General features: G+C 37.7%; 1 protein-coding gene across 1 annotated transcript; it reads right to left on the bottom strand.

Moving 5' to 3' along the window:
- Positions 1-11,532: 11,532 nt before the first annotated feature.
- Positions 11,533-60,251, bottom strand: LOC131073378 (ricin B-like lectin R40G3). Its single transcript, XM_058009800.2, has 4 exons — positions 59,233-60,251; positions 58,368-58,490; positions 12,097-12,325; positions 11,533-12,005 (listed from the first exon to the last, which is right to left on the bottom strand). Coding segments are annotated over exons 1-4 (900 nt in total). The 5' UTR covers positions 59,779-60,251; the 3' UTR covers positions 11,533-12,003.
- Positions 60,252-72,089: the final 11,838 nt, after the last annotated feature.

Genomic DNA, 72,089 nt, shown 5'->3' with positions numbered 1-72,089 from the left:
TAATCCCTCTTCCCCATTTCATTTCCCTTCTCTAGGCACCTAGGTTAGGGAGTGTGTAAGACCTAGGGAAGACCAACCCAATGGGAGATCACTCACTCTATCCAAGAGGTTGGAAGGAGTGAGAGAGGCCTTCTTAGGCTAAGAATGGAAGCTTAGTGAGCTAATCACCCACTCTCCACTTTTGGAGATTTTTGGAAAAATTTGAAAAGAAAAAAACCAGTTTTAGAAAATTTAGAGGAATTTTGGTGGCCAAGGATTGCAGAAAGTTGTGTGGATTGGGCAGCTCATCTCCAACTAAGTTTAGCATACCTATTGGCAGAATAAGGTTGGTTGTTATCTCCTCTTGTTCATGTTGTTTATCTTAGTTATGTTGTTTTGTTGAAGGAAAGAAATGCTTGTAAAGAAAGTGTGTATGTATAATGTTGTTGAAGAAAATAATGTGTAGTTCTTTCCTATGTTTCTTTTTCTGTTTTGTGTTCTTGCTTTGGGAGTGTCCAAGATCTTCTACTCTTGGGAGAGTAGGATGATCTTGGGGTGGAAGAAGCATGACAGCCTTGGGTGAGAGGCTCTCCTTAAGGAGAGTGATCTCAAGGGTGTCCTTTGTGACCCTTGCTGCATAGCCTTGTGTATGCATTTGGGGGTCATAAGGGGAGAGAAATGGCTTTGAGCCTTTGGGGGGCATAAGGTGTGTGAGATGAATTCTGTTGGGTATTTTGTGTTGCCATGAGGTGGCTTGTGTTATATTTTTGGCTGCAGTCTCCCCAACGGTACTTGGTCCACTTCCACCCATAGATTGATCTCCACAAATGTGGTGATAGTGTAGCTTGGGATGGGAAAGTGTATGTGTTGTGTGTTTGCCCTATTGCTATGTTGTATTGCTTGGTTTTAACCCGTCTAGGTCTTGATTCTCCTAGCTCGGGGGTGGCTTCTGGTAAGCCTAGGCTGGGAGGTGAGCATCCCATGGTCACAGTCCTAAAACTTTACTTGCAGGTGGCTTGGGGAAAAAGACTAGGAGTTGCAGATTTTGTGTTGCAGACTTCTATTTCAGATTTCTGATTTTTATTTAAATGCAGAAAAGAAGAAAGAAATGTAACCTTATGATTTGTAGCAAAAAGAAAAAAAAAGAAGAGAAAGTGCATATGTAAATATAGGGCTTAAAATGATTCTGTTTCTGTTTAAATAAATGTAATTATTATTTTCTGTGTAAAGATTAGAAAAAAAAAAGGGACTGTTAGATTATCTACCCATTTTCTATTTGGGCTATTGTAACTATCATTCTGGAAAAACAATGTAAATGTAATTCTTTTTATTATATTTTTATGTCTATTGTGTTTGTTGTAGTCTACATTTAAATCTGGTTTGTAACATGTTATTTACTGCAATATTAAAGAAAAGAAAACAGAAAAAAAAGATGCATTAGGATTTCTTATTCACTATTTACTAGTTTATTTACTACAAATGTTAAAGAAAGAAAAAGAAGAAATGCAGTAGGGTTATTATTTACTTGTTTAGCTTTATATTCTGTTATTTTATGTCTATTAGAAAGAAAGGAGAACCAGTATTGCTTTATTGCTGTAGAAAGTTTAAATAAAAGAAAGAAATAAATAGACCTATTCTAAATGCTGTTAGAAGACTAAAAACGGAATGTAGATGGTTAAAAACCTCAGATCAATATAAGGGTTTTTAACCCTATTACTTCAACATTTAGTCATATATATCTCTATATGTATATAGGTATATATATTGAAAATATATACCTATATAGATATAAAATATATACATATATAAGCTCCCTGTATGTGCATACCCCTGTAACAACAAAATAAAGGATGCATTTTGAACTTGTGCATCTCTGTTTCAAACATATAAAAGAATTGCAGAATAAGCTTCGTATATATATATATCTGCATCTGAAACACATACCCTGTAGATGTCTGTAGAACAAAACCAACAAAGACATTTATGTTATGATCTGATCATAACAATGGATATATGTGTATATAAACATATATATATAAATATATATATATATATATACATATATATTCGATATATTCAAAAAAAATCACATCTTATAACATTTTTACCAAAACCACGAAATATAATAAAATGTGTTTTTAAAAAAAAAATGAGGAAATGGAGTCACGCGGGTCGCTGTGTGTAACACAGTGGACGGCCACGGCCGAGCCACTGTGCTACACACAGTGGGCGGTGCCGAAGGGCACCGCACTGTGTGTAACACAGTGGGCGGTCGCGTCCGCCACTGTGTGTATACACAGTGGGCGGCGGCTATGCCGTCTGCCACTGTGTGTACACACAGTGGGCGGCGCGGCCGCCACTGTGTGTATACACAGCGGCGCCCGGGAAAACCCTTCCTCCACCGCCTTCTTCCCACATGGAACCCTCCGCCTCCGTACCTGCGATCTCTCTCTCCCTCAAACAAAATAAGCAATAAAATATAGGGGTTTAATAAACCCTAACCCATTTCGGGTTAGGGTATAAAAGGGTAAAAATAAAATAAGACAAGTGTTATATATAAAAATGCAACCCTAACCCAATTTCGGGTTAGGGTTAGCATTATAAGAATTATATATATATATATATATATATATATATATATATATATATATATATATATATATATATATATATATATATATATATATATATATAAATGAATATATTTATATATATATATATAAGAGATTTAGATTGGTGTATTATAATTTGATTTTTAATTTCACAATGAGGGTTAGTATATAAGAATTTATACTGTGATTTTATATATATATATATATATATATATATATATATATATATATATATATATATATATATATATATATATAAGGAATTTTAAATTGGGATTTTTTTAAAGTTAGATTTTAGTATATAATTTGGGGTTAAGTTTATAATTGAAATATTATGGAAATTTAAACCCTGATTTTAATAATTGAATTATTATGGGATTTTAGACTTTTAATTTTAATATATATAAATATGGGGTTAATTTAATAATTGAACAATTATAAGTTCCCATTCCGTAGAAATTTAAATTTCAATTGATTCAAGGGGGTTAATAATATAGGACTATTATAGTTGGATAAACTATACGTTTAATCCAGCAATATATTTAATTAATCAATGGACTTACCCCCCCCATGTAATTGGACGATAGGAAAATTTGAAAGAAGGAATTTGTAAATTTAGGAACCTTTAGCCCTTGAGATCGATTTTTGGTCGGATTGAAAATTAATTGACAAAATCAAGGGGTTTAGGGAAAATCAGAATTGGCCTTAGCTCATTGTCGGTTTTAGTGGGCAAATGACATTGTAGTAATTCGAAACCCTCATCGGGTGGATGTGTATAATAAATTTTATAAAAGTATCAAATAATCATTAGCAATATCATTATATGACCTGGAATGATTTAATACGTCAAGATAGCCAATTTTCCCTTGATTTAATTAGCGGCAATTTGTCTTAGGTAATTGAGCTAGCTAACTAATCAGAATGCAAATTAATCTCCACCAATCAAGTCACTCGCTCGAGTTGGTTATTTAACTTAACCGTAGTAAGTAAGTTTATTTACTTCCTAGATAAGACAAAACTTTAAATGCAGTTGTTATGTAATAGGATTTTTAGCGAGTTCATGACGTCAAAAAAAATTCGTTGTTCCGTTTTTGTGCCCTAAAGTTTTGGGCACGACAGATAAGTATGAATCAAAGGGGGAGAATGAAATACCCTAACCCTTTGTCATTGTGTCAAAGGGGGAGAAATCTATCGGTGCCGAAGTCTTGCAGTGAGTTGACATCAATGCCAAAGGGGGAGATTGTTGGCATTAGGTTGTCATTGATGTCAACTAGTTTGGCATGGTCACCGGTGAGTAAGTAGTAGTGACCGGTATGGGTGAAGTAAGACATATAATGATGTAAACCAATATGTTTGTAAGCAAACAAAAAGGTAGGTTACCGGTACACATGAAATGCATCATCTACCGGTAAAACAGGACCACCGACAAGGCAACACAAGCAAGCAAAAGAAGAACTAAATGTTGTGAACCGGTATATGCAGAGTAGTTTAATGATGTCGATAAATGGACTTAGTAGTTGGACCAGCATATTTGATGGAAGGCCAAGTTGATCCACCAATAGAGAAGAGGTCACCAGGTATGGAGGACCACCTGTGAAGTTAGGTTATACCGGTAAGGTGAGTTGAACCGGTAGTCAATCTTGGTCAGTGAAGGATGTCAAACCGACATAGCAAACCAAGCATAGGTGGATGTTGACAAGGATGACAGGTGGAAACCAGGTGGCGATCACGAAGAGGTCGGTGAAGTATTCATCAATGTAATAGTCAACAAGCAATTCGACTTTAATGAAGAACCCACAAAGCATGGGAGGATGGCAAAATGTTGCGGCTCGAGGAAGACAAGGTGGCAAGATGATTGAACTGACCCTGCAAGAAGATCTAATCTTTGTACCCGCTTTCCAAAGGAAACAGTCGAGCCATTAATGGCGTTTGACAGAGAAACGAAGAAAAGCATGTCACAAACATCCTAAAATAGAAAACGCACATCGAAAAGAAAGGAGATGGCAGTGTTGTTTGGTGTGATGCAGATCACCATTCTAGAAAAGCAGTTCGGATCAAATCTAATACGGATTGAGTTGGTGAAGGTTACACCTAACACGACACCGTTTGAATGCTTCTTTGGTGGGAACCATAAAAGATAAATATGTCAACTTGAGATTGAAATGTTTAGATGCTAGATGCGAGGTGTGAGAGAGAAGTGAGCCTAAGCAAGAAGAAAGACTATCTGCCTTAGAGTAATTTCTCAGAGAGTTACAGTGTGTGTTAGCAGGCTGAACCAGTGAGAGGGTCTAACCAGTAGAGACAAAGTAACTAGCAAATTGTTGCAGTTCTAACAGTCAAGCGAACCAGTAAGGAGTGATTGGTTAGGAAGGCATCCAAGAGTGACACTGTGAAGTGTGAGGCTGAGAGAGAGAGAGAGAGAAGAGAGGTTGGGAGTAACCGATGAGTGATCAGAGAGAGTAATCTGATAACCGGCAATATGAGAACCAGTGAAGAAGAGGAGGTTATTAACCGATAGAAATCAATTGATCAGGTGTTGCAGAACTCATTTGCAACTAGATGCTATCACTGTATTAAAATTGTATTTTATCACATTACACTAAGTTGGTGCTTAGTGCAGGGGTTGGCGCTCCTTGGGTTGGTGCCCTAAATCAGTAGGGATTGGTGCTCCTTGGGTTGGTGCCCTAAATCATTGTAATTTGTTATTTCATTGTGAGGTTTGATTGGAGCAGTAGACTCCAGCAGCATTTATCGCCAAGGTTTTCCCATATTGGGTTTTCCTCGTACATTTAGTGTTGTGGGTTATGCATTTGTGTGTTTGGCTCTTTTGATATCCACTCTTATCTTGCCGGTTTGATTGTTTAGTGTTTAGGTTGTTAACCAGTACTCAAGGATTGGTTTATAAGGAAAAGACTCAGTGGTACATTGTGTTCAACAATATGCTATTGTGAGGCAAGGAGAATCAACTATATATGCAGTGAAGTAAACCTTGATCTAGCATCATATACATGCAAGTAAAATAACTCTATCATAGCACATAAATATGTAGACATTATTAAGTCAACCCAAGATAGGGTTTTGAAACACATTTATTATACAAATCATACACCTAATTAGGAGAGGGACCAAAGACATCAAGAAACAAGGCATCGTAGATACACATTCATACTAATCAAACCATTAGAGATATCATCATGAATATGATTTGGTGGAGATGAGGTTATCATGATAGATTGCATACAAAGGAGTATCATCATGAATTAAATTTTGTGCATCCATCATGAATGAAGATAAAGGACAAAAATGATGCCTTACAAATTATTTTAAGGTATATCTAATATACACAATGCAACAAATTTTGACCCTAAATTAATATTGATTTGAGATTAGTAAATATAAAAGAAAGGTTTAGAAAGTGTCAATTCTTAATCAATTTTGAGATGTTAATATGGTTTATTTGACTATATGCAACAATTGAATATAGAAGTTTATAATATAATATCCTAGCTAAAGAATTTCATTGACCTGATTTTGTTGCATGTTTGTTTATAGATGCAACCATGCATGGTTATGTACTAGTGTGCAATGATCCTTTCTATTGTGATATGATCCTCTCATTTGTTGTTGTAAACTACCCAATGCATGCTAGTGAAGTCATTTTCTTTAAGGACCCAATGGTGGTAAAAATCACCTTGAGGGGTCTATTATAAGAGGGTTGAAGTCTGAAGTTATTTCACTTGGAGCTAGACCCCTTCAATCACTTTCAAAAGATTAGAAGATGTGATATAAATGTAGTGTATTCATTTAGTATCTAGATCAAGGTTAGTGCACTGTCATGTGCTTCAATACTCCTGATTCGATATTTACTTTTGATAATTACCATATGTGTAGGATACGAATTATCTTTAAATATGACATTCTAGGTGCTAAGTTCATATATCTTAGCAAGCAAGTTAGCACAAAACAATCCAAATAGCCACAAGGGTTATCTCGAGATGGCTAAAAAGCATGTTTGAATTTGAAGGATGTGAAAACAAACACAATTCACTCTAGGGGGAAGAATTGCACTTGCGATCCATTGTAAGATGAGAAAATAAGTATGATTTAGAATAGGTCCAACTCATTAGAGCTAGAAAGTTGATGTTGAATAGATTTTCTAAATGTTCTATGTATGAAAATAAATTCAATAAGCAATAAAATTGTATATCATAGAATAATATATTGGAGGGTATAAATCAAAGAATCTGAAAACTAAATTTAATAGTAATAATCAATTATAGTATGCCACAATAAATATAAATCTATAGTTGGGATCCTTTTTATAAATCCCTAGGATCCTTCATTGTACATTGTAGTTGAAGTAGTTGTTTTTATGTTTCCCCAATAGTTAGTCAACGGTCTAGAGATCAGAGGTAGGGATGAATTAAAACTGTGTAAAAATAGTGTCCCTTAACTTTTCATTTAAACCTTTGCCAACATGGAGATAAAGCTCAATTCACTTGCACCAAGATAGTGCCCTCCAAACATGACATTCAACTATAAATTTGTGCCACAAAAAAATTATTTTTTATCGACACATCTAAAATGTTAATTGTTTCTTCTAAATCCAACTTGACATGTAAGAAAAATAAAGCTACATAATGCCTCTATTTATCAAGAACGCTAGATAACTTGTTGAAACTTCTGTGCATTTGCAGCACTAATAGTAGAAACCTTTATATTTAAACTTGAGATCCACCGTCTTGTATTGATTGATCCATAAATAAGGTATGCTAATTATCCATGTTAATTCTCTTTGAATTAAGAAGAGATTGGGGAAGACAATTTTCTCTAGCTACCTATCCTTTAATGTTTCAAATAACTTCAATCAACACCTTATCACCAACAATCATCCTCACCCTCTTTATGAACATATCTCTGCTCATTCTTCCTACCTTCTACCCAGTGTATAGATGTTCTAATAATTTAGTTTTTCAATAGTAAATCCATAAATGGCATGTGACTCGAGCTATTGATGATTAAAGAGCAAATAAATAAATTGACAAGGATTATGAAGGACAAAAATATGAACAATCAAAGACACCAAAATTTATAGTGGTTCACCATAAAAGACTACATCCACTTCAAAGCAAGGGAGAACATTATATTATATCTTTGTTTCATTATACATACAACAACACTATTTATTCTAGCAACTAATTACTATATTATTATAATATGCAATCATAATTATATGTCTTCATAGAATGTGAAAGGACAGCAACTAAAGGAAGACCAACTGACAGTCTATTGGGCTTCATCTACCAACAATCTCCCACTTGAAATCAAACCAAAATTACAACGAGGCTGCTTAGAGATGCTCCCCTACCTCAAGCCTAATGTCACATCTTAACCTCGAGAAGCTTTGCAAGACTTAAGCTTCTCCAAATTTTGTTCAAGAACACTTTGAATAAATCTTTTCCAAGCTATATCATGTTGAACAAAACCTAGCAGCTGAACATCATGAAGATCATCTTGTTCTTATGTATAGCACAGTCCTATGTACAGTATTTGATCCTTAATTGCTCCAAATGCTTTCTCCCTCACAAGTCCAGCCTTGCCTAACTTAACTGATATCAATTCCTGAAACCTCGAAAATATTGGTCCACATGTTGCAGTTACAATCAACTCCAATTCCACTCCACCAACCCATTTCACTATTGGCAAGCCCCGGTACATCAACAAATGCCTCATCATCCAAACCCCAATAATGGATGACAAGAATTGCTCCTTTAATCTATGATTTTGTTCCCAACTCCTTGCCAATTTTCACATTGTTCATCCCAATATCCTCTTTCACCTCAATCTTGCTCATACTAGGGAGGGTGGCCTAAATGATGTGGGCATCGATGCTTCTCCCACCAGTTAATATATGTATAGGTCATGGAAATTCATTGAGAAATATATAAATCACCAGAATTTACAGTCGTTGCCTTCAAAGGCCTCTGAATACCATCAATAATATTACCCAAAATTCCAAGTCCAAGCTTTACCAATAGCAGCTTGTGTGTCCACAAGACGTTGTCATTGACCATTAAACCAAACAGTCTCTTCATAAACTTGTGAAGTGGTCATCCGGCTTTAATTCTCCCTCCATCTTGACTCTCTTCACTTCTCCAAGCTCCGGAACTGGCTTTGGCTCTTTAATTTCCATGGCCATGGCGAACACCTCAGAAGCAGGTGGGATCTCCGTTCGGGTGAAATTTTGGTTTCGAAAAACACCTCTCATTTTGTTCATTTTTTCTCTAAATGTTTCTCTATTAGATCTTCTAGAACCCGCAATACTTCCCTTCCACCACATGGGAATTCATTCTCCTTCAAATCAATCTGCAGATCACTTTTAGATTTTCCCTCATTTTCCAATACATTTATTGGCGAATCTACACCTCCTCCAACCTTGGCAACCACAACACTATCAGATGCCAACATGTGAAGGTATTCCTTACTAAAGGCTTCCAAGAATCACTCACCCAATGATTTGATACTAATTGTTGATAATTAAAGAGTAAATAAATAAATTGACAAATGCTTATGAAAGTCAAAAACACAAACAATCAGAAACGCCAAAATTCATAGTGGTTTATTACAAAAGACTACATCCACTTTAAGGAAGGGAAGAACGTTATATTATATCTATGTTTTGTTATACACACAACAACAATTTTATTCTCTCAGCTAAAAGCTATGTTATTACAATATGTCCAATGTCTTCGTAGAATGTAAAAGGGCAGCAGTTGAAGGAAGACCAATGGGCAGTCTATTGGGCTTCAACTACCAACACGAACTAGGCATCCAGGCAAACTCTCTTCTAGGCACACTCGTTTTCTTTGTTGGCGTTTGTGCAAGGTTCCATCTCAGAATCAAAAAATGCAATAAGTACTTGAGCATAGTACAAATCACTCATATTTTTGCAAATATAAAAAGTTTTGTATAAAACAAGTTGCCTTTAAAGTTGAATGTTGGAGATAATAAAGAAATCGATTGTGCATTTTATGGGTGGTGTAGACATTTATGCAAGCTCACTTCACAAACTCTAAAATAAACAAACTATTTGAGATGATCAATAGAACTGCAACTAAAAATATGCAATCAATCTCTTTCCACGAAATTGTATGTTATACACTCCTTTGCTTCACTTTTTCCATTGTTCTTCCATGTTTGTTTCTTTGTTGTGGGAACATTATATTTAATTAGATTCCCAACACACTTTTTATGATGTGCAATAGAAGTTAATTCTTCACTAAATAATTCAGTTGCCAACTTTTCCTCATCAACTTCAAAAGCTTTTCATGCCCGCTTGAGCTCCTCATTCATTGTAAGCAGCCCCATACAAACTAAGGCAACTACAACTTTACAACAATGGAGGCAAACGACAGCTACAACTTTACGACAACGGAAAAAATGACTATTGGCTAATTTATCGGTGTGTGATACTATTCCAATGTACCCCACCTATAAAAGCCTATCAGATAATAAACTAATTAATCTATCAAATATTTAACTCTTGAATTCAATAATTAATTTATCAGTATAAGTCAATTAAATTTAAAACTTAGATGAGGCTTATCAAATATTTAACTCTTGAATTCAATAATTAATTTATCATTGTAAGTCAATTAAATTTAAAACTAAGATGAGGCATAAAAGCCTCACAACATCCTATCAATTCAATGCCCTACAATTTGACTAGTACTGGACCTTCATCTTTATTGAGGTTCTTCTCATGACACAAATTTATTGATTTTCCTTTTATGTAATTGCATTACATGAGATCACTTTCACATCCTTCGACATATCACTTCTGACCTAACTTTAATTATTCTTTGTCTCACCAATGTAATTAGTGTCATGGTCACCCCACTTATTATGGTAAACTCTACCTTGGAAGCTTTTATTTTTACAATCTTTTGCCTTCTAGTGTTTGATTTTTGTCATTGATTAACCTTGGATATGTAAATTACTAAAAAACATTATTCTACTCAACATTTGAATGTAGCGTACTTGGCATGAAAATGCCTTTCACTATACAAGAAAGATTCGAACGAATAGCTGGTTAGATGCATATGACATGAATCGAAGTACACGTGATTACAACATGACAAGAAGGTTGTTGTACCTAATGGCATCCAATATTTGGTCTTAAATCAATCTCTAATTTTAATATATCAAGGTTGATAATGTAAATAAGAAATGTATGTAGTAGTAAAACATTTGAAATCAATTTGCCTTAAAAGTTTCTAGGAACAAGTGAGTCAGTGAAAGCTTACCTAGGTGAGCAAACATAAATAGGTAGTCATGTTCTTCAAGTTAAATTTGTAAACGATGCAAACCACAAAAGTCATAATCCAATGGTAGAAACAAACTATATTAACAATCCCAGACCAAATTAATTTTCTACTATGAAAACAAAGCATCAATGAAAAGTAACAAATTAAATTTCGAAATATTGTTAGCTGTAATAGTACTTTTTGTAATCTTATACATAAAGGCTGATCATATGCTCCTACAGATGTGTGATCCCCCATTAAAAATTTAATTGAGAACATGTTCATGTGAAAAATGGCAATTAATTTTGTATCAAGAAAAGCCATTAATATATTATTTTATAATAAATTACAGGAAACCAAAAATACAATTGTTCACCCACCTTGGATCTATCCACAAATGTTGCAAGATCATTCTTTTATGTTACCATGTTTCAAACCTTTCAATAAAGTCTATCAACCCTCCAAATATCAGTGAAAATATTAAAAAATACTTAGGTAGAGATGATACATAAAGGTTGTTTTGTTTTATAATAGGAAACCAAAAATATAATTGTTCACCCACCTTGGATCTATCCACAAATATTGCAAGATCATTCTTTTATGTTACCATGTTTGAATCCTTTCAATAAAGTCTATCAACCCTAAAAATATCAGTGAAAATATTAAAAAACTACTTAAGTAGAGATGATACATAAAGGTTGTTTTGTTTCAAACATAGATGAGATTTCCTATTCTTAAAGCCACTTTTCAGCCTCACATAACTTCTTAAGGAAGGAATGCTTACAAAAAAGAGATACACTATAGTAGAATTTTCAATTATCAGTTATATCACAATAGTCATCTTGTATGTTGCCATAATCTGCTATAATCCATTATCTAATGAGTTTATTTAAAGCAACAAAATAAAGAGTCAATTACAAAAAAGAAAAGAAATTAGTCCAGAACTAACACCAATAGTTGGCATAAACTGCTACATACAGTAACATAAAACCTATACACTCCCTGAGGAATGACTAAATCGAATCCAACTTCTCAATGCATTTGTTAAATAGAAGAAGATGTGACACTGGCATTCAGAAGATCACTTGAAGTGATGTGTAAAATGATCCTGCAAAGCAACAAATGGCATCTAGATTAGTTCACCCAAAAATGATGACAATATAGTAGGCAACTGTATATCTTACTGTTTGAAGACTTACAGTAGGGGACTATCTTCCAGAGCTGATTCTCCCCCTTCTTCCACTCCCAAAGAACTAAAGGGTTGCCATCTTTGATGCCTCCTGATTTCTTATCCCCATGAAAAGCATCCACATTTAAACGAATATTGTTAACTTGTCTCAATGTTCTGTATCCTTGGCCCATATCCTCACTCATGGTCCATAGAATAGACTCATCGAAGGTGTCTGGTCGATATTCTGTCAAAAGAACCTGGCAGCGTTCATCTAAATAATTACTTGACATAATATTTCCCTGTACCAAAAATTAATATCTTTGTTCTTCTAGTATTAAATTTAAAATTCTTCCATTCATTATTCTGGACTGGAATTGCAATGGTAAAGATTCACTTCCAACAATGTCAATATCAAAATCCTAGGGAAAACCTGCAATAAGTGCTTGATAACAAATGCATTATTTATTAATGCACATGCATGTTATGCTCTTTAGAGTATAGAAGGGCTGCTAATACACATCTGTACAGTTTTATGTCTATCAAAACTATAATATGCCATCTAAAACCACCTCTTTATAATTGAAGAAACTCTTGCTCCTCTATTAAAAATCAGAGCATTAATTCATATAATGAGAAAATTCAAATTGATTGTTCAGTTACTGTATATATATTCTTTTAGAAATTTTGGAGCAAGTGCGGGAAATAAATCATTTCCAAATCCTTATTGTAACAATCTGTGTGCAATCCCATTGGAAAGTCCCATACACCTCCTGCTCCAGTCACTCAATCTGCTATCGGCTTCAGTTCAGCTTCAGCCAAAATCATGTGGTGGCTGTTCAACATTTGGCTTCTCTGCCTTGTCATTCCATTGTTTCCTCTACACACATAGATGGGTTCTGTATGGAGGAATCCCCCTCCCCACTCTTCTTGTTCTAAGGGCTTGGATGACAATATTTCATGGACTGTTATATAAAGGCAGAAGAAAGGTCTTCCTAAATCTATCTCAGAATCTCATACTAGAATTATATGCCATTTGTAGGTTATCATTAGGGGTGCAAAGAATGGTGTCACAATGTGCAACAGATGGAATCTACTGCCTATACTTTGGAGTTGCCAAGTATATATGTCTAGAGAGATGGTAGTGATTGATCATACACGACTTCATATGTCGTGTCATGCCCTATCCTAAACCCTAGGGCAACCTTCATAATTCCTGGTCGCAGCATTCAAAAAACCCCAGCCAAACACTAGTTGTCCCTTAGTGTAGGCAAATAAATGTATGGGCCAACCCTAGGGAGGAGAAATCAGAATGTGGACCGACTCAGAAAAGAAATAAAGAATGAATATATAAAATGAGCATCTGCAGGGTTAAGGCTGTCTAGAATTTAAGAAGGTTAAATATTAATCAAATTGAAAGGGCCAACTAAGATATGAACAACGAATTAATTAATATTAAGATAAAAGCAATTGAATAAGACCAACCCAGATGCTCACCGACCCCATACTCAAAGACATATATATATGACCAATGCATAGGACAATTCCTAAACCTGCACCAGTATACAGCAATCCATGGATTAAGGCATTGATTATTATAAATGATTAGCAGAATAAGGCAGCAATCTGTTTGTGAATAAGAAAGAACTCCTTAAGGTAGCAAATGATTGATATCTCCGCACAATGAACAGAAACCAATCCTTAGATGTCATGCCCCCCTCAATCTAACATTGAATAAACAATAAAATGAAATTGTCTTACAAGTTGTAAGACTTCGCAATTATAAGAATTGAACAATCCACACCAGCCATGAAGAATGAAAGATGTTATAATGAATTGTTTACACTTTCCATTGTCCGCAATTTCACACTTGTTGACCAGCGAATTGCTAAATATAAGGAATATCATTAAAAGGTGGTTCAGTTACCTTAAGGGATATTGTTAAGGAAGGATTCATTAAGACCAAACAATGCAATTAAAAACCAGTAGTTAAATATGTGAATTAAAAACTAGTAGTTAAATATGTGAAAGGTAGCGACTAAAGAAGGAAAAGATGCCTCTTGCAAACAGTGAAAAAGTTGGAAAGGTCATGACTGCCCAACATCAATCGAAGGATATAAAGGACCATTCCTGCATTCCAGAACAAGGCATCGAAGGAATCAGATTTGGCATTCTATAAGATATTGAAAATACATACCAGTTCGATTCAATACTATAGTTTGATATGACATTTCTGTATATGACATAGTAAATACTGTATACATGTGTATATATCTCTGCATACTATCAACTAACCATACATTGCTGTTTATGACTGCTTATATAGCATAGTAAATATTATTTGTATCTGCTCACTACTGATTAATGATTTGCTGTTACTTATGTCTGATTATCATATGTAAAACACATGCAAAATACTGGAATTCTTTACATGTTCTGAATGATTATTAAAGTCAGCCATAGTAGAGGAAATGAGGGATTACAAGCGGGGTACAGCGATGGGGTACTCTTCTAGGTACGCCACCTCATGGTGGTGACCAAATGGTTCATGAGGGCAAGGGGGTACAAAGGGTAGTGCCTTTGGGCTCAGAAGAGATGGGCTTGCGGGGCACCCTGTTGTGTCTATCATGGTAAATTAACACACCAAGAAGTCCAATCATAGGAAGTGGGAAATGGATGGAAAGACGAGAGGGAACAGTTGTGTGACACCTCGTATGGATGCCATAGACCACATGAGGCTAAGAGGGATGGTATATCCGCTCTTGGGCCCAGGGTAGAGGACCCAGGACACCCTATCAAAGTCACCTTATCCTAGCTCTCCTATGGTTGAGCTTCCCCAAACATACTTAAGATATCTTATGATTAAATTGATATTTCTGATATATGCTTAATGTTTCTTAATTAAGAACTGTTTTATGAATTATTGTTGTAAATGGTTCCTAACCTGTTTTGCAGGTTTTCAATCAGGTGAAAGATATTTCTAACCCTGCTCTTGCTCATTAGGAATTGTGTTTTAGGGCAAAATTAGGGTATTCACAAAAAGAGGACATTACATTAGATCAGCAATTACTAGGAGAAATAGTAGAATGACAACGATTCCCCTTTTAAGGAGGAGCATTGACTAATATTTAGGGAGACAACATCATAACAATTGATGACTAATAATTAAAGGCACTTAAAGCAGTGATTAGTTCAAATTGTGAAGGGACGTTATTGAGAAAGGGTGTGACCCTCCTGTTGGTATAGCAACCACCAAGAGTTGTCTCTCTTCAAGAAACACGAGGATATAAAGGTAAGTGATCATCATAGAAGTACAAAAAACAAGATGGATCAGCACTTCAATAGAATCTGCAAACTCAATATATATCAGTGATCAGCAATATATATATATATATAGTAGTATGATATTTTGGTACGAAGAATAGTGCATTACACAATAGATTGGTTAATTTGTTAAATATCTTCATTTGATAAATAGAAAAATTCCAATTGCCTTTAATAAATGCATAATTAGTAATATATTAAGCATGCGTAACGACGATAAGATTTATTCAAGACCTACCACCATTAAACCATCCCATTATGGAGGGGAGATAGGATACATACAAGGAAGGCAAGCAGCATAAAGTCCATTCAAGTAGTGGTGACTCGAGAGGCACTGGCAGGTTCAGTTACAAGTGTCATTTTGTGCTTATGGGTTTGATGGACGGGTGTGCCTTGTATGATACCCCAGAGTACTTCAAGATGCGGGTAGGTTATTGGGGAAGACCTTAAGAAAATCCTAATCATATATTATATTTATTTTTTGATTGGTAAACGGCATAGCCAAGATATTTATATTGATAATTTGTCCATATACATAATAATGATTCTAGGTCCATCATTGCTCAAGAAAAAACAGAGCAGATTCATTTTTAGAAAGCAATTCTTCCTCTAAATAAATCTAAGAAACGAAAGAGTGTTTAGAGATACTTAAAAGGAGGCATCTGAAAGCATCTAAAGTCTACAGATTAAGGCCTATATTCTTTAAGCACCCTAATTCTTTTACATATTAGCCTAAATTCTTCAAAACAAAACAAAAACATTTCCAAAAAACAATTCATATCTGTATCAATCATTCATCCAGCCCTAGGCTGGAGCAACGACTCGAGCATTTCCACTTCCTCGCAGGTGACCCCTTCTTCTACCCGGCGCTCCCCTCCTCCCACGGCCATGGTCGCGTTGCTACGCACCCCGTTCGTTCATGGGTGGAAGAAAACCATTCAATATTGCAAAGTCCACTAACTCATCCTATCATTGTTCTCTGGGTCATCCTCCAAGAGCCACCATTTGAGAAATCTGATTGCAATTGCAGCGAATGCCCTGTGCTGCGTAAGAGCAGGCCCTTTAAGATCCAGGAGAAACAGATAGTAATTGATTACTTCCCCAAGGACAGAAAAGACAGTCATGTCTCCTGGACGAGGGATTCCAGAATCAAGTAGAGCACGATTCAGAACTGTTTGCAAGCCCCCTAAAACATCTTCATCAAACAATTCCCTTGTAATTGAAAGGACCTTCGCTTTATCAACCTGGTTATCAAGGAGGGATGTCATGAACCTTGAGGAAATATGAGTGTTGTCCCTTGAATATTCCTTCCCAGACAGGTGACCACTTCCCAGGATTAGCTTTACCGCCAAAATTATTGTCGGTTCTGGAATCCGAAGCAACCTTTTGAGTCTTAGGTCTGAAATGTCTCTGAAAGAGACTAGACGAGTTGTAGCAGTGAGGCAAATTGGGGTATCCGCCCCAAAACAGGAAATTGGCCACGGAAAAGCCCTCAAGATGAAACCGTATGTCTCTTCTTCCGCCATCATTTGAAAGAGGACCAAGGGTTGCTTAAGCTGAAAGGAAAACTCGAGGTCGAGAAGGCAAGAAGGGTGGAATGAATGACAACTAGGAAGCTGAAGCATGGAAATAATAACTGTCCTACATTCTCACACCTTTCAATAAGTCTTAAATGCAAAGAGCCTCAAGATGAGGAGCCCAATAGGGAGGTGGCAGGGGTACCTTCTTCCAGGCATTCAGAATTAAATCTCTGCCTTTGAGATAATGTAACCAAGATAACTCACGCACTCATCTTTATTTAGACGGCGTCCTCCTTGCTTTAAGACAGAGGTGGCGGATTTGAGTGACATCATAAATCTTTCCTTTATGCACGTGTTTTCGCTCATTAATTGAAATTTGACATCAGACACCGGCTATTTAGAGGTCATCTTTTAAGAGAAAAACATTTTATAGAGTCCTTTCCAGGTAGGACATGACTTGGCAAAGGAGCCAATAACTGCCAAATCAGTTGTTGCCATTCAAATATAAATTTGGTGGGAGTAATTTGATTCAAAAAGGGTAGCCGTTAGAAGAGGCAACAAGTACTACTACCGCCTGAATCCTGCTCGCCATTCAAAATTGCATTCCCATTGCCCAAGGATGAGTTTGAATCATCTATACAACCCGTAAGCGATTAATTAGTGTACTCATCCGCTCACCAACTAAGATTGATTCCTTCAACTGCTGTTTTGGAAAGGACGTCTGCTTTTGCATTTGCTTCCCTATAGACATGCTTACAGAGGAAATTATCAAACATGGACAAAGCCTCCAGTATCTTGTCCAGCAGTGCTTTTAGCCTCCAATTTGGAGAGTTCCTTGTTTTAATAGCATTGATTGTGATAGTTGAATCCCCCTCAACAACTAAATTCTTAATCGTTCGTCTGGAGCACTCTTTTAGCCCTAGCAATAAGGCCTTAAACTCTGCCATATTATTGGTATCCAGAGATGTAGGCATAGCCAACTTTCCTTTGACGATTCCTCTATGATCCCTCACCACACATCCTAAACCGGAAGCTCCTGGATTTCCTTTTGAGGCCCCGTCAAAGTTCAATTTTAACCAGCCAACTTTAGGAGGGGTCCAAACTGCACTACTTCTGTCAGTACTCTTCTTCCCAACATAAGGAGGAATCTTTATACCATTCCATTTAAACATGGTTTTGTCATCCAAATCCGTGAAGTCTTTATTCAAATTTGATGATAGGGCAAGTCTGCTGTTTATATTCTCCACAATTGAGGCTTCCAAAAAGGACAAAACTGACTCTAGCCTTCTAGGTTTATTATCAAATAGTCTTCTGTTGCGCTCTTTCAAGATTTCCCAAACAAGACATGAGGGAGAGATTTCCCAAAGCATGCTCAAGGTGCCAGGCCAGCTTTGGAATACTGAAACTATGTCATTTAGAAGGGTCGTAATTGAAGCAGTCACCAATGAGGAGGGACCTCAAGGAGATCAGTCCAAACCGGTCAGCAAGAGTAAACACAACAGAAACACACAGATATGACGAAGGCAATGCAGAACAGATAGTTTTTATTGCATGAAAGTTAATTACATCCAATCGGTAACAACTGGGTTACAACATACCGGCACACAGGCCTAGTAGAATAGATCACACCGGAACCTTAAATCGAAAGATCTATCTTCTAGACACAATCTATCTATCTGATACTTCTTGATTCTCTGATCGATTGCCTTCTAAAGCATGATTACAAATATATATATATATATCGATCCAAAGGATCCAATCGGCCCAAAAGGGATCAAAACCCGAAGAACAAGACCTAACGTGCAAAATGAACAAGGTCAGCCTCCGCCAAGAGATTCCTCCGGAAAATCCAAAGGATGAAACGTAGAAGGTCAGCCACACGCCAAGAAACATTGAGATCAACGTCCAAGGCTCCACAAGCTTCGGAATAGGTTCTGGTAGATCACTAGAATAGGTCTCAGGCAACCGGTAACAAAGGAACAACCAGTAACAAGAAACTATCATGAAAACCGGTAGTGATATCTTGTCGGAAAGTGATCCAAAAGAGATGCGGCTTGAAAGCAAGAAAGATGATCAAGTCTTCAAGTAGAATCCAACTCCACAGGATCTGGTGAGCCAAAACTGGGACACACAGAAAGAAAAATTGAAACTGCAAACAGAAAACAAAACAGGAAGGAAAATGTTTTTGGTTAATGCAAGATTGTTGTGAACCGGGGATGCTCCTGCATCAGTAATCCACCCTAATTTGGCACATAGCCATCTCCAGCACTTTGCTGAGAAAGGGCAGTTGAGAAGTAAGTGATCTACTGTTTCTTCTTGGGCTTTGCAAAGAATGCACCTAGATGGGCATGAGCTAAGTATAGTTATGTTTAGGATATTATATTAAGTATAGTTATGTTTAGAATTCTTTCAATAACATTGTGGAATTACATATATTTGCTCATCTATTATGATATTGATTAAAATTATCTTTGAAACAATGATAAAATATATGTTTATTTATCTATTGAAAACTAACCTGGTTGCAGGCTCTAAATCAAGGGCATTAATCTAGGCCTCATTTGAAGAATTATAGGGCAAATTAAGTCCTAATAGGGGACATCCTAAGTCACCAGGTTCGGCCGAATTTCATCCTTGAAGTTCGAAATTCGCCGAACTTCAAAATAAAATAAAAATTCGTTGAAATTTGCCGAACTTTTTTAAAAAAAAAATTTTTTTTTTTTTTTTTTAATAGATTTTTGGCCTTCTTCTGTTAATATTTTTTAAACACATCTTCTTTTCTTTGATTAAAACCCATTAACCCGTTCTTTCTTCAGGATATTTATGTCTATTAGAACCCTCAATTAGGATGAGAAAAAAATGCTGAAGATGATAATTGATTACCCAATCAGTGAGGTATTCCAGTATTTGGTGATTCTGTTATTCTCATAAGATGAGATAAAGATGTTACTTCCAATAAACCTTATTAGCAATTCATATGGAACCATCCCTCATATGAAAGATTGGTTGTTTTATAGAATATATCTGGCATATTTATACATATGGCGAACTTAATTCGAATTTTATACATTTCGAATTTTTCCCTCATCGAACTTCATTCGAATTTCAAAGTTGTCGAACTTCGAATTCGAATTCAAACCTGGTGACTTAGGGGACATCACATGGTGTCATCTAGGTTGTTGTGTGATAAGTGGTATTATATCACTATTATGCCAATAGTAACCATTTGGTCCAATGATGTTGATTGGAAACAAAGTACACTAAATAGGTTTCTGAGTAATTATTAATGATTTCAATTTGGCCATGTGTTTGTGCATGAGCTAATCTTAAGTTGGATGTCGTAGAATTGCAAAGGTTCTCTCCAAAAATGACTAGTGAAAATTGGATCATGATCACTAACGATAAGCAAGTAACGATAAGCAAGTATGCCATGGAGGCAAAAGATGTGGCTGATGAAGGTGTGGGCAATGGTGGAGACCAGAAAGTAATGGGCTAGGGCAGAAAAATAGGCATATTTAGGGAGGCAATCTACCACCACAAGAACGATTGTTATTCCTACACACATTGGAAGTCCTTCAATGAAGTTCATGGAGATGTCAATCCATTATAGTGGAGTCTCATATGTTTTTGAGGAATCCAAAGTGACTAGCAAAGGGTGTGGCATGGAACTCTAGGAAAAAAATTTTGGTATCACAAATACGATTCATCACAAATAATTGGGCTTCGAAGAGAGGTGATTAGACACTTGTTGGATGAGCCATTGAATGTGACTATCTTGCTAACGCTTGATGGATATCATTTAGCCAGGTAGGTGACGGTAATGATAAAGCTCTCAAAGCAAGTTGGTCTTCAAAATGGTGTGATAACACATCTACCACAACATTATCCTAGTATTGTTTGTAGGTAATCTCATAGTCATAGCCCAACAACTTGGTGACCCACTTTGTTACTCGGGAGAAGAGAGTTGCTATTCCAAAAAAAAAACTTAAGCCTATAATGGTGAATTTTAATGCAAAAGTGTCAATTGACAAGGAACATCATTTGTTGACTATGTGACAAATATAAGAATATGATAGGAAATATGTTGCAAATACATGAGAATAATATGCCATTTTGTGGGGAAAAACTTCTAATCCACTTCCAACATAAGACCTCCAATAGTCTTCAATAAGAAACAATACTCATTATGATAACAATACCCAACCACTAGCTCCTAGATATACCTAATCTTGCCTTGTCTACCACCCAGGATGACTTAAATACTTACCATAATCCCTAGGAAGACGTAGCTATAACATAAATTATTTAAGAGTAAGGTAACCACAAGCCAACTAGTAATAACCCCATATGTACCATACAATTAGGGGCATGGCATTTGCCTCCTCTTTCAAAAGTATAAGTTGTTGGTTCAAGTCAGGTGCGAGTACGAGAACTAGAACCCGATATAATGGCACAACAAAAAATTCCTTGCATACTAGTATGGGAATTTGTGTGTTTGATCAAAATTATAAATTATAAATTTATAAGAGCAGTAATACACATAATTACCAATAAATAGAATATTTAAATACTTCATATTCATAATTTGCAAAATGAATATACTCAAGTCTCAAAATGTCATTGCCCAAAAACAAAATCTGATTGCCTGTTTGTGTGTGTGTGTGTGTGTGTTCGAAGTTATAAATTATAAATTTATAAGAGCAGTAATACACATAATTGCCAATAAATAGAATATTTAAATACCTCATATTCCTAATTTGCAAAAATGAATATACTCAAGTCTCAAAATGTCATTGCACAATAACAAAATCTGATTGCCTGTTCTTATTACGATGTTCATTTTCCAAATGGGAATTACTGTTGTAGGTGGTGTGTGCATGGTATTACTAGCAATACATTTTTATTTTTTTTAATTGATAAATTACCCCTTTTAGCCACAAGGGAGACATAACTTTAGCTTATGTACCACAATTGAAATGTATGTATTCCATAAATTTATCCAGGACTTTTGCTTGGCCTCAGACACTGATGTATGTCATACCCTGTATTGTTGCTTGCATGCCATATATGTTACTCAATATCATACATTAACATGCCTTTCGAGAGTTCAAACCTGGGTTTTTAATGAAACCCCTTTCATTTTATGGCCTGACATTAGAACAAGGTTCGACTAGTACTTTAGTATTTTTGCCAAACTTCAAATTTTATAAGAGATATGAATCAATTGAATTGAATCTACAACTAAAAAGTCAACACTAGACTGTGCCATCAATCCTCATTCACATTAATTAAATTATGTTTTCTAAATTGCATGCTTTGGACACCATGATGGATTTAGTGCATATTTAAGTGGCAATGCAATAGCCATGGCCTGGATTCACCCAATTATGCCCAAGGTACTACCTAAGTGCCCAGGTTTGTTGTGGGTCCTTCACAAAAGGACCCAAAGTGAACCCAATCGCCCAGGTTGTACCTTAGTCATACCTGGGGCGATTCCTGAACCATACCCAACCAAAACTATATCAGTTCACGAATCCAAGATTTACCAACAGTACATGTGTTGATGTGTGTTTTATGACACTTCGAACGCAAAATAAAGTATTGAATACTCTATCCTCTCTTAGACAAAATCCTCTCAAATGCTAAACTGTGTGATCAAATGGAATGACTCCAAGGTTCCAAATGTCAGGTCTTGAGGCGCTCTTGGATAGACTCAATGTGTATGATGTGATATTGTTGAAATCACAAGGGGTACTTATGTTGAACCTGAATGTTTGAATGCTGCTGGAACATAGAATTTTACTTGACTTTAAGACAGAAGGCAAAAGAGATAGGGTTTAGGGGGTCCAATCTAATTCCTAGAATGTAAGAGACTGTGATTCATGAATGATTTAGTGAAATTTAACCATGCTTTGTTTCGCCATGCAAGAAACAACTAAGCAAATCTAGTGCGATCTTCTAAGGAGAGCAAAATGATGTTCAAATTATACCAACGGCATAGACACCATCAATGTGACACATATCAATGAGTGAGTAGCAATCGAAGTGTTGGTGTACGTTTTATCATATACCGAACATTAGAATAAAGTACCCAAAGATAATTTATCCTCTCTTGAACAAAATCACCGTGTATGCTAAGATTGCTAGAAGATCATATGGTGATTCCAAGGCTTCTTTTGTCAGGTCTTGACGTGTGGATAAGCTCAATGGGCGTTGTGATATGTTGGTAATACACAAAGGGACTTACGCTTGAATTGTTCAATTCACAATGAAGGTTTAGACAATGAAGCTCTATCATTTGGGACTTGGATCATGGAAAAAAACTGAAAAGGAGACAAGGGTTTAGAAATTCTAATCTATTCCTAGGAATTCAAGAGACAGTATTGACTAGGTGATCTCAATAACCACACTTTGCTTCGCCTCACTTCGGACAACTACACAAAGCAGATGCAATCTTCAAGGGATGTGCTTATGATCGGAAGTTAAGCATACACAAAGGAAAGCTCAAACTAACTTTACACAATGAACAAAAATCATCTGTCCATCAAAAGTATGAGCGAGAGATACACCATAAATCAATACTTAACCAATCTTGCATTCATCTAACATACATGAAATAAATTCTAATCTATTGTGTTGAAGAAATTGAAAACCTTGCCAATCATTCAGATAAAAGAGACTACAAGGCCTTAAGAGAAAGCACACAAGTAATGTATTATCCAAAAATGACCTTCTCGCAACAATGTATCAAAAACCTCACACTCTCCAAATGAGAGGAGGCAACCTTATATAGGCACACAGAAAGTTTGAATGGCCGAGATCGAACAATGATCAAGGGCTCAGATTGAAAGATCAAAACCCTAATTAGGGTTTGTTACAACAAACTACCCCTCGACCAATGAGAAAATTACATTTGGGAACACTTGCCCTTCTTGCTAAATATGAACCAACAATGAAAATAGAAGGTTGTTGCATTGTTAAGTGTGCCCTCTAGAAGCTTTTGTGGATAAGTTAGGTTCATTGAACTTGGACATGTTGACTTGGAACAATCTGATTGGTTGGAAGATGACGAGGCACCACCTCAACGTGTTGGATGTCTTCCTGAATTCTCCAATTTGTGTGAAGAAACTGTCTAAGTATGGAAATTTGTTTCTTCTTGTCATCATCCGATTCTAATTGGAAGCTTGTCTTTGTCTCTTCAAGAAATGAAATCCTTCAAGAAGTTGTCCTGATTGCTTCCATAGGTCTAGGATTGTAGATAAAATTCCCCAAGAAGTCTGAAATTCTTTTCATCAAGTCCGAGGACTTTTCTTTCTTGATGCCTTGAGATTCTTTCAAGTGCCTTGAATTTGGAGAAGAATTCCTTTGTGAAGTATTTCTCATACTTAGCCAAATTTTGGCCATCTTTATGCTCAGACAAACCTTGCTCATGGTCTTGTCTTCAATTCTGAATTTGGCTCGAACTCCATTTGTGTTTTCTGCGATGATCCCGCCTTAGCTCTCATCCATGTTCTGCAAAACCAAAAGAAAATTAAGTTAAAATTCTTACTTTGAGGGAACATTTTGAAGGTTTGACGGCAAAGTGTGTTCTGATTTTCCAATTCCTCAGAAGAGTTTTTGACAGTTTGCAAGCACTTAAGAATTTGGAAATGTTCAGGGAACTTGATCTGATTTAAGAATTTGGAATTGAAATTGGTCCTCAAGAAACCTGAAAATGAAAAACTCAGTCCCCAAAATCTATGAATTAAAGTTGAAATCAGATTCGAATTCTGGAAAATATGTGAAAATCATACTAAGTCCTGAAAATCTCCTCCAAAACCTTGAAAAGTAGATTGAAAATCACCGAAGATGCCTTGCATCTTTATCAAAAGGTAAGGAAACAAACTAGAATACCCGTCACCTTGAGAAATAGATGAAAACCCTTGTTTGTCCTCTCCTCAATGCCTTAGAAAAATTTTGCACTGTTCTTGACGCTCTGAAGATGCCTTAGAAAACCTTCGAAATCCTCTGGAAATCTGCACAAAAACTCTCAAAACTTGTTGAAAACTCTTGAGACCTGCCAAGAAAAACTCTTAAAATTCTCCTCAAGTTCAAACTTTCATCATGAATGAATGAATGACCATTTGTATAAACCTTCAAGTAGTTCGAATTTTTGCAATTAGAAACACAGCTGGTCATATTCCAATCTTGAACTAGTTTTGTTTCTATTTTTCTTCCATTCATCGAACCTAGATACGTCTTGTTTCTTTGTTGAGTTTAGTCTCTTAAGAAAGTTTCTATTTTCATTTCAGTTGAACTCAGTCACTTGGGAAAGTTCTGATTTTGTTTCTAGTTTGAGTTTAGTTCCTTGAGAAAGTTTCTATTTTCAGTTTGAGTTCATGAATCAAACTCCATCTTTCTTTCTTCTTCCAAATTTTGAAACTCTCTAAAACTTTCTTCTTTCCCTTAGTTCAAACTTAGGCAGATTTTCTTTCCTTCATCATGGTGGAGTTGGTAAAATATTTTCAAGGCAGGGCGGACTTCATAGATTGTATTCCATATGTGGGCAGGCTTGACAAAAGTTGTGCACCTCTGACTTGTTACTCATCCAATCAAGGGCGGACTTTGCCAAACTTTTGCACTACACATCCTGCCATGGGGCGGACTTCATCAATGTTGTGCACTTCATACCCTCTTCATAGGGCGGACTTTGCTCTTCATGTGACCAAGTCAAGGCGGACTAGGAAATACTTGATATCCTTAGCACACACCATGAGGGCGGACTTGGAGCAGTTCATGACCCATCACCTTGCAGATTGGGCGGACTTTGTTGAGTTTATGCCCCTCCCAACATGCCATTCTTCTTAGCTTGGGCGGACTTTGCTTGCTTCATGCCCCCATCATATTTGATGTTGGGCGGACTTTAATGAGTCTTGACCCAATTAATTCCATTGCTAGGCGGACTTGGAGAGATATGATCTCCATGGAAACCAAATTCAAAATCCTCATAACTTGGGCATTTCAACTTGGATTTTCTTGAAATTTGAAATTCATACTCCATTTACCCACCGAATTCCAGACAAAATTTGAATTTTGGGTGGAATTCTTGATCATTTTCAATGTAACTCGGAGCTAACAGTGCAAACCCTAGATCCCCTTTCCAAAAATAGAAAAAGCAAGCATCCCTAAAAATAGGAAAAACTTTCTAAAAATAGCCATTTCGGGGATCTTGCTTAAAGTGCCAAAAACGAAACTTCCTAAAAAATAGGAAAAAGCAAAAAAGAAAAACTTTCCAAAAATAGAAAGTTGTCCAAATCTACTCAAATCAATTGCAATCTTCGTCCTTCAGACTTTCTAGGCATATTGACGGCGTCTAGACTCTACTCTGACCATGGTTTGCACACATTAACTCATGACTTCAAAACTCAAACCACTCAAAACTGGTGTCGGAAAGGTTGCGAGACTCTAACAAAAACCCTAGAAAGTAGAAAAAAGGGAGGGTCCCCATTTGCAATGGGGCGATGTGTGAAAAAGGTCACAACACGAAGTTAAGCTCATGTAGAGAGTTCAGTTGACCACGCAAGGTACTTTACAATCAACAAAATTACTAGTACGAACATACGAATTTCACCACTAATCAACATGAAAATAGATGAGCAGTAGAGATCGTGCAAATGTTGAATCAACACATGAAATTCACCATATCTTTAATGAAAATGATATGCTTCTTACAACAAAGTCTTGGCAACAATCTCCTTTTCTCCTACTCTACTCTAGCTATCTCCTAAAATCTACTTGCTATTTAACTATATACTATTAACCTTTACAAATGAGAATACCGAGCCTTATATAAATAGCTCTTTACAATGAGTAGCTCAGATTGATTCACAATCAATGGCCGAGATTACAAGATGAAAACCCTAATTAGGGTTTGTTACACCCATTACATAACATTTAATACTTGGCCAATGATAAAATAATAATAAATAGGACACATGTCCTTCCTTGAATGTTTGACCAATGAATGATGAGGGTAGGTACATCGAACTTTGTGCACACATGTGGTAGTGTTGACGTGTATTTTGTACACCATCATACACAGAATAAAATACCTAAAGGCATCTTATCCTCTCTTGAGAAAATAGTCTCTAACTGCTGAAGATTCGCGTAAAGGATCAGTTAGGTAGACTCCAAGGTTCTTTGATGTAGGGTCTCTACGTGTGGACAAGCTCCAGTGGTATGATGTGATTTGCTGGAATCACAAGGGGACTTACATTGAACTTCCGATCTGCTTTGCTGGACACAGGCTCTTACTAACTTAGATTAAAAAAATGGAAAAAGGATAAGGGCGAAGAGAGGATCTAATCCTAATACTAAGAATGTAGGAGCAATGACTTGATTTTTTGATGAAACTCTAACTAGGTCTTGTTTTGACATCAATGGAACATCTACACAAGACTAGTGCGATCTTCTATGGGAAGCTTTATGATGTTCAAATTATCACCGCAGGCATAGATACCATCCAAGTTGATGCATATCAATGAAGAGGCAACAAATTGAAATTGAGCTTAGGCTGAATGATTCCAGTTGACTACGCAAGGCAAGTCTGCAATCAACAAACTGCTAGTAGTATGGATGTACGAATTCCACCATCAATCAATCACATTTCCTCCATTCATCTAATCATCTACCATCTAAGATTGAAGACTCAACAAGAAACCATGCAAATTGCAAGAAAAACGACATATTTCACCATTACTTCAATGAAAATGGAGTTTGTTTACAATCAATGGCAACAATTTCTTGCCTTGTCCTCCTATTCTACTCTAATTGCTATTCTATCAACTATATTCTAACTCTTCCAACTATTTACAACTCTCTCTAACCATCTAATCTCTCTAACTCTAATTCTCTTTTACAAATGAAATGTTTGGGCTTATATAGTGCCCACAATACAATTTGATGGCTTAGATCAATTCAAGATCAATGGCCAAGATTTTACAATGAAAACCCTAATTAGGGTTTGTTACAACCATTACATAACATTTAATGCTTGACCAATGATAAAATTGTATTGCTTGGACACATGTCCCTTCTAGAAAAATCGACCAATGGATAGCCAGGGTAGGTACATCGGAGTTTGTGCCACCTTCCATGAGTTAAGTACATTGAATCTGGTCATGCTGAGGTGGAACACACTGACTGGAGAAATGATGACTAGGACGCCACCTCATCTAACACTTGTAACTTGGTAGATATTCATCTTGATATTGTTGAGAAACTTGCTTTAATTAATTCCTCTGGATCTATTTTGCTTCTTCAACGAGCCCTTGTTCTAACTCCTTGCGTCCTTGATGTGCAAGATGATGATGTACTTGGAACGCTGGATTGAAAGAGGTCGCCCATGTCCTGGCGAAGACCGTCCTGGCGAAGACCGTCCTTGATTCGGCTTGATTTTCCTTGATGAGATCTCCATTTGATGCCTACACAACATTTCAAAATTAGAAACATGATTTTACAATACATAACATAAATTAGAGAGCAATTTTTTAGGAAACTTAATGATAAGTCCTTTATTAATCATTTCCTAAAAAAGACTGAGCTAAGGAAAAACAAAAATACAAAATTAAGGCAATGACAATCAACGTTCAAAATCAAAACAATAAATCCATATCACCATACCTCTTTGAGAGCTTAACTCTAAAATGCAAAATAAAGGAATTCGCCTAGGCAAAATTTGAAATTCGATAGTCTTGATGTGATCTTCAAAAGAACGTTCCTCTTATCAACTTCGCCACCCTTCAAGTCTTGGACGTGATTTCCTCTTCAAGTTAGCAATTTCGCCATCTTTGATATGTCTTTGACGTCCTAGGCAACTTCGCTCAAATGGAAACTTCAAGTTCGCCTCTCCTTTGGATAGTAGTTTCGCACCACCTTTGATTGAATTCGCTCCTCTTCTTGAATGATAATTTCGCCCTTCCTTTGTATGAAATTCGCTCCTCTTTTGCCTTCTCCAAGTTGCATATGAGAGATGATAAATGATGATGTGAAAATGAAATAAACACCTTCCTTTATAGGCGCTCACCTTCATATTGACCTTAGGCCGACTTTTTGCAAAATATAGCAATTAAAACGATTTTTAAATAAATAATAAAGGCCGACCTTGACAAAATAAACCCAAGCGCTCCCTTTTGATTTTTATTAAATTAATAATTAATTATTAAATGCCTTTATTTTTAATTAATAAATTTTGATTTTTTACAAAGGCAAAAAATAATTAATAAATACATACCATGCGCTATTTAAATGCTTTTAATTAAATATCGATTTTTTTTCTAGCATTTAAATAAATTTAAAAAATGTGTTTTAAGCGCCAAAATGAAAAAGTGAGAAGATACGTACCTCATCGCCCTGGTCCCTGACTGAGGGACAGGAGCGATCCATCAATTTGGTCATGATTCTTGCAATTTTTACGTCCAAGGTCTTCATCCTTACGTCCAAATCGCCATTTTAGCTGGGTCCTTTGAGTTAGATTGACTTGCATGTGTGAATGAGTGCCGTTGGATGTAATATCGCCCTGGTCCCTTCCTGAGGGACAGGAGCGATCCTAGTGTCCTGGCTCAAATTTGCAAACTTTTGATCTTTGTTCTTCATTCATTGTCTTCCAAAGGACGTCCTTGACCATGCCTATCTTTGCCTTGTCTTGGTTTTGACGGAACATGAGTGTTTTAGTAAAAATCGCTTTGGTCCTTGTCCAAAGGACAGGAGCGATATAGGCTCTTTGTGCAAATTGGTAGCATTTTAACGTTCAACACTTTGGTATATCACCTTCAAAAGACGCCTTAGACCTTTTACCATCTTGCAAAACCTTGGCTTGACGTAAATTTTGAGAGACTTGGCCAATATAATCAATATCGCTCTGGTCCCTTCCTGAGGGACAGGAGCGAACTTCAAGTTTTTAAGCTTGTCCTTGCGTTCTTCAACTTGCCATTACCTTCAATGCGTGAAATGACGTCCCTTGATTCCTCTTGGTGGCTTGATACTTGTTAAACTTTCAAAATCTTGGTCTTTATGGAAATTTCGCTCTGGTCCCTTCCTAAGGGACAGGAGCGAATTAGGATATTTTAGAGCAAATCCCTCAATGTGGCGATCCTTGTAACTTTGTGCTTGATGGAGATGCTTCGAAACGTCCTTGGTACCTTGTTCTTCGCCTTGGAGTGTCCTGATCTTGGAGGGACGGCAATATAATCATCATATCGCCCTGGTCCCTTGGAGAGGGACAGGAGCGATCTTGGCTTTGTATGCTTCACTTCACTTTGCTAGCTTCCAGATTTATATTCAACGGGTTCATAATGCGTCCTTCCATTCATCCATGCCTTGGAATCGGTCGTAACTTGGCGAGAAAATCATCTATAACAAAAATCGCTCTGGTCCCTTCCTGAGGGACAGGAGCGAACTTAAGCATTTTATTGTTTTGATCAAGTCTGGATGCTCTATCATGCTCATTTCGTCCTTCACCATGCCTTTGATGTCTCGATTCGTCCGAACAAGGTCAGGAATGGCTCAACTAATCATTTTCGCTCTGGTCCCTTGGTGAGGGACACGAGCGATTCGCCTTGGTCCCTTGGAGAGGGACAGGAGCGCTTTTCGCTCTGGACCCTTGGAGAAGGACACGAGCGAAATTTGACTTTTCGCACTCTCAATCAGGACAATTTTAATGGAATATAACATTTAAGTATAAGTGATCTTATACTTTAAGTTATATTCCATATATACTTTCAGGATGTTTGAGAGTGGTTTCAGACCTCCAGGAGTTATATTGCAAAATCTAGTTTTTGGAGGTTTTTTCAGTTTCCAGACTTAGTCAAATTCAGGATCAGGGCATTCCAGACTTAGCCAAATTTCAGGATCAGTTCCTCACTCAGGCCGGACTTGCTATCCTATGTGATCCCTTGGGCGACGCTTCAAGTTATATTCAATGGAAAGATCTCGCCTTTCTCCATCACTTCCAATTCGTAATTCATCTTGACCCTGCAGGAATAGTAAGATATTTGAAAACGAGCTCCCGTCCTTCACTGAGGGACAGGAGCGATTTTGCTCCTACAGGCCAAAATAACATGATTTTACACATTTTAACACTTCACAAGGCAAAAACAAATCATTAGAGATGCCTAGGATCAAAAATCAAAAAGTCAAAATTTGGTCAAAAATATTCAATCGGACAAAAATTCACATTTCATCTTCAACACTTAGACAAATTTAAGCTCTGCATCAACATTCCAATTTGAAAATTAGACCATTCTGGCGAATTCATTGCATTCAAAATTTGCATTCTAGAAAAGGAAGCTCAAAAGCTCTCAAAACGACTGGATTCTGGTCCGAAAAGACGGTAATTAAAACCCTAAGGCTTGACCCTAAATCCAGACAACTAACAAACTAACAAAACCCTAAAAAAGCAAAGCGAAAACGAGCAAAACGAGCAAAAAAAACATGGGTCCCCATTTGCAATGGGGCGATGTGTGAAAACGTCACAACAGGTAGTTATCCATCTCGTTGGATGAGTCAGGTGCATTGAATCTAGACGCCTTGACTTAGAATGATGTGATGAGGTAAGTGATGACTTCAACGCCAACTCAGCTTGCTCATCTTGTAACTCATCACAAGTGTAGGTGATTAAGGCATATCTCTTGATACTCAACATTTCCAAGCACCTGCATTGGTTGAGGTGATGGTGGGAGATATTCCCAAATTGCATAATCTCTCTGACTGGATCACCTTCACTTGAAGCCTCTGTTTTGGATTACTCTTTTTCTATACTGTCAATGATTGCCTAACATTTCCTTCATCATCAATATGATGTCTTTGAATATCTTAGCTCTTGATCTTACATGCTCATTGCTATCTTTTCATCCTTCATTCAACGTCATCCTTGAAGGTGTTGGTTATTCATCCTTCAAACATGATTCCTTCACTTGTGTCAGCTCTTTCTCCTTATTTGTAGTATGTTTCTTTAATCCTCCTTGATGCGATGTCCCTCTCTTACATCCATCAATGTGAACGCCTTGATGTGCTTGAACAACCCTTCAATTCATTGCTCTATCTTGACGTTAATTTTCATCTTGCAATGATGATTCTTTACTTTTTCTTGCAACGTTGATGAATATTGAGTGTTCATTATGTATGGCAATCCGTCACCTTGCCTCGAATGTGTTGGATCCTCCATGACATTGGTTCAGCTCCTTGCATTGTTATTGGTGAATCACCCATCTGCCTTCCTTGGATAGCCTGATCTCTCCCTAAAGTGGTGAATCTTTCCTCCACTGCCCTACATGTTTAGATCTTGATGTCATGGCAGCTAGTTCCTTCATTTGATCACCTACAACAACAAACAAGCTGGCATCAAACACGAATGATATATATATAGATTTCATACATTTTCCAAGTTTTCTAACCTGATATATCCTCCTAATGATGCTCTGATTTCTGACCTTGTGTCTGATTTTACTGATTTCAGGTCTGATTGGTGTTTCCACCAAGTTGTAGACAAATCAGTAGGTCCGATTTTTTTATTTTCAAGGTTTGATCTTAACTTTATAGGCCTGGTTCTTATCTGTTTGCCCCTGGCCGTGGATTCTTGGGGTCACTGAAAATGACCTTAGATGGGCGGGCTTTTGCCCCAACTGGAAATGACCTTTAGATGGGTTGTTCTTTTGGGCCCCTACTGGAACTGCTACATGCTTGGTCAGGTTTTTAGGCTCCTACTGGAAATGTTATAGAGGTGGTTGGGGTTTTGGGCATGCACTGGAAATCACAGCAAGGTGATCGGGCTTTTTAGGGGTCACTGACAATAACCTTATGGTGGTCGTGGATTTTGGGTGTCACTAACAATGACCATGAGGTGGTCATGGATTTTGACCCCTACTGGAAGTAACAACTTCCTCCCTTAACCATTTGTATCTCTTCATTGTTTTTTATCACTTGCAGGTTTAAACATTGATATCATTCTCACCTTAGCAGCACAAACATCATTGATGAAGGCAACTAGCAGCGCAATCACCTCTTTAGGTCCTTAGGCCGGGTTTTTGAGTGTCAAGTGGAAGTGGGTTTAAGTAGGTCGTGAATTTAACCCCCGAGTGGAAGTGATCAGCAGCTGGTCGTGAATTTCACCCCCAACTAGAAGTGATCAGCAGCTGGTCATGCTTTTAGGGGGCAAGTGGAAGTCATCTCAAGCAGGTCGTGGATTTGAAGGGTCATTGGAAGTGACTTCAAAGTATCAATGTAACTTGCTCAATGAACTCTTCAATGTGTTTCCACTCTTGTTCAGCAGATTTCACCAATCTCAAACAGTATCATCCTTCAAAACTTTAGGTATTCAACTTCATCCACTGTTGATCTCAGCAAATGGAAGGGGATGCATATCCTGGTCGGGCTTTTGACAGCCAACTAGAAATGCTCTTAAGATCGTTGAAATTTTTGAGGGTCACCGGAAGTGGCTCCAAAAAGCAAGTCGAGGATTTAGGGGGTCACTAGAAGTGACTTGACTTGTCCCATTTTGCTGTTTATATCACTTACTTCATCCACTTCAAGGGTTTTCCATTTATCTTATAAAAGTAACCTCATCATCAACAAGGTTTCTTCATTATTGCTTATGCCCTGACTACCCACTTTGTCCGACAATTCTCCACGCTTAGACTCAACATTCCTATCCTAGAACTTGAAAGCTGCACAGTGATGATCAAATGAAATGATCATCATAAATCGTTCATCACCAAGGCCTTGAGAGCTAAGATAACTCAATTCCATCTTAAAGAGAGAGACATGACTTAATCACTTCCTAACAACCTAAGGCACTGCACCTCCTACAAGCAAAAGGTTAATAGCTAAAGACACTACTAGACGACTTAAACTAAGACAACTAACCCAGAAAGCGAAAAAAGTAGGGGTCCTCATTTGCAATGGGGCAATGAGTGAAAACCTCCAACAACACAGTAACATAGCTCGACGCTTATTAATTGTGAACGCTTCAACATAAAAAAATTATCTTCCATTTTGGTAAGTTCAACCAGCAAATACTTCCATTTAATGATGTACTTTGGGATTATCCTTGTTCTTAGCTTCTTCATGTGTGACTAGAAAATTAACTTCAACTCCAAAATGTATCTTCTCTCTACATCTAGCTTAGGTAGCAATATTTGTGTTAAAATTTTGTATTGATCTACCTACCTCTTCATTATGTTTTGTTCCTTCACCTTATTCTCCTTGAGACTTAGAGGGTAAATCTTGGCCATGAATGTGTTCTTCCATTTCTCTAACATTTTGGTGTGCCTTCGAGGAAGAGGTGAAGGATGGCATATGGTACCCTAGCATTGATTGAATGGCCTGATCAGGATCTACTTTAGGAGGTAATATTTTGCAATTTCTCCAAGTAGTCATAATGCAAGGAAAAATGTCACTGGTTTGACTTCTTCTCATTTTCCTCTTCTTTTCCTTCTCCTCCTTTTCCTTCTTCTTTGTCGTCGTCGTCTTCTTTTTCTTGCATATTATTCATTTGTAGCAAGTTCAAAGATCTCATACGAGTGTTAGCATTGAAATATTGGAGTGTTGATCCATCTTGAGATCTAATTCAAACCTAAGAGCACCCCTCTCCTTAGGGAATTCCTCTTCTCCCAAACCTCATTACATGACTCCATATGTTTGGATTCTAGAATCTCTAGAACCTTAGCCATAAACAAATTTCTCCATCATTTTTTCAATATTTGCCTTAACCATCTCTTGCAATTGCTCTATCATACTTGACAAGATTTCATCCTTCCTCTATTTAGTTTTCCCCTTATTATATGAATGGTTATGGTATCCATCTCTTCCACTAATGGATATGTTTTGCTTTACATAGACACCCCATCATTTTACTTAAGAGAATTTAAGGTCCCCCTCTATTCGTTATCTTTTCTTCTTTTGTTCTTGTCATTTTATGTTGTTAGTTGTGTAGATTATTTTGAGTTTTATTATTAGTTCTAAAGTCTTGACAAACCCCAACACCTATATCAGTTCTAGGTTCTCAACAAACCTCGATACCCATATCAATTCTAGGGTTTCAACAAACCCCGACACCTATAGTAGTTCCATGAGATAAGGAAGGTTCGGCACTTGAATGGTTCCAAAGTCCCTTATATTTCTGATAACCATAGTAGTTTCAAGGTCTTAAACAATCTCAAAACCTTTGCTTGTTTGGTTCTTGGATCATTGTTCTAAGTTTGTTAGAAAGTAAACTTAGAGTTCTTGTGGTATTTTTATCATGGTTCAAACTTTGAACTTCTCAATTTTAGCTTCTCGGCCTAACTCGGCCCCAACCATAAATTCCTTTATAAATAAAGCTTGAAAATCTTTGATCTAGGCTTCAGACCCCACCAATAATTTCACTTTAAGTCCAAATTCTTAGCAATGATCCTCTCTCCTCATTCTACAACCAAGACACTGAACTTTTCAAGTTCATATTTTAAATTCGACCTCGAAAATTGCAACAAAACATGTCCTTATATTTGGTTTTGGAATAAGTCTGAAAAATTACAGACATCTCTCCACATTGTCAAAAGTTTTTAAAAAAATTAATATTCACCATTAAAAAATTTTAAAAAATCTCGAAGTTCCATTGTGGACTTTGAACCCCATTCCGAATTTGGAACTTCAGGTTCCATGTCCCAAGCTTCGTCTGACTCCCTCAACCTGCAACATAATAATTAAAGTTGTTTTTCCCTATAGGGGTTTGGACCCAAATGCAGACTTGGAACTTCACCACATCCTCATCCACCCCATTGTCCGAAACCCATCAAATAAAAGAGAAACTGAAACTTTTAAGTCTCATTGGAACCAAAAGTTCTGGCATTTTTCAGATCTCTGGAATATAGACTCTGAAGCATAAGTCAAAACTAGCAGCTGCAATTGTTAAGTTGGGTGGTGATGTAGAAGATAAAGGTTTCGGTGAGAAGGAAAATGTCAATCAGGTAGACCTGAAAAGAGGCAGGATAAATGACACTGGTAGAAGTCAGTAACATGTTTATAAATCTTTGGCAAGTTCAACTATTTAGTAGAAGACCCCCTCGAACATCTTAGATGATCTTCAAGAGAATGCTTATCAAATTTCAATTCTCTCTGATTTCCAGTATGTTGATTCCCACGCGAAGGACCACAGGCAGTGGCCAAGCTTGAATTTGAACTTGGAACTTTTAGTTCCAAATCCTAATTCCTTTCTGACTTCAGCTCCCCAATGAATTTGACTTAAATTTTCCAAGTCCTCAAAATAGCCCAACTTTCGTAGACCGCCACATTCAGACAAGCTTATATTGTGATGTTTATACTAAAAGTGAATTTTAGGTTCTATATTTGGATTTCAACCCTATCCCTAAACCCTATGAATAAGATAAATTTCTTATTGGGTTTATAGCTTTGCAAGTTCTTGAGGTTTTGTGGCATGTGTTCACTGAAATCCAAGACCTTTTCCCTTCCCATAACCTGAAAATTCGTATATCTTCAAAATATTTAAAATTTCACAAATTCAAAAGAAATGTATTAATTTTTTAGAATTAGTTATGGGTTTCTGTGTTCTACAGAAGCAATAGTGTTGGAAAGGCAACAGCATCAAGTGGATCAGTGTTACTAGTTCTTGCGGGCCCAACATAACAAACCAATGTCAAAAGGCATTTGATCATAGCTTTTGCAATTTGCGAACATGACATAGGTGTGAAAGAGAATATTTAAATATGGAACTCTTTTTATCAAATGGAAATTTCATGAGAAGATCCTCAAGTACTTATTGCACCTGCAAAGTAAGATGAAGACTTAAGATGGGGAACAGTAAGCAAAATTGTGAAAAAGGATTTGGTGAAAAGGGAAACTAAAAGGCAAATTGAAAGTGAGGCATTTCATTTGGAGTTTTGAAGGAAAAGTTCATGCAAACTAGGGCTTTTTTATTAATTTTTTAGAAATATCCACTTATTTCCAACATGTAGACAAAAAGGGTAATCATAGATGAAAATTCAAATGCATTTCAATCTGGGACGTACATGGTGGATTAATCCTGAACATTGATTTTTATAAGCATTTGTACCTTCTCCTATAAAAGGCAATTCATTGTACTTTAAAAGAGGGTGAAGAAATTGTTGGTTTTCATGGAGCTACAGCAATAAAGATTTCCAAAAGTTTTCATGGTTTCTCCTTCCTTCGAGAAATTCATATGATGAGTATGCATGTATATGTTTTAATCCGAGTATTTCAATTCATTCATGGCAAAATATTAGATAGAGTTTGTGTTACATCCCTCTTTTCTGACTTTGGAACAATGCTTATTATGCTTTTGTGATTAGTTAATCAATGATATTATATTTGTTTTCACATGTGGATAAAAACTCTTAATAATTAGAAATTGAATGAGGAAGTTATTTTGATGTTGATGTTTCATGTATTCAGTTATAATGGTTAAGATTTGACTTATTGGTTTTTCATGTAACCAAGTGGATGCAGGATACACGACAGCCTCAAGCGGGAGGGAGAGTATCATCAAGGAGAGGATTGTAGACGTTGGAAAAGATCAATTCCCATTGAACCCAGAGCTGGGAGATAAGTTGTGTTCTTAGTTGGTCGCCACCTTGGTTTAAGGATTGATCATTCCGTCTTTGTCTGTCAGGTGTCGATCAATGTATACCTTGTTGTCTAGAATATCGTTTGAGTGGGTTTTGTACCTTAGTTATGTAATCATTATTTCTTCTTAATTAGATAATTTCATTAATTATTATTTGTATATATATGTGTATATATATATAGAAGCTACTATCCACTGAAGTGCTTTATTATTTAATAAATACATATTTATACATGTACATAGATAGGATGTACATATATAAATATTAAATACGTATATACTTTGAAAGTATTGATGTTATGATAATAACTCGAGTGAATGTAATCTTATGGGTTAATGTTTTCTTATGTTTCATTCTACTTTAACTATAACCGATTAGTAAGTCGAGGGATATTATGCTCAAGTAAGCATTTGTTTGAAGACGTAGTTCCTATCTCTGCAAAGAGCCACCACCTACGTGCATGAGCTGTCGTGTTTTTAGTTTTCTTGTTTCATGCTCCCTCTTCTTGGAGTGGTAGCTACCACGATGCATTTATTACTTATAGCCAATCATTTGCCGAGGTAGAGGTTATCGTTTTGGATGGAAGTAACACTTATTGGGGAAGCATTTAGTATCAACAGGATATAGCATTCGTTTTTTGTATTCACGGTGGGTAGCATATTGTTTCTGGTTTGGCGACGAGGGATAGGAATTAAACTTAAATCTCTAGCAGTATCGCATGCTTGCTTGTTCTCTAGGATTGCATCAAGAATTGTTTTCTGTCAATGCGCTGAGTGGAGAATAACGAACAGCAACATTTTGTCTCAAGCATGAACCAATGCCTTTCTTATATATGAATCTATGTTTATTTTATGTCAATGCAAATCTGTTATAGAGGGTGCGGGTATATGAAGCTAGAATGCAATTTTCTTTCAGTCCTTGAATAAGTATTCATTTAGATGAGCTTGCATTATTATTGACCTACATTTCTAGAGATCTGCTAATCTGCCTACGTATGTTAGGATAACCGGTGGACAACTAAGCGAGGGGGGGTGAATCAATTGTCAACAGATTATAAAACTTTAAGCTCACATAACCTTCTACCGGAAGGCATAAACCAAATACCGGAATAGCAAATATAACAGTTAAGCATAAACATAAATTACAAAATAATTAACCAATCATCCATAACACATAACACCAAGATTTGTACGTGGAAAACCCGGTAAAGGAAAAACCCACGGTGGGAAGCCTACCCACAGTCAGATAATACTTCTGCAAAAAGTATGTGATTACAATAAGAGGGGCCTGCACATGCAAGAAGGCACACTGCTCATCACAAAAGGAGCCTCACTGACTACAAAGAAATCCAAACTACAATCCGGAAATAAGAATGAACTGCAAGAATAGCATCTCCTATGCCTGAGTACAGTTCCGGTTAAACTCAATATTGAAGGTCTTAAACCTCTTTCACAAACCCATTTCGATCACCTATGATCAACCAAAAGCTTTGCATATGATTACAACATTATTCGCACACAGATAATCCTATATCCCATAAGACCACGATCTACAAAGAGATCTTACATCATATTTATACCAACCCGGGACCTAAACAATTAGGTCAGCCACCTAAAAGATAATACAATAGATCTGTTACATAATCCCGCAAACCAATGATAAACCAAGTCGGCCTAAGACCGAAACAACATAATCCAAATAATAAATCCAACCGGTGACGCATCGGGAGCATCAACCAACACGTTACACAAACCGGTCCATAACCTGCCAGAATAAGATAGAATAGGTCTGGTCCTAAATGCAAACACCGCCGATCAACTAGAACACGAACAAGATAACCATCAACATCCTGATAACCTTCTAGAAGTCGCACCAACACCACTTATCGGATTCATCAAAAGATCTTCATCAAAGCGCTGCCGGTAAAACCCAAACCGCCAGGCAGAGCACCAGGCCACAGTCATTGAGGCTGCAAGTATGATCAGAGGTAGCAGTGTATCTATATTATTTGATTCAAGAGCTACTGACTCCTTTATTTCTCCATTGGTTGTGGAGCGTTGCGGGCTAGTGGCAATTAGACAAGGTGTCAGTTGGGAAGTGGAGTTAGCTTCAGGGGCTAGAGTGTCAGTGGAATCAGAGGTTAGGGCATGTCAACTTCAGATTGGCAATACCACCACCTTAGTAGATCTTAGAGTTACACCACTTGGATCTTATGGTATCGTACTTGGCATGGATTGGCTTTATGCCCACAAAGCCAAGATGGATTGCCGCCAGAAAGAGATCGAGTGTGAGGATGATCAGGGTTCGCCCATAGTAATCACCGGGATTCAGAGACCCGTGTCTCTTCGTATGATTTCCGCAATGCAGCTTAAGCGGAGCATGCGAAAGGGATGTCAGTTATTTGCCATCACCATCAGTGATAGAGAGGAAGAGGATGAAAAGGAAACGTCGATTGACGACCATCCTATCCTTAAGGGATATTCAGACGTGTTTCCTTCAAAGCTACCTGGAATGCCACCCCGTAGAGAGATTGACTTTCATATAGACCTTGTACCAGGAGCTAAGCCAGTTTCAAAAGCACCTTATAGGATGACCACAAATGAGCTTAATGAGCTCAAGATGCAGCTTGAGAAACTCCTAGAGAAGGGTCACATTCGTCCTGGCGTATCCCCTTGGGGTGCACCAGTCATCTTCGTGAAGAAGGATGGATCTCTTCAGTTATGCATGGATTATCGTCAGTTGAACAAAGTAACCATCAAGAACCGATATCCCTTGCCCAGGATCGATGATTTATTCGACCAACTTCAGGGTGCCTAAGTATTTTCCAAAATTGATCTGAAGTCAGGATACCATCAGTTGAGAATAGTGGAAAGCGACATCCACAAGACCGCATTTCGCACTAGATATGGCCACTATGAGTTCACCGTGGTTCCATTCGGTCTTACGAATGCTCCAGCTGTTTTCATGAGCCTCATGAATGGGGTATTCCGCACATTTCTTGACCGTTTTATGATTGTGTTCCTCGATGACATATTGATATATTCTCAGAATGAGAAGGAGCATGAAGAGCACCTAAGACAGGTTTTGCAGTGTTTGAGGGACAATCAGTTGTATGGCAATTTGTCGAAGTGTGCTTTCTTTCGTTCAGAGGTCAAGTACCTTGGGCACGTTATTTCCGGTGACGGGATCTCAGTTGACCCATCAAAGATCAGAGCTATTATGGATTGGCCAGCGCCAACCAGTGTGACAGAGGTCAAGAGCTTCATGGGCCTAGCAAGTTATTATCGACGATTTGTTGAGGGATTCTCTAGAGTCGCACATCCTATTACTTCTCTTCAGTGTATAGGAAAGAAATTTGAGTGGACAGAGAAGTGCAAGAGGGCCTTTCAGAAACTCAAAAAGGCACTTACTAGCGCACCTATCCTTGTAGTACCAGATCCCTCAGCTGACTTCATGGTTTGCACAGATGCTTCCCTAGAGGGTTTAGGAGCAATCCTTATGCAGGATGGTAGGGCTATAGCTTTTGAGTCTAGGAAACTTAAGAGTCATGAGCTAACTACCCTACTCATGACATTGAGCTTGCAGCAGTAGTGCATGCACTTGTGAGATGAAGACACTTCCTTTTGGGTCATCATTTTGAGCTTCATTCAGACCATCAGAGCCTTCAGTACATATTCACTCAGCCGAACCTTAATGCACGTCTGAGGAGATGGATGGAGTTCTTGTGCAAGTATGATTTTGACGTTCACTGCATCAAAGGGAAAGAAAACATAGTTGCAGATGCTTTGAGTAGGAGACGTCACGAGGTATACACCATATCTATGGGCACGGATTTGAAAGATCGTATATTGCAGCAGTTGCCAGAGGATGGATGGTATTTAGAGGTTTGTCAAGTAATACGATCTCAGGAGACTCTAGAAGAGAAATATGTGGATTATTCCTTAGAGTCTGATGGACTATTACGCCATAGAGGGCGCATCTATGTACCTTCTTCCGGGGGATTGCGAGAGTTCATTGTCACGGAGGCTCATAGAGCTCCTTATGTAGCACATCCCAGAGTTAAGAAGATGCATGCTGACTTGAGACAGTTATATCATTGGCCAGGAATGCGACAGCTCATTGCTGAGTTAGTAGCCCGATGCCTCGAGTATCAGAGAGTCAAGGCGGAGCACCGCCATCAAAGTGGGTTGCTCCAGTCTCATGCTATACCAGAGTGGAAGTGGGATACTATATCCATGGATTTCATCATTGGTCTCCCTATGTCATCTCGTTGCCATGATGCCATCTTGGTGACAGTTGACAAGTTGACCAAAGTGGCCCACTTTTCACCAGTACGGACTACCTTCACAGCACCAGCAGTAGCACAGGTGTTCTTACGAGACATTGTCAGACTTCATGGCGTTCCACGCAAGATTATTTCTAACAGGGATTCCCTCTTCACTTCTTCCTTTTGGAAGGCATTACAGGCAGCTATGGGCACCAAGCTCAATTTCAGTAAAGCCTATCATCCGGAAACGGATGGACAGACAGAGAGGGAACCAGGTGTTAGAGGATATGCTTCACATGTACGTCATGGATCATCAGACCAGATGGGAAGAGTACCTTCCCTTAGTGGAGTTTGCCTATAACAATGGGCATCACACTTCGTTGGGGATGCCACCCTCCCTATCAGGCATTATCGGCAGGCCTTGTAGGACACCGGTGAGTTGGGACCACATAGAGGACAGAGTTGCTATTGGTCCTGAGATAGTTCGGGATATGGAGCAGCAGGTGGATTTGATTAGGCAGCGTCTGAGAGAGGCACAGGATAGACAGAAGAAGTATGCAAATGCGAAGAGGATAGATCGTAGCTACTTGGTTGGAGACAGAGTCTTCTTGAGAGTGCGACCGCATAAGAGTCCAATCTGTTATGGAAAGGGTTCTAAGCTCGCACCTCGCTTTGTAGGACCATTCGAGATCCTTGAGAGGATAGGACCAGTTGCCTATCGTTTAGCATTGCCACCTAGCCTGTCACACATCCACGATGTGTTTCATGTATCAGTTTTGAGGAAGTATATCTATGATGAGTCTCATATTTTAGATTGGGATGCTTTGCAGGTGGAGTCGGACGGACAGCTAGCTTTGGAGCCCATTCGCATTTTGGCACGCCGGACGCTGGCCCTTCGAGGTCGAGAGCTGGACCAGGTTAGGGTCCAGTGGGATTGCTATGATGAGGTTACGGCTTCATGGGAGGACGCTGCACGTATGAGATCACAGTACCCCCATCTTTTTGATGAACTCCGGGAGGAAGTTCATGCCTAGAGGGGGAAGGTGTGAGGCCCTACCCCGACTCATCCTAGCATTTCAGTGATTTTCATGTTGAGACTATTATGGATGCTTTATTTTTATGCATTATGGATTTAGAACTTATATGATTCCATGATTTGGATAACATTGATGTATATCGATGCTTCATTTCTATGCATTATAGATATAGAACTCTGTATGATTCTAGAATAGGATAACTTTGTGATGATGTATGTCATTATTGGATTTGCAGGACTTTACTATGATGATAGAAATAGGATGCATGTCTTATGTATGGATCAAAATTATGAGGATTATGATAATTACTTATGTGGATTTATTTGGATATAAGATAGATTGATTTGTTTAATGTCAATTGTATGCAGAGTGCTTGATGTGTATTCTTATTCATGTGTTTAATTTTTTATGAGATTATTTGGAAGTACTAATGTGTAATTGAGTTGCGCAGGAAAATTATCCATGTGACCATGGAAATACTATGGAGAACCAAACCTAGACCTATGTACGTTCGTAAAACCAGGGGTTGTCTATTTGGAAAGACAACACCTCGTATGTATCGTATTTTAATTGTGACAGTAAATGTTGCATGTGTGTTAAATTGAATTTATTAATTTGTGTAAATCCAACAAGAGACAAATTCCATGTGTAATTTTGTAATATATTCTATTGTGTCACTTGACACGTGCTGATTTGTGTCTTGATTTTTGACTTGTCTCTTGGAGGGAGTTGTTTAACCATAGCCTTTTCAAACATTTGAATGTGGTCCCAAATTTTCCTTGGGTAGAGAGTCTTTGGGGTGGTCAACTCAGGTTTGATCCGAAGGTTAACTTCAGATGGGTTTCTAAGGGGTCAAATGGACTCCTAGGGGTAGTTTAAAGGTTTTTCCTAAAGTCCATAAGGTATACCCATAGTTGAACTACTCGCGACTCGGCTCGACTCGCCAAGCCCCTGAGAAAAAAACTCGGCGAAAACTCGGGAAAAACTCGGAAAAACTCGGCGAAAAACTCGGCAACGTAAAAACACGCTTAATTTTAATAAAAAATGCATTTTTTTTGCAAAATTTAATGAGAAGATGCATCCAATGAGTCAATAAATGATAACACAAAAGAAACAAGCTGATTCTAGATATATTTGATTGCAAAGTGTCTACAAAATCGCATCCTCATGAGAAATGCTGATGGCTGGAAGCAAAATAGTAAATAGTTTTTGTAAAACCAAAAGTAAATACAACTTCCTCTCCCCAGCTCTAGCTAAAACTACTTTCAAACTTTCATCATATTTGAAATTTCATCATTCATACTCATAGTTTCAAACTTTCAACTCAAAGTTGGGGTCAAGGGGCATCGCCGAAGGATCTTGAAATTTGACTGAAATTTGACTAAGTCTGGAAAATTGAAGAATCCTCCAAAAACTAGATTTTGCATTATAACTCCTGGAGGTCCGAAACCACTCTCAAACATCCTGACAGTATATATGGAATATAACTTAAAGTATAAGAAAGATATAAGGAAATGTCACTTATACTTAAATGTTATATTCCATATATGAATCCTGACGGACAGACCAAAAAACTCGGCGATTACTTGAGGGCATAGTGGCATCTCAGGGTGGCCCTTCCAAGTGAGTTTCCCCCTTCTCAGCCCAAAACCATATAGAAAAACAAAAAATGCATGTATTTTTGGCCGTTTTTTGTTGTTATGCTAACCCAGGCGAGTTTTTCTTTAAAACTCGCCGAGTTTTTGACAAAAACTCGCCAAAAACTCGGCGAGTTTTCCTGGCGAGTAGAAGTCATTACTACTCGCCAGGTCCAAAAACTCGGCGAGTTTTTGTCACTCGCCGAGTTTTCGGCGAGTGTGCCATCTATGGGTATACCTATGGGTTAGGAGTATTTTTAGGCATGTGACTGCTCCCATGTGACTGTTTAGTCACCTCAAAAAGTGGGTTTCCTAAGGTGAGAGAAAATTCAATTTAGAAAGTTCCATCTAGGTTAGATAACCTTCCTTTTTTATGTGAGATCTTTTTCCCCACTTTCTCTTACTTTTTCCTTTTTCAGTTTTAGTAACCTGTGAGAACTCTCACTGAGGCCTTTTTAGGCAAGGATTAGAGATTTTGTGGGTAATCACCCACTCTCCATTTTTGGAGATCATGCAATTTTGAAAAGAATAGTTTTTGGGATAGAAATTTGGCTAAGTGTAGAAGAAAGGATTGTGGAATTGGGCTGTGCTCATCCTCAAACTAGTTCTAGCAAACCTTTGGGCAGATTGAAGGTTGGTTCATCTTCTCCCTTTCACATTGCATGTTTACGTTGGAAAGATTGTTTGTATGTAAAAGTTGTTTTCTTGTATTTTCCTTTGTGAAATTATTATGTGACCTATCTGTTATTTCTTTTATGCATTTTCTTGTGATTTGGGAGTAACCAAGGCCTTCTACTCTTGGGAGAGTAGGATGGTCTTGCGGGTGAAAGGAGTTTGACAGCCCTCGAGTGAGAGGCTCTCTTTATGAGAGTGATCTCAAGGGTTGTATATGTAACCCTTGCTGCATAGCCTTGTGTATGCATTTGGGGGTCACAAGGAGAGGAAGTATGGCATGAATGCCTTGGGGGGCATAAGGATGTGGGGTTAATGAACTTATGATATATCTTTGTTGCCATGAGATGGCTTTGTGATCTACCATTCTTGCAGTCTCCTCAAGGTATTTGGTCCACTTCCACCCATGTAAAAACACCACATTTTATGGTGAAGTTTGGGCATGACAGAACAGATGAATAACCAATCCAAGCCAATACCACAAGCCAGACCAAATCGGAGAATATCGGAGATGGTCTTCAGATCAATATCATAATCCAACCACTCTACTGAAAGCTGGTAGACAGCAAAATAGCTAGTGTTGACATCAATGACAAAACATCAATGCAACACATAATCAATTCCTCCAACGTACCCTTACCATGGTAATGCAGAGCGGATTAACAGAGTCTTGGAATCCAATTAAATGGCAAGAAATTCAAGGAATGTTTACTACATGATAGATAAAACAGTAATGAAGATATTGGTTCAATATGTTTTAAATTAAAATAAGTAAATCTGCATTAAGTAAGGAATCATAGAATATGAGTAATGATTCTATCTGAATTCAAATGTTTGCACTATGTTCATTGTGTAAAGGAAATAAGTCAATGGGGCGATCAAATGTCTGCTACTACATCCATTTCCTTGGATCAAATGTTCACCATCATAAGTGAGGTGTTGGGGTGTTCTAGTTATAGTCCAAAACAATCAGCATGAAGAGAGGATCATAACACGGGGGGGAGAATTAACTCCTTTCTTGATTTTTCTCCTAAGGTTTTGTGAGATTTTAGATCCCCTAAGACAAATCTTTTACAAAATTTAATGCAATACCTACTTTAAGAAGCACTAATTATTCACTACATGTGCTACAATAACCGTACAAAATGTTGTACCTTTGCAAGTTGTACTCAACAAGTCCCAAAAACGATAGCCATTAGTAGTGGTATTCTCCAATTCCAAATTGACCAAGGAGCGAGAATAAGTAAAAAGGAAAATTTCTATAGGGATTGTCTACTCTATGGGCCCACAAATATATAGATTTGAGTGGATCTAGTACAACATACATATCTTCCCAAGGCTAATCACTTGTCGGCAATGCATCACAAGTGACATACAACTAATGGCTTCCAGCTTCCAAAAAGCCTACGCGATCGTCTAATACACCTAAGGGTACATGAAAGCACAAGACCATATGTTAGACACATATACTAAGAGAAAGGGTAAATCGGTATTTATTACTTATTAAATTTAAACTACCTGATCTATAACAGCATCAACACATTATCAATCATTATGCAAGAAATGAACACGTCCACACAAGATAACACAAAATTTGTGTGAACCCAAAAAGGGAAAAACCACAATGAGAATAGTTGCTTGGATCTACTGCCCAAAATCTTGCCTCACAAAATAATATAGAACTTACAATAACTTTTACAGGCACCAACCCACAAGAATTACAACCCAAGACGGAGACACCAATCTCTTCACAATCTGATTTGCAGGCACCAAACTACAAAAGACTCCAATCTCCTCAAACTAAGCTTCAACACAACCACTGAAACCCAACTCAGATCGAGAGCTTCCAACCTCAATTACAATGAAAGATATAGGAATAACAAAAGAATCTATCATGCAAACCTTTACAATCTTACTTCGCATATGTTCAATTCAATCCGCATCATCTGGCGAACCTGATCTACTTCACAATGCATATTCAAATACAATCACACTGTGGATAGGATGTCATTTTTGCACGCACACACACTTCACTACAACAACACTCACCAAGTTACATGAATGATCATCAATATATATCGACTCCATTATGTTGTTAGCATCTTCATGTTGGCTTAGAACCTTTTAACACCATCTACAACTTACCATGTCGACGAAGGGATAAGCTTTAATTCAAAACAATATGAAACGTGTAGTCGGCTCGGCCCCAAATCAAATGCATGAAAATAGGAGCAAGGAAATGCCATGCGCTTCATATCATGGACTTGACTAGTCCCATTCTACCTTCACACGCTTCCCCCAATTGGCAAACGTTTCTTTTCTCTAGCATTTCCACCCAAACATCATTCGCAGTAAACCAGTGAACATGGTATTCAATCTGTCACTTGTAGATCTCTATCCCACAATGCGAATCTTCTAAAACTTAAAACCAACATGCTTCTTAAGTAGCTTTACTTATCTTCCAAACCTCAAGCCATAATTATGAACAGCGATAGAATGTCGTACCAAAAACTATGACAAAACAACCTGATACAAATACCACCTTCGATCGACAAACCTCAAAATATTGTCGCAGACTAATCCAAGCTTCAACAAAGTTGGCAGACATTCAAGATCTGTTGATTCTGGTATATATATCTAAACTTTCTATGTTGCTTTTGACAATAATGATAACATTAACATCTACAACTGGCATTCCAACTTTACATCAGTGACAATTCATCAATCTTCTCATCTTTGACATTAATGATAACAATATGTTCAACACCATATACAAGGGTCATTTGATGGCATGGTTTGGGAGGCAAACCCCTCTAGCCTTCATTGGAAACTATATTGGGAATCCAACTTTTTTCCCAAACGACAACTCTTCTATTATATTTGAAAACCCTCAATAAAGGGTTGCTACCCTATAAAAGAGAAAAAAACTACTAACAAGAGCAAAAACAATAGTAAAGTTGGGTAAAATCATAGGTCCACCGTCCACTACTACTATAGCCCCTTTCTGATCACCAAGATCTCAAGAGGGCAAGGTGAGAGCATACAGGGATCACTTGTGTAAATGTCCTAAATGAAAAATGTTGCACAAATACACAATCCTAGAAAGAGCTTTGATATTAGATAATAAGATCCTTGTTACAAAAGTTTAGCTAAATAATTGAAATACAGAAAATATATTAGAAACAACAACACATCAAGTATATTGCATTGAAACAACAGATTCATATTACGACATATCATTCACCTCGTTGAAGAGGCAACCTCCTAGAGCAATGCTCAATACAATATAATTCATGGATAACCCATTAGTCTATCTCAACCCTGTTGTGACGTATTCACACATCGCCCCATTGCAAATGGGGACCCCTGCTTTTTGCTTTCTAGGGTTTGTTTTCTAGGTCTTTTAGGGTTTTGTCTGTTAGCCTTTGCAGGATGAGTGTTGTTGAGGGATCGTTGGATTACAGGCTTTGCTTGAGCCAAGGTGAGTCCACAGGGCCCCAGGATTAGGGTTTCTTTGAGAGTCTTCCTTAGGGCCTGGTGTTGCGCTTGTTGCTAATTGTGTCTTGCTTTGTGAGTGGGTATCATCCTTGAAGGTCTGAGTGAGGTCGAGTTGGAGAGTGATGAAGTCTGGAATGTCATCCTGATCTTCAAATGCCCTGAAATTTGGCTAAGTCTGGAATGTCCTGATCCTGAAATTTGACTAAGTCTGGAAGACTGAAGAATCCTCCAAAAACTAGATTTTGCAATATAACTCCTAGAGGTCCGAAACCACTCTCAAACATCCTGAAAGTATATATGGAATATAACTTAAAGTATAAGTCTTAAATGTTATATTCCATAAAATGATCCTGACGGAGAGTTCAAAAAAGTCAAATTTCGCTCCTGACCCTTCCAAAGGGTCCAAAGCGAATTTCGCTCCTGACCCTTCCAAAGGGTCCAGGGCGAAATTCTCCATAGGACATTCTACTTTGACCAAAACTTAGAACCAACTCGTTCCTAGGCATTTTTTAGGGCAAAACACTTGTTTGGATGAAGAAATGTGATATGAAGACAGGATCTTGGCCAAGATTAGGAATTTCGCTCCCGACCCTTCCAAAGGGTCCAGAGCGAAAATCTTTATAACTCTTGTTTTCCTCCTTATTTTGGCTAGGCATTGGCTTGATGGGAGATGAATGGGTATGTTTTTGCCTTGTGAGGTGGTTTGAAACTTGAAAACTGAGCAATTTGGCCTGGAATGGAGATTTCGCTCCTGACCCTTCCAAAGGGTCCAGAGCGAAAATCTTATTTGAGCTTATTTTTCACTAACTTTGGCTAACTTTTCATGTGCAGGGTCTCTTGGAATGAAGATTGGACTTTATTTGATACCTTTGTGGATTTGGAAGCATGTAAAAATGAAGAATTTTGGACAAAATGGTGAATTTCGCTCCTGACCCTTCCAAAGGGTCTAGAGCGAAATTCCCAATAGCCCTCTTTATGCAGTGAAGAAGGTCAAATTTTTGACATGAATGAAACAAGAACAACTCCCTTTTGCCTCCTGAAGATGTTTTTGACTTGGAAAGTGAAGGATTTTGCCCAAAAGGAGAATTTTCGCTCCTGACCCTTCCAAAGGGTCCAGAGCGAAAATCTCTAGAGGAGACATTTCTTGCTCAGTTGGGTCGAATTGAGGTATCAAAGGCATAATGAAAGGAAGAATGAGCATGTTGAAACCCTTGGGCGTGTTTGGAAATGAAGAAAATGAAGGATTTTGGCCAGTAAAGGTAATTTCGCTCCTGACCCTTCCAAAGGGTCTAGAGCAAAATTCCTTATAAACCCACTTTTGACCTTTCCTGGACATGGAAGCTTATTCCTAGGGTGATGAAGGACGAAATCCCACCTTGCAAAGAAGTTTCAAGTTTAGAAAATGATGATTTTGGGTCAAAAATGAAAATTTCGCTCCTGACCCTTCCAAAGGGTCCAGAGCGAATTTTCTGAAAAACACTTTTTGCTATCAAATTTTGCTAAAGTCAAGTATGAGAAAAGGTGAAACATAGAAGGAATTGCCCCTGGGAGTAAGTTGAGATTGGAAGAAATCATCAAAAGATGAAGGAATTGAGCCAAATGGTGAATTTCACTCCTGACCCTTCCAGAGGGTCCAGAGCGAAATTCCTAAAAACCCCTATTTTCTTGCAAGGTCAAGGCAACTTTTTAGATTATATGGCTTGAGTGGGTGTGAGGAAGTGTGTTTTGCCCTTTGAAGATAATTGAGATGGTCAAGAGGAAGCAATCAAGCCTAGAAAATGATTTTCGCTCCTGACCCTTCCAGAGGGTCCAGAGCGAAAATCTCCAAAACTATCCTTTCTTCCAAAGTTTGGACAAAGATAAGCTTAGACATGGGTGTAAGAAGACGTTTGAGTTGCCTTGAAGTTGAATTGGACTGCTAAGGATGCAAATTTTGATGCCTAAAGGGAAATTCGCTCCTGACCCTTCCAGAGGGTCCAAGGCGAAAATTTCCAAATCCTCCTATTTTCCTTACATTTCAAGATGAGATTTTGGTTTTCAGGACTCAAAGAGGAGTAAGGCATGATGTTCTATGCCTTGGAAGTGATTTGAAGTTGGAAAGGATGAAGGAATGGTCCTAAAACCTAAAAATCGCTCCTGACCCTTGAAGAGGGTCCAGGGCAAAAAAACACTAAAGACACCTTTTCCTCCAAAATTCAAGTGAAACTAAGCCTGGAATTCAATGAAAGAGCCTATTTGGAATGCCTTGACGAGGTTTTGGACCTTCAAAAATGAGAATTTTGAGCTCAGGAGAGAATTTCGCTCCTGACCCTTCCAGAGGGTCCAAAGCGAAATTCCCAAAATGCAATATTTCCTTCAAAGTTTTGATGAGCTAACCCAATGATGGAGAGAAATGAACCCTGGAGATTGCCTTAGAGGAGTTTAATGATCAAACTAAGGTGAATTTTGGCCTAAAATGAAAAAATCGCTCTTGACCCTTCCAGAGGGTCCAGGGCGAAATTCACATTTTCACCTAATTCCCTCATGAAAAATGATATAAATTCGAAATGCAAGACTTTGAGTAGGTCAACGCACACATGAACTCACCTTCCAAGAGATTTTGGAGTCAAGGAATGAGGTATTCAAGACCTAATTTGAAAAATCGCTCCTGACCCTTCCAAAGGGTCCAGGGCGAAATCATCAAGAAACTTCATTAAGCCTCAATCAAAACCTAATATTCCCAAATTTTCTCCAAATTTGCCAAAATTAAGACATCTAGGGTGGTTAGATCAAATTCGCATGATTTGAGGCCTTTATAACTAAATTAATTAATCCACCTTAGAGGCCTTGAAATTAATTTTCAAATTTTAAATGAAAGTGAGCGCTCAAAACACATTTATTGGCTTTTACATGCAAGTCGGCCTCCTTTTAAGTGGGATTTTAGCCTATTTTATTACTAAATACCTAGGTCGGCCTTATGCTTAATTAGGGTGAGCGCCCTATATAAGGAAGGAGTATTGTTCCAAAATGCAAACCATTCATTCATTGTTCTAAGTGCGATTTTGAGGAGCAGATTGGAGGAGCGAAATCTAGCAGATTGGAGGCGAATTTTTGCTAAGTGTTGGAGGCTAGAGAAGGTGAAGCTCTTTTGAAGGTTAATCAAGACATAATTCATCCAAGGAGGGCCAGAAATTCAATCTTTATCCAGCAAAAATCTGATCTTCTTTCTTCCATTTTCCAAGGTTCATAGTTAAGCATTCAAGAGGAAGGTATGAAGAATCATTTTGAAGTTCTTATTCAAGACTTGTTTTGATTTCCATAGCAATCTTTTAAAGTCTAAGTCTTGGGAAAAAAAAAAAATCTAATTTCATTCATAATTAATTTGAAAATTTAGAATTCTGGATTTATCATATCATTTTCAAATTAATATCTTAAATCATTCCCTTGGAAGGTCCTAAATTCTATGCTTTAAGGTATGATGCTCAAAGACTAACTTTAATCTTTTGTGTAGGCATCAAATGGCAACCCTCAAAGCCGGAGGATCAACTACTTGGCGGACCCTCATCAAAGAAGATCAAGTCAGGACAGGGACGATCTCCTCCAGCCCAATTTCATTAACGACGACCTTCTCCATCTATCTTCCAGTCCAGCATTTGAAGGAGAGCATCACCAAATTGAGAATCAACCAAGTATTAGACAAGGTGGCATCCTAGTCATCACTCCTCCAGTCGGGTTGGTCCACCTCAGCATGTCCAACTTCAATGTACCTGACTCATTAAAGGTGGCACAAACTTCAATGTACCTACCCCATCTATCCATTGGTCGAATATTCCAGAGAAGACATGTGTCCAAATAATGCAATTATTTCATTGGTCAGAATTAAGTCTGTTGTAACAAACCCTAATTACGGTTTCATTGTAGAATCTTGGCCATTGATCTCAAATTGATCTTAGCCATTGAATTGTATTGAGGGCACTATATAAGCCCTAGCTCTTCATTTGTAAAGGCTAATAGTTGGTCAGGAGTTAGAAGGTCAATAGTTAGAAGGTCAATAGTTAGAAATAGCAAATAAGTCAGTAAATAGTATAACAATTAGAGTAGAATAGAAAGAGAAGGCAAAGATTGTTGCCAAGATGTTGTTGTAAAAGGCTTGTAAAACTTCATTGACGAAATGGTGAAATCTATGGGTCGATTCAACAATTTGCATGGTCTCTATACTTATCAGATTTGATTTCATGTTATTAGATGAGTAGAAGAAATGTGTTTGATTGATGGTGAAATTTGTATATCCATACTACTAGCAGTTTGTTGATTGCAGACTTGCCTTGTGTAGTCAACTGGAATCATTCAGCTTGAGCTTAACTTCAATTGTCGCTTCTTCATTGACATGCATCAGCCTGATGGTGTCTATGCCTGTAGTGATGATCTGAACATCATAAAGCTTTCCTCCGAAGATCGCACTAACCTTGTGGAGATGGTCCTAGGATGTCAAAACAAGACTTAGTTAGAATTTCATCAAAAATCATTCATTGCTCCTACATTCTTAGTGTCAGAATTAGATCCTTTCCTCGCCCTCATCCTTTTCCTTTTTTTTTTCAAAATCTAGGCTAGTGAAATCCTGTGTTCCAACAATGTTCAAAGCAAATCAGACGTTTAGTCATCAAGTGTAAGTCCCCTTGTGATTCCAGCAAATCACATCATACCACAAAGAGCTTATCCACACGTAGAGATCCTACATACAAAGAACCTTGAAGTCATCCCGACTGATCCTTTTCGCGACATCTTCAGCATTCGAAGACTTTATTCAAGAGAAGATAAGGTACCTTTAGGTATTTTATTCTGTGTTCGCATGTGCATAAAAAACACATCAACAAACCCTTAATTTAAACTAATACTACCCAAAAGAACTACTACTTATGCATGTGATATAAGCCAACTTAGCAAAAGAAACAAACTTATGAACCATGTGTCCAATACTTGCGTTAATAAAGCTTTAATGCAAGTGTCATTAATTTTTAAAAAATAGTTACGACCATGGGTCCTAGCAAGGTATGGCTATGTCATTTCAGCAACAAGGATTATGGAGTAGCCACACAAGGGTTACTCTCATCTTTTGTGTATATGTGGGTGAGCGATAAAAAGTTGTGGAGAAAACCTGTCGCTAGAAAGCCAAGGCGACTAATTTGTACATGGAGGGTGAGACAAGAAAAAAGGGAATACCAATAGAAACTATGCATTCTGGTACATCATTGCCCACCAAATCATAAATGAAAAGCAAAAGGGAGAGACTTCTATCAAGAGAAAGAGAAGGGTTATTGGTGTTGTAAAACTGTTCAATATGCAATCACAAAAAATTGGCTGTCTTCTATAACCAATTTTTTCTTGGCTCATACCATTTCATGTGGCACATTTTCCCTATTTCAAACACATGTTGTAAGATACAATTGTTCATGGTCCCTCATTTGCCCTTGTGGAGGAAATAAACTATGCACCACCCTCATTAATAAACAGTATTCTAAGATGAGTAAGGTGGTGGAAAAAATGATGCAAACTTAGCTAAGGGAGGGCTATTGTGTCATCATTGATGGATACACTAATACAATAATTTCAGACCTGCTTAAAAGTCTGCTAACAGATCTGCAATAATTCGCCTTAAATTCTGATCATAAATCCACCTCAGACCTACCCTAAGGTCTGCTCTAGATCTGCCTAAATCAGGTGTAATAGCCAATAATTTTTCCCCCTTTTATACATTTCAAGATGGTGCGATTATTCCTTTCCAAAACACCGACCATTAAGGGAGGTGTCCATTTAATCCCACAATTCTGTCAGCCACCATATGTTTTCTTCATTAATTATTTTTTCTTCATTAAGTAGTAAAGCGCTGCCATTATAAGAGTCGGCCACAATTTAACTTAGTCTATTCAATTTATTCCCCAAGTAGTGCTAGTGCAGGTCGGCCTTAATTTTTAGACTTAATGAATTTATTTTTAAACCACTTCAAATGACTTAAGAAGGGTCAGCTTAGTCGCACTCACATTATTTATCATGGCTCCTTCACTAATATGAATCTCTTCTATTAATATTCCTTGCTGCACTCATAAATGGTTGTTCTTTATGATACTTATCACTGACCTTCATAACAAATTCACTTGCCTGGCTAATTTATAGGGTCTGCAATTAGGAATTCACCCAGGGATATGATAGATGCTTGTCATTCACCTCCTTTAGCAACCTATGAAAGGAGGTGACACAGCAACGAAACACTATGAACACCCCAAATCCTATTAGAGCCTATGCTTTAAATCCCAAATGGTATGCACCAAAATCTCTGAGAAAGCCTCCATCTAATGATGAAGAGGTCAAAAAGGGGCTCATGAAGACCCGTCAAAAAATGTATACTAATGAGTCTACTTTATTTCAAACACAATGGCTAGCCTTTGTCAATCTATGCAGTCCAACTTTCAACAAACCGAAGGCTACAGCAAATAAAGCAGCATTAACTCAAACTAGTCCTTTTGGATGGTAGAAATTAACTCAAATAATGCATCAAAGTTGAGTATGCTTGTCACTCACCTCTTATAGGTTGCTATCTCCTTCACTACAAAGAGGAATTGGTCCACATATAACTTCATTCAATCAATCAAGTGGAACAGAGTTACCTCTTGATTACAAAGAAATTGGTGGCCATATATAGTGCCTTGCAACTTCAAGATCAATAGACTTCTAAGTATCATCAAACTCCAACTACACATTGGGATGTTGATCCTATATATACCACACAAGTTGTTAAAGACAAGGCACAGGAGAGATTGGTTGGGGTTCCTTTAGATAAAACAGTCCCTCTTAGTGGCAATGACTCAAACTCAGACTCCAATTTTGATGCAATGTTAACAAACGCTGCTTAGAGGCATAAGCAAATTTTCTATGTTTTATCATTTTGTAATTGAAACTTGTAGCATTTGGGCATTTTGTGGTAATTTTATATGACATGTATGCACATTGACAATGAAAGCAATTAAATTCAGCTACTTTGCTTGCCATTTCTCATATAAAATCAGAGTTCAAATGTATTGTTATGTATTAAAGTGTAATGTCCCCTTGTGGGACTGCCTTAAATCTTGCCCTAAAATCACAAATGCCATTCAAATAAGAAATGTAAGATTGTTAGAGGTATAACTTTACCATTAAGAATGTCGTTTAACAAGATAAACCCTGATTTAAGTCCTGCAACCATATTAAACATTATTGGATATACATATTTATATAATTCATAAATCTCAATTATTTCCATTAAGTAGTAATCACACATATAAATAAAAATACAAATAATTATCATAATTCATTACATAGGTCTTATCACAACAGAGTTTGAATGAAGGAGCATGATAGGATCAGCCCAAAACAATCTTCACACTACACCGAAGAGCGGATATATCATCCCCCTTGGCCCCAAGTGATAGGCACCTTGGACATCCATCATGGGGTGGTCTACCTAGTGGGATTCTTGTATCTGCACCCCCTAACCATATTTCCTTATTCATCCTCTTTGAGGGCAAGATGGGTTTCAATCAAAGGCTTCCCCTACCAAACAATCCACATTATGGAATCCCTTGGAGAATGATATAAGACACTGGGAGCCTATCCTTTCCAATCAAGCTCAAGGCCACGGAATGAGCACCCAGTCATTGGGTCTCCTGGCCCCACCACGGGTTTGGGATACTTGATGGGGGTGTCAGTGCTGCTGCCTTCTTATCATTTATTTCTTCCTTCACCCCATAATGGGATGGTTGGTTGGTTTAAAGTATTAAATGAATCATTACTTATTATTCTCAAATATTATTAAATTCCAGGCATGCTAATTGGATCAGCAAGAAAAGTATTATGTAATCTGCATTATACCAAACACTTGTAAATATATAGTCTGCTGACTATTCTTATTAATTCTGAAACTGATTGTTTCTTCCTTGATCAACAGCCTTCTTTCTCTACTTTGATTATGAAATCAGTTATGAAGTTCGATACTCCCTTGAACAGATCGATTGATCTTCTCGATGGTTTGATGATCTCTGATCTGTTTGATTCTCTTTCTGTTTATCTTCCCTTCTAAATCTGCTAAGGGTCTGTTCATAAGTCTCCTTCAGATTTCCTTATAATCCTGATTTAGGTCTTCTCCTAAATCTTCTTTTTTGGGACAGATATCCCTCCTCTTCTCCACATGTCTTCTATTTATGTCTTTGTCAAGAGGAGCGATTCCTCAAGAGATGCAACTCCTTGAAGAGGGTCGGCCAAACAAAAACTAATTGAATCTAGTCCCTGCATTTTTAGTATGAGGTCGGCAATCCTAATTACTGTCTTAATCGCTGCCTTTTTATATTATTATTCCCCCCCCCCCCCCCGCAAAAACTTGGTGATTTAAATCATATTTATATGTGCCTTTTGCATTCATACATGAAGTCGGCCAAGGAAGGATATTAAACGTGCTTTTTGTAATGGAGAGGGTCGGCCATGAATGAGATAGTAATTAAATTATTCGCCATAAGATTTGGGTGCCAAGGGTAAAGAAGGTCAGCCAGGGGCAGAATAGATTAATTTCGTTTTTAATATAAAAGATGACATCTTGAAGGAAAATACCAGTTTAGGCCAGCTTTTATTAGCCTCTGGCACCACCCAGGTTTAATATCAAACTTGGGATCTGTTGTATTCATATGTAGGGGCATGACATAAAGTTTTATAATGTATATCATGAATGCCTTATCGATGTTATCATATAAACATTTGAAATATCTTATATCTTTAAATTTTTCCTATTTTATTACTGGCCATCCTCTACCATCCCCTAAAAAATGGCCTACCAAAAAACTATCTCAGAAATGTGTCTCCCCATCCACTATCATCCCCTTCTAGGAAACTCGGTGTAAATAGCTTGAAATCCCTTCCTAGATTCTTGAGTTTGAACAAAACAATTTAAAGAGATTGTATTGTTTTTCTTAACATGCAAGCAATTGAACAAAACTAGTAAGAAACATGCCAATGTGTGGCCTACTATAGGGTAACGAGGACTAGAAGTACAAGCAAGGGTCCCTCATTACAATCCCATGAATGTGTTCAAAAGAGTGACAAGTGCATCAATAATGCAATGTTTTGATGCAAAAACAAAATTTTCGCCGTAGAGATTCTTGTTAGCCCCATTCAACGAATTAATTTGTGGAATTTTTTTTGGTGAGGTGGAAGGGGGGAAGTGATATAGTTCGTTAGGGTTCAAAAGTCTCGCAATCAATCGTAAAAGCTCCATACTTCACAACATCTGAACAAGAAAGTGAAAGAAGGCTATGAACGGGGCCACCTGTTTTTTCCTTTGCATTTTATAAGGTTTTGAATGTTTGCAATAGTTTATAACTTCTGAATAAACATGCTAAAAATAGCATTCGTCTGTAAGTTCCATTTGTTTTGTTGGAGATGCTTGCAAGTTTTGATTGGCATTCCAGCAGAGATTAAGAGAACCTCTGCATCCTCATTATTTTCTAGGATTTTATAACAGGCTCTGTGACTACTTGAATCCAATGGTTACCTTTTCAAATTCTGCTATATTAATTATGATGCAAGATGGGTAATTGCTTAATTTTTTCTTAAAGACCACTTACGGTTTATATTTTATGGTATTCATCAAACTTTTCAATCAAGAATTATAACAATTTAGGCTAATATAATCAAATCTCGATAACGATAAGAATAAAGCAAAAAATGACTCACAGGCTGTGTTTCTCCAAGAGCGTGCTTCAAGGCCTGACCTGTTGCCTTGTTGACCAGAGCAAACGAAGGATAACTACGCTCGTCCTTCACTTTGACACTGAATGTCTCATCCTTGATCCATTGCTACCATGAGTTTAAAAACAATGACGATTATTATTATTGCATCACCCAAAGACTAAAGCATATCCCACCCATTGGAATATAGTAACCAGAATGCATAGAGGTTATTATTGCAAAACTAAGAACAAACTAAAAATTACATTACCACAAGTGCAAACCACCAGCTTAGTAACCAAATTTTAATATAAAAATTATGATGGCAAAACGTAAAAACAACTCTGACAAGAAAAAGCACCGCCAACTAGAGCAGCCCATCTACCCCCGTATAGTAATCATTTCAGGAAGAAAGTTTCGGAAACAAAATTCTGATCCCAAACATAGAACCAACTCTTTAAAACTAAAACTGGCCGATGCACCCACACAGAGCTACCCCAGAAACAGAGTATGTCACACTTCCAAAAGATTATGACTTTAAAATGACTTTGATACATTATACAGATATTTGCAGTCATAAACTAACCTTACCATCTAACATAGCAAATGAAAAGACAATCAAACAAGTCTAGTAGAGTTTTTAAAAATAAAAACCCGTTAAAACAACCTTCTAAACATGTGAGTGAACATAGATATGTCCAAAAACGCGTATACTAAAACTCAACTTACTTCGTCTGATCATAACATTTCAATCCCAGAGAATTAATCAACTCGTGTCATTTGATCATAACATTTCAAGTCCATAGAACGAAAACTGAACTCATTTCATCTGATCATAGCATTTCAAACTCAGATAATTAAAAACAAATACCTGGAATTCGTCGTTGGCATTGGCATGAACCAAAACAGCGGACCCATTTCGTATTGCAAGAGAAAAAGCAGGGTCAGCCTTGCACGAAACCCTCACAACCTGCCCACGAGGCAGATCCGGGTGCTTCCTTCCAGGTCGCGGGATGGAACTCCCGGAAGGCTCGTATCCAGGTCGCGGGATGGAACTCCCGGAAGGCTCATATCCAGATCGCGGGAACGAATCCCCGGGAGTGTCATACCCAGGTCGCGGATATGGATTCGGTGGAGGAGGACCAAAATCAGGCCTATCATAAGATGGGTATGCTTCGTGATGTATTACTTGACCAGTGCCCTGGTGCTCATGATGCTGTACGTGTGCAAAAGGCTGAGGAGGTGGAGGGAATTGGGTTCCTGGGGGAGGGAATTGGGTTCCTGGGGGAGGGTATGGATATGGTGGAGCGTTCGACTCTCGTTGTGGGTAGTGCTGGTGGGAATGCTTACGCCGTTCTTCTTCTTCTTCTTCTCGATGATGATGTTGATGGTGAGAGTGGCCAAAGGGGAATTCCATTCGAATTATTGCAGTTCGATCCTTGCACGTCTTTGACACTAATACAGAGTGCTAAGCATTTAGGAAAGTAGTTTACTTGATAGAAAAAAGCATACGCAGTCAAGCTCCCAAATTCAATTTAGGAAAGTAATTTACTTGCAGGAGAGGATGATGATGATATATTTGTATGTTTCTTAACCAGGAAGCATTGGTATACGACAAAATAAAATTCTCCGCACGCAGAATTTGTGGGGATTCGGCCGTATAAATCTCGTGAAGGTCAGGTCATATCTACGACAGGAGATGATCCCAACGCTCTGCATTTGCCATTAAAGAAATGGGATCGTTGGATGTCTGGCTCTCTTTACAAATGCTCCTGCATTGTGTTCCGTTGGGATTGGGTCTGGGTAATGACTTCCAGTTCAAGTTCTTCCTGGGGAGGTAGCTTGAATTTGGGTTATTCCTAAGGAGGCACTCCTAATATAAGTATTATGTTGGTTTTTTCCCAAGGTACTTAGGTAATCCTCTTATATTAGACTTCTTCTCAAGGAGGTAATCTTGTTATGTGGAGATCAGTTTAGGAAAATTTATTAAATAGCAATGGGTGTGACTTTATTGGTTCCTGCCTGCTGCAAGAAATTATAGCGGAGGCTATTTTCGCTAATCTCTTATTAATCTGAGTCAAAACAATCAATCATATTTATTTTTGTTGCAAAGATTTTCATGTTTCCTTGGTTCTGTCCGGAAAAGATGCAAATTATTTAGGCGAATTTTTATCCTCAAGTTTTTTGGCATTGGCATATTGGATACATTGGCGGTTTGCAGCGGTCTGCAGGGCTTTGTGCGGTTCTCAACAAGAGAGAACGCACACCTCCAGAGGCTGCAGGGCCCATCAAAGCAGAGCCCTGACGGTTGCTTCAAACAGATGGCGAGCCAGAAAAGACCTGCAGAGATTAGATCTATAGAAAACCGAGTACGAGCACGAGAAACAAAGCATGCAAACATATGGCTCGTAAGTTTTCATTTTGGGCATGCAAAACTACAATGCGCGGGCAAGTTCTAACTGAGAAAAGGAATACATTGTTCTGGGCAATCTCGAAGAGGATTAAAGAGGACCACAGACATTTTAGGTATGATTTCCTGAGTAAATTTAGGGTTTCTTTACAGTTTTCTTTAAAGCATTTAGGGTTTTTTACACAACATAGGGGTCCCTTCCACGATAGTTTCCCCCATCGCTCAGGAAGATAACTACTGGGTTTTTAATGTTCACTGAATGATGTCGGGTTCCTTTAATTAATAGTATCTCTACAGCATCTAATGTTGATGAATAGTTAGTTCCTCTACCAGGGAAATACTGAAGAAGGTGATTGACAACACCTTCTTGCATATCCTCCATCTCTACAGCTACCTTGGCGCTAGCATCAAACAGAACCACAAATACAGAATCATCAGAAATTGTTCTGAGGCGGACTTGTATAAATCTCATAATCGCCTCATATACGCATCCAAGCCTACAACTATGGTTATTAAACATTGCCAGAGTGGGACTAATGTCTCGGTCACCCATTGAACTTGATCTGTCAATGATAAATATGACATGGTGAGGTACATTCGTAGAATGATCACAGCGAAAATGATGGTCATCATCCGTTTGGGGCTTTATTTAGTGTATTGTCTCTTTATAACTCTGTTAGTTTGGAACATAGAGACATATATTTGAGAATTGAAAAGGCGTTGGATATAGGAAGGAAGGGCAGAGTCAGTTTCGAACATAGAGAAGGAGATATTTAAGAAATCCTTGTCAAAGGCCAAAGCATAAGACAATTGAAATTTTCTAATTTGTTAATTAGATTTTGTTAAGAACTTTGCAAGATGACTTAATCAAAATTTACAAGGTAAACTTTAAACGCCTCTTTATGAGAAGGAGCATATATCTACCAGGTTTCGAATCTAAGATGTTGTGGCAGCAAACACTGCAACTTAAAGCCAAAGTTATAAACCAAATATGCGTAATCAGAGTATTTTCACTTATTAAACAAACTTTACAACTTCACAGAATAAATGGAACCACAATTTGAATCTTACAAGAAATCTTTGTGATGTTTTTTTTTTGTTTTAGTATTTTTTTGCTTTATTTTGGAAACCCTCATAGCTGCATCACATACTGCGTAATTCCTTTTGCATATCTACCAGGTCTGGGAAGTATTTGGCTAAACCCCAGTATGGAGCTTTTAGATTGGCTGCAACTATCATTTCGCCCCATACATTCACTTCATTGCTGACCTATTGCAATTACAAGGCATTGATTAATTACTAAAATCAATCAAAATAAAGTCAATGTTTTTCTTGTGAAAATGCTTGTCAGAGGTTTTTCTGGATCTTCTTCCTGTGCACCAATAGGACATTGTTATGTTCATATATTTTGACATGCTTATTTGTTGAGTTCATCCAACGGGTAATCAGAGTATTTTCACTTATTAAACAAACTTTACAACTTCACAGAAGAAATGGAGCCACAATTTGAATCTTACAAGAAATCTTTGTGGTGTTGTTTTTTTTTAGTATTTTTTTGCTTTATTTTGGAAACCCTCATAGCTGCATCACATACTGCGTAATTCCTTTTGCATATCTACCAGGTCTGGGAAGTATTTGGTTAAACCCCAGTATGGAGCTTTTAGCTTGGCTGCAACTATCATTTTGCGCCATAGATTCACTTCACTGCTGACCTTTTGCAATTACAAGGCATTGATTAATTACTAAAATCAATCAAAATAAAGTCAATGTTTTTCTTGTGAAAATGCTTGTCAGAGGTTTTTCTGGATCTTCTTCCTGTGCACCAATAGGACATTGTTTTGTTCATACATTTTGACATGCTTATTTGTTCTGTCTATCTGTTATGCAATTTTGATGGCTTTCCATTATTCTAATAAGTCAGTTTCATCTCAACCTTTTCTATTGTTAGAACAAAGATTTTTGCTAGAAGTTATTTGCATAATTTCATATGGATATCCTGAGTAGAATTTTTTGTCTATTATCCTACTTGTCATTAGGGGAACAAAATTTTGAATATAATCGGTTCACTAGTTGGGAGATTGTGGCCCTTTTCATTGATAATTAGGTCTTTAGCTACTCTTAGAGGACTTTGTTTTTCCCAGTTGTCTGGGTATCAACGGGCTCTAGATGAAGCCTTAAGTCTCATATGCATTTCTGATAGCTTTGTGCTATTCTAAGAAGTAACTTTCAACTAACTCTCTAATATTGAATGAAAATTGGCTAAAGCTTAGTCATAAATTCAATAGCTCGTTATTTGAATACGCTGGGTAGTATATTTTTTGGTAGGGTGTTTTGATAAATAATGCATTGATGGCCACGCCACATCATATCTGATTCCTTCAGCTTAGGTGTAAGGTTTGAATGGTGTTTAATCAGTCCTCTTTATCCCATGCCTTTTGGGTGGAGCAGACTACAACTCCAATGGAAGTCTACTGGCTGGTCTACAATGTCATTAACCCACCAATGGAGCATTTGGCAAAAAGCTTGGGAGCTTTCCAAGGATGAAACAGATTACTTTGTTCTGCTAGCATTCTTTTCCACTTTTTTGTAGATATACTAGAACTTCTTGAGCTAACTGATAAATAAAGAAGAATTTTCAAATTACTGAGTGAGTTGTCTTTGTGATACAAGACAAACAGACAACAATCCCTGGTTTTCATGATTTGCTAATCTGGAGAACAAAATGGTGTCCACTCTACATCCATGTACCGAGGTCTGTGAGAAGCTATTGGGCCTGCACCAATGAGGTTGCTATCCCCCACCCACTCCCACCTCCACCCATAGAGATTTTGTTTAATTGTTTCTTTTTCAGTGCAAATATGTGCATTGAGTTAACTACTAAATACTAAATACTAAAATCAATGAAAAACTTGGGCTTTTCTTTCCAATTGAAGATATTATGTGAAACCTAATGGTGGAAACTACAATCTCATTTCAGTTTATTTACTAAAATTACAAACATAAGTTTCAACCTACTTAAGCTGAATAACAATTTTGAATTTTTGTATCATAAGCCCAGTTTCAATTCTTAGTAAGAATTTATGTACTCAAAGCATCTATTTATAAAGTTAAAATACACAACTTTTAGGGATTTAAGAATACTAAGTAAATATCAATAAAAATATTGCATGAAGGCAAACCTATTCAAGAGCTGTAGAAAAAATAGAAAGAAACAAATTTTAAAGCATACCTGAACTAAAATAGCTTATAAAATACAACTTAACTAAAACAGTCTAAAATAGATCCTTATCCATTGCTTGGAGCCTTGGAATATAACATCGAGAATAATTGTAGCCAAATATGATTACTGCTAAAACTAGTAACTTGCACATGAATGTCCATTGGGAAGTTTGAAAGTTGAAACAATATCTGTACTGCACCATCATGTTTTTTGAAGAATTCCAAAATTGTAACTTGAGACTTGATGAAATTAGCAACAAAAATATGGAAGCCATCACGAAATTTGCAATGAAGAAGGTATCTAAACTACTGCTATATTTGAAAATCCATGGTTATTAGGGGTTGAAAACATGCTGAAATGATGACTAATCCCCATAGATCTGACTAAAGCATACCCTAAACAGTAGCCTTTACACTTAAAAACTTCCGACTTCAAAACATGGGAGGAAGTTGCTAATGATTGAACCGGCAATAAAACATGCCAGAGGAACTTGGAGATGGCTAAGCCATTAGACATTCATGCCCAAACTCAATCTTTGTTGATTCAGACCTGGGCACACATAACTTACACATTTATCATCCTTTTCTCTTCTGTAGACATTACTTATGGGCTTGCCACTTGAAATGTGTGCATGAATTCCAACACTTGCTCTGTTTTATGTCTTGGCACAGATCAGTTGACTGCATTCAGACAATCATATAAAACATTTGTGAAGACATTCAAATGATCAAAGACTGCACCTTGTATTCATTCCTTTGATAGGTAACAAAATAATGATGCAGTGAAAAAGAAACTTAGACATTCAACATTATGTTCAGCTTGATACATATTATGAAATACAACGCAGACTCCATAATTATTCCAACCCTTTCCCCTTCACCAACTGTGAATAATTACTCCCTTGGCTTCATGGGCATTGGAAGGAAAAGTCAAAGTTCTTGTGTCACATCATATTAACAAAGGCATAAACAACTCCCAGGAGATTGGGTGGGAATCACACTACATCAAAGGGCAAAAGAGTGACCTGTATTGAAAATAAATCTCAGGGCTCTAATCACTATTTTTATTGCTATATTCCAAAAGGCTTAAGGTTTCTATTTAATATCTGCAGCAAAATAGAAATTGTAGACACCCAAAATTGTCATGTCTAATTAAATAAATATTTTATTTATTTAATTATCTAAGATTAATTCTTCTATTAATTAAATAAATCTTTATTTATTTAATTAATTCATTTATCCTCTTCTAGCCTTATTTCTCATTTAAATAAATACTTTTATTTATTTAAATTATCATTTTCCTAAATCAAATAAATATTTTATTTATTTAATTATCCCACTTCCTCTATTAATTAAATAAATCTTTACTTATTTAATTAATTCATTAACCTTTTCTACCCATGACACATGTCATTCATCTCTTAATTCATACACTACCTACCCCTTTCATTATTTTATTATTTCTTTTACCTACCCTCTAATCATAGCCGACCTCCTTTTACACCTCTCAATCTTATCCCTCCATTTCATATAGTGTCTTCTATATAAGGAGATGCTTCCTTCATTATCAAACCCTAATCACCCTAATGAGCTAAGGAAAGATCTTAAGGACTTGACTACACTACGATCCTACTTGCAACCACATTCCGTTCTTTGTTGAGCTCTTGTGCATATAAAATCTTAGAGCAAATATATCAAGCAAGATCAATGGAGATAGGAAGAATGGGGATCAAAACCCTATTGGACATGTGATGGTATAATCTTTGTGATTTCTTTTGATTTGCATTGTCTTAGGTAATCTTCATATGTTATGGTGGATCTTTGTTGTTGTTAGGCTAGGGTTTTGTGGTTGGATTCATTTAGCCTTTCAATATTGTTATTATTGTATCCATTTTCACCATATACATTTTGGCATGCCTGGTGGGACTCTTGTCCCTTTTTGCATTTAACATCTTGTTGCAAATTTTGTATTTTGAAGTTGCAGATCTGACGTTTTCGGCAACATTTTTGACATTTTCGCGTCTGCGCACTTTCGGATCGCGTTTTTTATTTTCTGGTGCATCTGCGACATCTGGGATCGCGTCTACGATATTGGCAATATTTTATTTTGCAGGTTCCAGGAAAGAGCGTTTGTGTTGTAAAGGCGCGTCTGTGATGTTTTTAGCCGCGTCTGTGTCCAGGAAGCGCGTCTGAGTTCTTTAGTCATGTCTGTGCATCATAGAACCGCGTCTGTGTCACAAAGGCACGTCTGTGTAGAGGGTAACCGCGTCTGTGTTCACCAGTTTCAGATTTTGAGTTTTTATTGATTCAGTTTTCGGATTTTGCATTTAGGGTTTCAGATCTGGTTTATTTTGAGCTAACATTTTCAGATATAGCTAACAAAAGTGGTGCAGCTTGTTTTGAAGGCTAAATCATTTGGTTGAAGGCCCCTATTTTCACAAAGTCTTTTGGGTTTAAAATTTACCTAACTTGTGTGCTTGTAGGAAGGGGTGATTATTTCAAACAATCCAAACTACTAATAACTCTTTGTTGCAGGACCTTGGCAAAGGTTTTTGGATTTTTATTGTGTGCCTTGTTTTCATAGACTAGCAAACACTTCAATTGGTGCACTAAAATTGAATCATTGTCTTTTGTGTCTTGAGCAATAGGCTCTTTTTGTTTAATCTTTAGAGGGTCTGTCTTCCTGTGTGGTCATTAGGACTACTAGTGAGAAGAGAACGACCCAAGTGGTAGCAAAAGAAAAGCCATCTTCTTCCAAACCACTATAAATAACTGTATTCATGGTGAAAACTATGAATAACGTGTGCTGATTAGTTCATACCGACACTATGTCTCCCCATAAAACTGTTTGATCAAATTTATTTGATCAGTTGTAGGGCGTAACCCCTACCGGCTGGGAGCCTTCTGTATTTACAGAGCTGAAAGTGCCGCATGTATGGCCACACGAGCGGATGCCCTTACTAGCACCTTTTTGTTTTAGAAGCCCAAATCCTTCTAGTTGTTGGGGCAGGAGGTCGGACCTCTGGTAGCGGCCCACACACATACGGTTCTTAGTAGAGATACAAATTTTTCCACGGGGAGTTTTCGTGGGGGCTGATGCTTGGCTGACCCGAGAAGTGAGTGCCGAGGGTGGAGCCAGTGAGGTCAAGCATCTAAGTATCCGCTCTGAATAGTGTAGCCTCGGGGGTAAAACCCCATGTGGGATCAACAACTATTGTCTTGGCCAGCCATAAGAATTGTGCTTGACTTATGTTAAACATTCAAAACATTCAAGACCAAACAGCAAAACATTGTGTCTTTTGTGTCTTCAAGTGTATGCAAAACATTTTTACATCAAACAAAACACTTTTCTTGGAGTCATTTTGGAGTCTATACACTTGCAAACATTGAGTCCTCATCAACATTGTGTCCTCTTGTCACGAAAAATAGTCAAATAGTCACATTTGGTCACAACAAAACAACTTCATAGACTGGAAAAATCGCACAAAATTTGCAGAAACACGTCTGTGTTGGGCATAATAGCGTCTGTGTTGTCTAGCCGCGTCTATGAAGGGCAGAAACGCATCTGTGTCCACAAAAATAACATTACACTTTGCAAAAATCTCATAAGCGTGTCTGTGTTAAACAGAGTAGCATCTGTGTCAGGAAACCGCATCTGTGAAGTATACAGGCGCGTCTGTGTCCAGAATTGAAAAACTATTACAGTCCAGCAAACAAACACAGTCAGTTTCGGAATTCTTAAGCCTCCTAGGTCATTTCTCCAGGGTTTCATCTAGCATTCAACCTGTCCTTGGGTCTCACAAAGTCAATCATTGCTTTACATCTTTCATTACATTCACATTTGTCTAAACTTGAGTCAAAAGGTCACTTGCTTGTCCTCATCATACTTTGTCAACACACTACATACAACAACACTTTGCTAAGTGGTCCCTCATCAAAGTTTCTTACCTTTGGGTCTCATTTGGTCTTACTTAGAGTCAAGGTCAACTTACCTCATCAAGAGAAACTATCCTCTCTTTGGAAGTCACACCTACTCTACTACATACATACTTGGTCTTACACTTTGGACATTGCAAGAACACCTCAGATTCATTTACATTCCATCCAACTCTTGGTCTTCCATACTCTTTCCATTTTTCATCTAGTCTCACACATCTTGGTCAATACCTAGTTCATGGTTGAAACCCATCTTCAAAAATCTAGGAGAGAAACTAAAGAGGCTCAAGAGTCCGCAAACATGAGTTCTTATGAGTATGACAATGATATCTTTTTCAATTCTGATCATACTACATTACCTGACATGGATGCCTATAGAAACATTACAAATGTTGAGAACATGGACACTATAAACAACAATGCTACACATAATGACAATGTGGACAACTTTTTAGTACATTCAACAGATGTGGAATAATCCATTATGAATCCCCATTTCAATCGATTGGCTGAGGAAATAATGAGGAGGGATGGACAATACTTCTTACAAATGATGGCACAAAGTGGAGCCAAGATACCTCATGATTTTGACATGTCTCAAATAATGGAACATAGACCTTTGCAACAACCTCACTCCAACATGGATCAAAGGAGACCTAATAGTGGAGGAAATAGAGGACCACACATGGTACCTGAATCACCATCAGCTTTGCTTCAAAAACCAGAGGTCCCACATACACATGGTCAAGCATATGATACTTACCTTCGTAGACCATTATGGAAATCCTATGTAGACATATATGCTCAATCACATACTAATGTTAAGGATCAACCACCAAAGCAATTGGATATTCAAAGGCATGCTCAAAATTTGGACACAAGGAAACCTCATGTCAAATTTGGGGGCAACACATTAGAACATGACATGCCTATAGAATATGGTATACATGCACAAAATAGATATGGTGTTCCTCAACATGAATCTATACCAAGTGGTCCACATACACAACATCATTACAGACCTCCTCCATATGAACATGTGTATGATCAATATCATCCATATATGCAACATGCACCCCCTCCAATGGGTACCTCAAACATAGGATATGGTCCAAGAAGTTGATCTCCACCTAAGAGCAGTTTGGAGCAACAAATCAGGGACTTACAAAAGAAAATGGAGGACATAAATACACCGAAGCCAACATACACAATGAGAGACATATGTCCTTATCCATTTGACAAAAGCATTCCAATGCCTCCATTTCCTACACACTTTGTGATGCCTAAATTTGATAAGTATAGAGGAAAAGGGGATCCTAAGGCACACATAAGATAGTTTTTCACAGCTTGCATTGAGGTAGCAGTAGAAGAGACATATTTGATGAGATTATTCCCACAGAGCTTAGGTGATCAAGCTATGGAATGGTTCTCCCAACTTCCACCTGGTATTAAGTCATGGGGTGATCTAGCAGAGGCATTTATTCAACATTTCTCCTATAACATAGAGACAGACATATCAGTCACTACTTTGTGCAACACCAAGCAAAAAGAGGGAGAATCTTTTGCATCATTTTTACAAAGATGGAGAAATCTAGCCAGCAGATGCTCTTGTGAAATTCCACAAAAACAAATGGTAGAGATGTTCACACAAAATGTTAACAAAGACATTGGCTATGATCTAAGGAAAGCTTGTTTGTCCACCTTCAAGGACGTTATTGAAAAAGGCTTAGCAACAGAAAAGGTCCTAATTGAACAAGGAGTCATAAAGATATTCAAGGAAAACAAAGATGACTTTAAAGGAAAAGGCAAGCCAAGATTTTGGAATAAAAACAAGAACACAGTCAATGATGGTGTTGTTGATGCCAACACAGTGTGACCCAAATTCATCTTTTCGGGATCAAGTTCTACAAACAATCAAGTGAATACTCAAACAACTTCTAGATCACGAAGGAAGTACACTCCATTGGGAGAACCACTTGAGTTAGTCTTCAAGAAGCTAGTGGCAAACAAGGTGATCACAATTCCAGATTTCCCGCCATATGAACCAAAGGTCAAACCAAATTGGTGGAATGATGATGAGTATTGTGAATTTCATAAGAGGAAGGGTCATTAGACAGGAAATTGTCATCGACTGAAGAACATCATACAGGATCTCATTGATAGAGGTGACATTGAGATCGAGGGACATTCGTCTAATCAAGAACATGAGATGTTTAAGGAACCATTCCCAAAACATGACAAGGGAAAAGCTAAAGCCACAGATGACCAAACCAACTATACCAGAGCATCTTATAACTATGATTCAACTATCAATCACATCTCGATGGACAATTACGTCTCTACTATTATCATCAAGGACAAAGCGTCTGAGAATTCTACCCAAAGACCCAAGATTGTCCTAAAAGATGTTGGATCTTCTTCTGAACCTACCTCTGAATGTCATGTTACAACCCGTCGAGGTAAAATAACTTTGCAAGGTGCTCCAACTAAAAACATCGCTTCTTCATCAACCAAACCTGAGTATGACCTTGTAGAACAGTTAGGGAAGACACCTGCACTCATTTCAATCCTTGAGCTATTACGCATATCTCCCGCACGTAAAGCCATTCTTGACAAAATCTTGGGAGATACTGTTGTTCCTACTGATCTGAACGTGGACCAGTTTCAAGCCATGGTGGGATATCTTTCCGTTCCACACTCCCTTACTTTCACAGAAGCTGATGATGCCTCCGTAAGTCAGCCACATAATGCACCATTACACATTGAAGCCTTCATACACAAACATCGAATAAAAAGAGTCCTGATAGATGGAGGAGCAGGTCTAAACATTTGCACATTAAGCACTATTACACAATTGGGATATTCTGATAAAGCTATGAATTCTACAAATCAAATCACCATTAAGGCATATGATGACGAAGAGCATTCATCCAAGGGCACAATCACCTTACCTCTCAGAGTTGGGCTAGTTACAAAGGATGTGGTTTGTCAAGTCCTAGATTTAAATCTCACTTATAACATATTGCTAGGACGTCCTTGGATTCATGAAATGAGGGCAGTACCATCCACATATCACCAATGCATTAAGTTTCCTCATAATGGCATGGAAGTAACAGTTAACGGTGATCCTAATCCATTCATATATTGTAATAACCTGAAATCAAAGACTGAGACCATCATTCCCAGTAATCGTGAAGTTGTTCCTTCGTCAGCATACATTGATCCTGAGTCATTAAAACCTTCAACATCAAAACAAGGTGAGCTTAAAGGCAAGTTTAAGGACAAAGGCATGGGCGAATATACTTTCAATCAGACCATGTACTTACGACAAGTCATGAGTTCCCCAAAAGAATATGGAAGACCACATCCTAACAAGCAAGTATCCATCATGATGCTCAAATGGGACCCTACTATCTTTCAAAGATGGGCTGAACTAGAAGAGGAAGATTTATACAAAATGCTTTTCAGGGACAATGAAGAGGAAACACAAGACCACATCAATCTACCATGTGAGAAATATGGCAAAGGCTTCAAAATTCTACAAAAATTCGGGTATGATGGAAAAAGCCCTCTGGGGTTACGAAAGGAAGGCATCATGGAACCTTTACAACCTAAATTGACCTTCAAAAAGGAACGCTTGAAAGGACTTGGTTTCTTAACTTCTAGGGTCCACACCCAAAGGACAAAAGAAGATTTACAAATCAAAGCTGCCAAAATGCAACAAGAGGATCACTATTCCACAGATTCTAACGAATGGGAATGGGGTTCAGATAAGTCTTCCAGTGACTACGAGCTCAATGAGATATTCAGAGAACCAGATGAACCCATAGAAGAAGAAGAATTTTATAATAAGTTCAGAGTTGGTCAAGAAACAACCTAGGAGGATTCCACACAGTCCTTGTCTCAAGGTTCTAGGTTGAAATCACATAGGATGAGAACACCTGCCCGGAATGCGCTACTAGTGATGATAATTTGGATTCGCTCGTGATCGAGACTGATGAGGAGAGTGCCATCAATGACCTCGATAATTAACTTGACATACCCAAATATAACCACATTCTCACTCTTAGCTCCCCTAACTTCGAAGACATTAACGGCCTTCCCCTTGTTCACCGCCAACTCATTGACTGGGATTATGAAGGACCTGCATAGTTTGATACATT

This window comes from Cryptomeria japonica, chromosome 10 (assembly GCF_030272615.1).
Source record: "Cryptomeria japonica chromosome 10, Sugi_1.0, whole genome shotgun sequence".
Classification (NCBI taxonomy): Eukaryota; Viridiplantae; Streptophyta; class Pinopsida; order Cupressales; family Cupressaceae; genus Cryptomeria; species Cryptomeria japonica.
This window is presented reverse-complemented; position numbering and strand designations above follow the sequence as displayed.

What these genes read in the sequence shown, in the direction of transcription:
- LOC131073378 (XM_058009800.2), bottom strand. Translation starts at nt 59,778, where the DNA reads ATGGAATTCCCCTTTGGCCACTCTCACCATCAACATCATCATCGAGAA. An exon ending in ATGCCAACGACGAATTCCAG is followed by an intron (nt 58,491 to 59,232) that starts GTATTTGTTTTT and finishes AACTCATGGTAG; the next exon opens with CAATGGATCAAGGATGAGAC. An exon ending in CTCTTGGAGAAACACAGCCT is followed by an intron (nt 12,326 to 58,367) that starts GTGAGTCATTTT and finishes GAACGCTGCCAG; the next exon opens with GTTCTTTTGACAGAATATCG.